Consider the following 72,089-nt stretch of genomic DNA (forward strand, 5'->3'; position numbering starts at 1 on the left):
CTGCATTCCTTTATTCATTAAACAAGCTTGTAATTGCATATCTCCTATTTCACAAAAAGGAATCAAACAGTCTCAACCTCTGGCATTGCAATGCTTACAATTTAGTGGAAATAATTAAAACAGGTAATTACCGAACAGCACAATGAGCACTTTGTATGTCTAGAAAATTTTTTATCCCCCAACCTTAATGCAGCTGGGTCTACTTCATTATGCTCAGCTCATATATTAATTCCTTAAGAGATTTTCTTTGATCATCCACCACGAAATAAGTCAGTCCATCCCTCCTGTGCTTTTCATGTATTCTGTTGTGACTTAGCAGTTATCGAAATTTACGAATATTAGGCCAACCATGTGAAATTGACATTTTTATTGGTCAAATGTCAGTAATTTCATCTGATTCACCCTAATATATTTTGAACTCAATATACTTTTATGCATGTGTTGGCTTGTTTTTGTTGTCCTTTATCTCTATTAAAACAAAGGCCATATCTATTTTGCTCACAATTATATTCTGAGAATATAGTATAGTACCTCATATGGTATAAGTATTCAATAAATGTCAGTTGATATTACTATTACTGCTGTTATTATTATCATCACTCTTATCATTATAGCTTTACAAATATTTCAGAGGGCTAATATGTGCTAAAATGGTAGAATTCAAGTAATATGGTAACACATAAGGGGGGAGATCTAACTCAGAATTTTTATGGGCACACTAGATTAAGATAAAAAGAGTTATTTAAATTAAGGCCCAAAAGATGGCAGGTAGTCCAGGACAAGAAAGAGGTTAAAGGAAAGGGAAATTCTAAGTGGAAAAGTTATCATGTGCTAAGGCTGACACGTGATAGTGGACATGGCCTCCGTATTGAGAAACGAACAGGTCTTTGTGGCTCATGGGAAGGTCATGGGAAGAGTTAGAGGACATAAAGTCAGAGGGGTGGGTAGGGGCCAGATAGTTAAATCCTTGTGGCCACAGTAGAGTTTGAGTTGTAGTATAATGGTGATAGGAAGTCATTGGGTTTTGGAGAAGAAGGTGTCTAAGTTCATTTAGTCTTGTCTAACAAATACCACAAACTAGGTGGCTTTTAAACAATAGAAATTTATTTCTCACAGTCTGGAAGCTGAGAAGTCCAAGATCAAGGTGCTATTAGATTTAGTGTCTGGTGAGGTCCCACATTCTGGTTCATAGATGGCACCTTCTTGCTATGTCCTTGCATGGCGAAAGGAGCAAAAGAGCTCCTTCTTGGGCCTCTTTTATAAGGGAATTAATCCCATTCATGAGGGCTCCACTCTCATTACCTAATCATGGCTCCCAAAGGACCCACCTCCTAATACCATCATCTTGGAGGATACAATTTCAACATATGAGGCTGAGGCGGATGGATCACCTGAGGTCAGGAGTTCAAGACCAGCCTGGCCAACATGGCAAAACCTCGTCTGTACTAACAATACAAAAATTAGCCGGATGTGGTGGTGAGCACCTGTAATCCCAGCTACTTGGGAGGCTGAGGCAGAGAGAACTGCTTAAAACCCAGGAGGTGGAGATTTTAGTGAGCTGAGATTGCGCCCTGCAATCCAGCCTGGGCGACAGAGTGAGACTCCGTCTCAAAAAAAAAAAAAAAAAGAATTTCCACATATGAATTCGCAGGAGATAAATATTGAGACTATAGCAGAAAGTGGCATATTATTTACATTTTAAGACTAGCATTGAAGTTCTGTGTGTAGAATTAATTCTAAGAGTAAAAGAATGAAAGATCTCTTACATGTTTATAAGTGATCCAGGCTAGTGTGTGTATAGCTGACGAGGAGGGCTAGATCAGCAAGTTATTCAGGGCTTTGTGTATGGTTTAGAGGTGAGAGAGCAAGGTTTCTGGATTGGAGAACTTGGTAGATGATAGATTCATTTACGGAGATAGGTAATACTAGATGAAGAACACGTGAAGGTAAGAGTTGTTGAAATCAGTTCTGAACATGTTAAGACTCTAGAGTTTCATTTTTTTTGAGTGGAGTAAAACTTTCTTTTTACATTCCACACATAAACAAGATGCTGAAAAAGCCCTTGCCATCTCTGACAGAAAAGCAGAGCAGCTCTGTTTCATGAACGACAGCACAATTAAAGCTAAAATAATATAAAAATAATTAAATAAATCCCTTTTACCGTACACTCTCAAAGCAAGAAAGAGAAACAACAGTTTTGTTTTTTCTGCTAGCCAGAAAATGTGTTTCTATTAATTTGGGCTTTGAAGTTCAGTGTACCCCACATCTGTGTGCATGTTTGTGCTGCTATGTGTGTGTAATCTATGCAGTGTAGAAACCCCTAATCTTTTCATCTAGTTCGCCTCATCATTAAGCTACTTAACCAATTATAATACGATTATGTCACATTGAACAAGTTTACATAATTGCTTCTTTGAAATACTAGGAACATTGACACATGTATTTGGCTTGTAAAGGACTGAAATATTACAGATATTATTATCCAGCTTTTTTTTTTTTTAAAAAAATGGTTCTTAATAAATTGATCTTGAGTTCCAGAGCGAAGGTCACTTTTAAAAAATTTCTTAAGCTGACTAGAAGCAGGATGAATATCTTCTGATTTGGCCAAAGATATGACAAGTATTTCATTTGCCTTAAAATTTGAGGGATAAGTGTATAAGTGGCCCTTTCCTGTCAACTGTTTGCAGCTGAACTTGTCATGAAGTTTGTTATAATATCGCCACTCAGCCAGCAGAGGGCACTTTAAACACCTCTACATTGCTTGGGAAGCAAATGTAGATGATGCAGAAACACAGTGTTCACCCAACATCAGGAAGAGCCCCTGCGATTTCCTTTTGGAATTCACAAAAATATAGAAAATATGTGTTACTCTCACTTTCAGAACATCCTGGTCCTCACTCATGTACCTTGTGCTCTTCTGCCATTTCTTCTTTGAGGCCTACATTGGCAAAATGAGGCAAACAACCAAGGCTGAATAGTGTTGGAACTGAGGAGGAAGCCATAGCTCGGGGTCATCAAGAAAAATAATAGACAAAAGAAAATGGCACGAGGAATCACACGTGGTGCAGCTAAAACAAAACAAAACAAAACAAAACAAGAGCAAACACAAAACCCAAGGCAGCTTAGGGATAATTAGGTTGATTTAACCCAGTATGTTTATGATCCTTTTAGGGTGAGCACTCACTGAGTGCACCTCCATCTCCAAGCACTGCTGCTGGAAGACCCCATTCCCTCTTTATCTGTCAACTCTAGGACAAAGGAGAACAAAAGCAAGCCAGAGGCACAGGAGACTAATCGAAGGCAAACAAGGGCTATTAACACACAGGAAAAAATGTATTTACTAAGTGTCACATTTCTCTAAGATGAAAGGCTTTTACTCTAGAAACTGTGCGAGCACACACACACACACACACACACACACCATCCTTTCTAACTTTATGGACACTAAACTGAAGCCAAACGGAAAAATAAAAATGAAAGAGACACACAGTGTATACCTAGAACAATAATGCTTTTGCAGAAGCTAAAGCCTTTTTAAAAAATGTTAGCTGCTGTAGCCCCCATGAGAAAAGATGTCTTAATCATCCTTATGAAAACAGATGTAAACAAGTATATTTCAACTAACTTCATCTTCACTGCATAGCCTCAGGCTAGTGAGTTTGCCAAAACCAAAGCGGGTGAATAAGTTCCCAAGATTCTTCCTGGGAGGATGGAAACAGTGCAGCCCAGGTCCCATGGGGGCAGCTCCATCCCAGAGCATTCCTGATAGTTGAACTGTAAATTCTACTCTTAAATGAGATACGAAGCATTATCCTTTTGTTCTGTTGCCCTGGGCTTTTGAACAGAAGAGTAAATACAGAATCGAAAGATAAACACTCAACCCAACAATGTGAAAATGGATTCTGTAATACCTGTAAAAAGGCCTGGCCCAAGACCACTGTGAGCTAGAAAAGGGAGAAAGATAGTGGGAAAAGAGGTGAGCCGAAGATCAATTTGGTAGACAGTGTGTATGCCCCTCTCTATTTGACTTCACATATACTCATAACTTTCCGAATAGAGTTACTTTCTTAAACCATAAAATAATTGGAAGAACCAGTTTGATTTGTTAAACCGTTATTTCCTACAAACTTTACCTGCTGTTACAGTAACTACTGTTAACCTAATAGAAAATTTAGTACTTTGAAGTAGGGTCATACTATAACAAAATCTTAAAATATTTGGCATTGGTTTAGAGGGTAAACAACAGGCAGCAGGTGATGAGGAAATAGATATAAGAAGCTAAACAAATTGGAGTGGTGTATCATTCCAGAACAAAATATTGAGCAAAACTATTGCCTATGATAACTTGTAAGACACAACATGTACCTATTAAACTGGTAGCTCTTGGAGAAAAATGGTTTTAGAAGCGTTAGTCTGTATTCATGGCTGCTTCTTGTGTTTGTCAAGTTGATAGTAACTTGATAGGTTTAGTTAAGCATTACAAGAAAATTATGAGCTCAGAAAAGAATTGCAAATTTTCCAAAAATTACTTATTTGTATTCATCTATGAAAAACTATTGGGTCCTAAATTGGCACCAGCAAAAAGCATATTGCAAAACCTGGGCATCTCCCGTGAAAGAGAATGTTCCCCCTACATCCACGATAAAGCCAAGTACCAAAGACCACCAGCGAAACTCCTATAATAAATTAGGTTTTAAATTTGCTGCAACAAGGAAGACTGCACATCATGAAGAACCATAGGGTGTCTCAGGAAGAGGAAGTTAGGATAGTAGCCTTCTCATGCTGCAATAACAAATGCCACAGACTGGGTGATTTAAACAACAGCAGTGTATTTACTCATTTCAAGGTGTCAGCGGGGCTGGTTTCTTCTGTGCTCTCTCTCCTTGACTTGCAGATAGCCGCCTTCTTTCTGTGTCCTTACATGGACTTTCTTCTGTGTACAAGTGTCTGAGATCTCCTCTTTTTATAAGGACATCAGTCATGTTGATTAGGGCCTACACAGAACACCTCATTTTTACTTAATCACTCTTATAAAGACTTTATATCCAAATACAGTTACATTCTGAGGTACTATGGGTTAGGAATAGGTACCAGGGATTACTACAACAAATGAATTTGGGATGAGACAAATACTCATTCCATAACTGATGGAAATGTTTGGGTCCATGCCTTTAAAGACGTGGGGTTCTGTTCTGGATTGAATTCTGTCAGGAGAGAGAGGTCCTTAAGTATTTAGTATTTTAAGTTTTATTTAGGTCGTAGAATAAATGAAGTGGGGCCAGAGTTACCATTGGTAGTCATTTTACCAGGAATGGAAGATATTTAATTACATTTTTGTGCATGGTGTTCTTGCTTTGTGTCTGTGTTTAGTCATGATTACTCAGTGGTCTTGTTTTTGTCTTGTTTCATCAAAGTCATGGAGTGATCCCTTTTCAAATATTGTTGATATTGTGTAGAATTGTTTATTTCAGCAGGGAACACCATGGACTAGCTATTTAGCAAGTAAACACTAGGCCTAAATTTAGTTACCAGGCTTGCTACCAGCTGTCAGCTGTCAGGGCAGTTTCTTTCTCACCCGCTTCAGATGTGGCAATGGAGATAATGAACAGTGAAGAACATCCCAGAATGTGTAGCCAGGGGCCACTGAGAGTAATGGACAAAGGACTTCCACCAAAACAGAAGAATCAGGAGCTAATCATAGAACTTTTCTCACTGCCATGGCAAAGAAATCTCCCAATGCCTGTCCAGCAGAATTCCATCATTGTCCTGGATCAGTGACTGCTACATGTATCCTAGGTCTCCCTCTGTGAATGGGGATTTCTTTTTTATTCAATGTGATCAACCTGCCCTACTCCATCATGGTACATTGGGTATTCTGGGGAGGAGGTACTGATAATTCAGCTTGTCATTTGAAGTCATGAGTAGCCAGAACCTAAGGAACCATATTAAGATGATTGAGCTGGATTCAATGACTGCATGAGATTTTGGGGTATCTCATTCAAAGAGATGTCAAATGTATGCTACATATCAGAAAAAAAATGAAAGAATATTTTAACCAGAAGGGAAAACATGGCAGAAACTACTAACAATTCACATAATGGTAGACTGCATTTCCCAGCTTCACTTGCATTGTGTGGTTGTAAGAATGAGATCTAGCCAACAAAATGTGAGAAGAAATGCAGTGTGCCAAATACACCGCGGATCCATTAGAATCTCTCAAGCATATTTATGTCATTTCCCCCTTCTAGCTTATTTGGATGGAAATTAATATGGAGAGACCAAGGAGGTCAAGTATAAACATGGCAAGCCTTTGGCAGCCTGGGCCACTGAATGATTGTGTGGAGGAGAACCAACTTCCCTGACCAGAAACATCCATCTTTCACCTTTAAATGAGTAAGAAATAAAATCTATATTCTGACTAAGCCATTATACATTTGAGTGTAATATTTGGGTATTTTTGTTGTTGTTTTCTTCCAAATTTTATTATAGGTTCAACGGTACATGTGCAGGTTTGTGACATGTGTAAATTGTATGTCACAATGGTTTAGTGTACACATTATGTTCGCACCCAGACAATAAACATAGCACCTGATAGGTGGTTTTTGCATCGTTACCCTCTTCCCACTCTCCACCCTCAAGTAGGCCCGGGTGTCTGTTGTTCCCTTTTTTGTATCCATGAGTACTCAATGATTTGCTTCCACTAATAAGTGACAACATGCAATATTTGGTTTTCTATTCCTGCTTTAATTCACTTAGAGTGATGGCCTCCAGCTGTATCCATATTGCTGTAGGACATGATTTCAGCCTTTTTTTGGCTGTGTAGTATTCCATCATGTATATGTGCCACATTTTCTTTATCCAGTATGCCGCTGATGGGCATCTAGGTTGATTGTCTTTACTATTATGAACAGTATTGCAATAAACATACATGTTCATGTGTCTTTATGGTAGAACAATTTATATTCCTTCGGGTATATACCCAGTAATGGGATTGCTGGGTTGAATGGTAGTTCTAAGTTCTTTGATAAATCGTCAAACTGTTTTCCACAATGACTGAACTAGTTTACATTCAAACCAGCAATGCATAAGCACTCCCTTTTCTCCACAACCTCGTCAGCATGTGTTATTTTTTGACTTTTTAATAATAGCCATTCTGACTGGTATAAGGTGGTATCTCATCGTGGTTTTGATGTGCATTTCTCTAATGATTAGTGATGTTGAGGGTTTTTTAATATGTCTGTTTGCCACTTGTATATCTTCTTTTGAGAAGTATCTGTTCGTGTCAGTTGCCCATTTTTTTAATGGGGTTGTTATTTGTTTGTTAAGTTTTAAGTTCCTTATGGATTCTGAAGTTAAACCTTTGTCATATGTACAGATTGTGATTATTTGCTCCTATTCTGCAGGTTGTCTGCTTACTCTGTTGACAGTTTCTTTTGCTGTGCAGAAGCTCTTTAATAAGGTGTCAGGCATCAATTTTTGTTATTCTTACCATTGCTTTCGAGACTTGGTCATAAATTATTTCCCAAGGCTGATATCCAGAATGGTGTTTTCTAGGTTTTTATCGTTTTAGATTTTACATTTAAGTATTTAATCCATCTTGAGTTGATCTTTGTGTATGGTGAAAGGAAGGGATCCAGTTTCATTCTTCTGCCTATGGCTAGCCAGTTATTCAAGCACCATATATTGAATAGGGAATCTTTTCCTATTGCTTATTATCTGCTTTGTCAAAAGTCAGATGGTTTTAGGTGTGTGGTTTTATTTTGGGGTTTTCTAAACAGTTCCATTGGTCTATGTGTGTTTTTGTACCAGCTGTTTTGGTTAATTTAGCCCTGTATTATAGTTTGAAGTTAGGTAGTATGATGCCTCTGGCTTTGTTCTTTTTGCTTAGGATAGCTTTGGCCATTCAGGCTCTTTTTAGGTTCCGTATGAATTTTAGAATAGATTTTTCTAATTCTGTAAAAAATATTGTTGCTAGTTTGATAGGAATAGTGTTCAAATTGCTTTGGGTAGTATGGTCATTTTAAAAAATATTGATTCTACCTATCAAGGAGCATGAAATGTAACTCCCTGGTTAACTGGATTCCCAGGTATTTTATTGTTTTTGTGGCAACTGTGAATGGGATTGCATTCTTGATTTGGCTCTCAGCTTGGACGTTTTTGGTGTATAGTAATGCTGCTTGATTTCGTACATTGGTTTTGTTTTCTGAAACTTTGCTGAAGTCGTTTATTAAATCTAGGAGCCTTTCGGCAGAGACTATGGGGTTTTCTAGGTATAAAATCACATAATCTGTAAAGAGAGATTGTTTGACCTCCTCTCTTCCTATTTGGATGCCTTTTATTTTTTTCTCTTGGCTGATTGCTCTGGGTATCATTTCCAGTACTATGTTAAGTAGGAGTGGTGAGTGTGGGAATCTTTATGTTGTTCTGTTCTCAAGGGGAATGTTTCCAGCTTTTACCCATTCAGTGTGATGTTGATAGTGGGTTTGACATAGATGGCTTTTAATATTTTGAGGTTGTTCCTTCGATGCCAAAATGTTGAGAGTTTTTAATATGAAGCACTGTTGAAAGCCTTTTCTGTACCTATTGAGATGATCATATGGTTTTATTTTGAGTTATCTTTAAGCGATGAATCACATTTATTAATTTGTGTATCAACCTTGCATCCCAGGAATAAAGCCTACCTGATCGTGGTTAATTAGCTTTTTGATGTACTGCTAGATTTTGTTTGTATTTTGTTGAGGATTTTTGCATCTATGTTCATCAGGGATATTGGCCTGAGATTTTTCTTTTGTGTTGTTTCTCTGCTACGTTTTGGTATCAAAATGATGCTGGCTTCATAGAATGAGTTAGGGAGGAGTCCTTCCTCTTAAATTTTTTGGAATAGTTTCAACAGAATTGGGAACAGATCTTCATTATACATCTAGTAGATATTGTCTGTGAATCTGTCTTGTCCAAGGCTTTTTCTGGTTGGTAGATCTTTTATTTACTGATTCAATTTCAGAACTTGTTATTGGTCTGTTCAGAGTTTCATCTTCTCCCTGGTTGAATCTTGGGAGGTTGTAAAAGTTTCCAGTAATTAATCTATTTCTTCTAGATTTTCTAGTTTTATTCATAGAAGTATGTGTAATAGTCTCTGAGTGTTTTTTGTATTTCTGTGGGGTCAATGGTAAAGTACTTCTGTTATTTCTGATTGCATTTATTTGGATCTTCTCTCCTTTATTAGTCTATCACTGGTCTATCAACCTTATTCATTTTTTCTGAGAACAAACTTGTTTTTGTTGATCGTTTGTATGATTTTTCACATCTCAATTTCTTTCAGTTCAGCTCTGCCTTGGTTATTTCTTTTCTTCTGCTAGCTTTGCAGTTGGTTTGCTCTTGTTTTCCTAGTTCCTCTAGATATGGTGTTAGGTTGTTAATGTCAGATCATTCTAACTTTTTGATGTGGGCCTTTAGTGCTATCAACTTTCCTCTTAAAAATGCTTTACCTGTGTCCCAGAGATTCTGGTATGTTTTACCTTTGTTTTCATTATTTTCAAAGAATTTCTTGATTTCTGACTTAATTACATTGTTTACCCAAAGGTCATCTGGAAGCCGACTGTTTAATTTGCATGTAATTGTACGGTTTTGAGAGATCTTCTTGGTAGTGATTTACATTCTCATTGTGCTGTGGTCCAAGTGTGTGTTTGGTATGATTTTTTTTAATTTGTTGAGAATTCCTTTATGGCTGAGCTTGTGGTCAATTTTTGAGTATGTAATGTGAAAATATCAAGAATATATATTCTGTTATTTTTGGGTGGAGTGTTCTGTTAGGTGTCGGTTAGGTCTATTTGCTCAAGTGTCGAGTTTAGGTCCCAAATATCTTTGTTAGTTTTCTGCATGGATGATCTAATACTCTCGGTGGGGTGTTGAAGTCTCCCACTATTACTGTGTAGTGATCTAATTATCTTTGTAGGTCGCTAAGAACTTGTTTCATGAATCTTGGTGCTCCAGTGTTGAGTGCATATATATTTAGGATAATTAAGTATTCTTGTTGAATTGAAACCTTTATTATTATGTAATGCCTTTCTTTGTCCTTTTGATTGTTGTTGTTTAAAGTCTGCTTTGGCTAAAATAAAAATAGCAACCCCTGCTATTTTTTGGTTTCCATTTGCTTGATAAATCTTCCCCCATTCCATTACCTTGAGCCTATGGGTGTCATTCCATGTAAAATGTATCTCTTAAAGACAGTGTACTGTTGGGTCTCACTTCTTTATCAAACTTGCCCCTTTGTGCCTTTTAACTGGGACATTTAGCTCATATACACTCAAGGTTAATATTGATATGTGAGGATTTGATCCTGTAATCATGTTGTTAGCTTGTTGTTATGTAGACTTTATTATGTACTTGCTTTATGTTGCCAATGGTCTATGTACCTAAGCGAGTTATTTTGATGGCCAGTAACGATCTTTTGTTTCCATGTTTAGCACGCCCTTAAGGACCTCTTGTAAGGTAGGTCAGGTGGTAGCAAATGCCCTTGGCATTTGCTTTTTTGAAAATGATTTTATTTCTTTTTTAGTTATGAACTTAGTTTGGCTGGACATAAAATTCTTGGTTGAATTTTCATTTATTGATGCTTAATATAGGTCCCCAATCTCTTCAGGCTCATAGGGTTTCTGCTGAAAGGCCCACTGTTAGCCTGACGGGGTTCCCTTTGCAGGTGACCTGCCTCTTTCCCCTCTAGCTGCCTTGAATATGTTTTATTTCACATTGACCTTGGAGAACCTGATGACTACATGTCTTGGGGGTGATCATCTTGTATAGCATCTCATACAGGGGTTCTCTGAATTTCCTAAATTTGAATGTCAACCTCTCCAGTGAGGTTGAGATAATTTTTGTGGACAATATCCTCAAATATGTTTTCCAATTTGCTTGCTCGCTCTCTCTCCCTCTCTTTCAGGGATGCCAGTGAGTAATAGGTTTAGTCTCTTTACATAATCCCATATTACTCAGAGGTTTTGTTCACTCTTGCTTTTTTAAAAATTTTTTTCAGACAGGTAATTCAAAGAATCAGTCTTTGAACACAGATTCTTCATTCAGTTTGGTCTATTCTGCTGTTAATACTTTCATTTGTATTATGAAGTACTTGTAGTATTTCAGCTCTATCAGATCAGTTTGGTTCTTTCTTAACATGGCAATTCTGTCTTTTGGCTATTTTATGGTTTTGATTCATCAGATTCCTTGGATTTGGTTCCAAGTTTCTCCTGAAACTCTATGAAGTCACTGCCATCCAGATTGTGAATTTTATTTTTGTCATTTCAGCCTTTTAGTCTGGTTAAGAACCATTGCTGGGGAGCTAGTGCTATCATTTTGACGTAAAAAGGCAATAGGGCTTTTAGATATGCCAGATTTTTTGCACTGGCTCTTTCTCATCTGTGTGGGCTGATATTCCTTAATGTTTGAAGTTGCTGTCCTTTGGATGGGGCTTTTTGCTTTTATATTCTTTAATGTCCTTGAGGCTTTGACTGTGGCATATTATGTGTTCAGTTAACTAGCTTCATTTCTGGATGACTTCAGGGGCCCAATGCTCAGCTTAGCACTCCTTGGTTGCATGCTCTAACTAGAGGGCTGGGACCAGGTCCATGGCTTTGTTCTGTAGCTCCTGTAGTTAAGTACCTGCTATGTTGGGGGGCCCAAGGTGTTACCAGTCCACTGGCAACAACACTCTGATGGGAGGTGCTGGCTGTGGGGTCTGCATTCATTCATATGTGCTGATGGCAGCAGGACAGTGGGGTCTGCACCTGTGCACCGGTGGGGGTGGAGTGTCTGCAATGTCCACATACATGCATCAGCAAAGCAGTGAGGGGAGGCCACAATTGACTGCACACCAGCAAAGCTGTGGTTGAATGTAACAGGTGGGTGCATGCTGGCAAATGCCTGTCTGCAGAAGCTCTCTGACAGTCAGGCAGGTGCTGCTGGCAAAGGAGCTATGGTGGTGGCCAATTGTAAGTGCCCAAGTTGGGTACCTGAGGCTGCATTGCAAGTGGGTGCTGCCAGGCAGGGATCCTGGAAGAAGCCAGCAGATGCAGTGGGGGTGGGGGGTGGGGGTTCGTACTCAGATTAGACTGGCCCCATCCCACGAGCAAGACAGCTCTGCTTTGTCCAGGTCCAACAGGTAGCAAAGGCCACAGTCACCTACAGGAACATGGTAAGTCTTGAGGAATGGGTAACCTTGGTTGTGCTCCACTGCAGCCATTCCCACACCAAACACTCTGGACTCCATGCAGGCTGGAGTCCTGTCCCTGCCAACTCTCCACATAGCTCTCCCTGCCAGCTTAAATGGCCATGTGGATCACAGGGGCTCCTGCAGCTAGGATTCCAGAGGTCTGTGATGAGCGTGAGCTACACCATGCCTCTTTTACTCATCCCTTCCTCAGGAACCACTTGGAGCCAGGAATGAGTCCTGGAGCTCAGAAACCCCGTGCAGGTTCCCAGCTTCTTCCTCCTTTAGCCCAGGCTTTGTGTACTTCCTTCATCCACTCCGAATTCCTTCCTTCTGAAGATTTGCTCAGAGTATGCCAGTCCTGAGGGTCTCTGGCTCAAGGTATGCCAGTCTTGGGTTGGGTAGAACTCTCAGTGTGAGAAGCTCTTGCAGGCTGCATCTTGTGAACCATTTTAGCTCTTTTCCACTTGAGTGTATATTTGTTATAGTAGCTAGTGATGCCCTAATCTCAGCCCTGTTTAGCATGTTTGATTGATAAAATTGTTTGTTCGTTCATTGACTGCTATAATATAAAAAAAAAGATGCAATCCCTTAGAAGCACATAATTCTTTAGAAAGCATATATTTTGTTTGCATACTTAGCCAGGTGACAAGAAAACTCCATACCTGGGTTATATCCCTCTGGTACCTAAAAAGTCACCCTTGTAGGAACTACAAAACACCTTGCCCTTGAATTTTATAAGCACCATGTCTGTTACTGCACGTGTAGAATGTCTTCAAAGATATCACTGCTAATATTCCTCTTAGAGCTCCTCTTAACAGATTTACCTTAAAGTTTGTGGGAAAAAATGCGTATTTTACCTAATGAACTTATATACTTAAACTAAAACAAGGATAACATCATGATGAATGTTTCATTGTTTGCTGTAGATTCTAAGAAGCTTAGATCTCAATTTCATAATAGCTGTCCTCAGAAAGCATTTCTTATACTATAATATATTCTCTTCCCTCTACCACTTGGTATATTTTATCCAACATTAAGGTATTTTTTTCTTGGAAAATCCATACCTCTATGTATGTTGCCTTATATATTTTTGAGATGCACATACTGCATATTCATATATTTGCCCTTCTCATTCAATTCTTCTCAACACACTGTTTTCAGGAAAAAAAGAAAGCTTTCCCTAATAATTTCAAACCTTTATGTTCCATGTTACTTCCATTTATGGGAAATAGCCTAGGCCTATCAACAGAAGGCTTTGAGTTCATCATTCAGGTTAACAAGCTGGGAGCAGTATGGGTTGGGTAGAACTCATACAATTAAAATAGTGACCAAGTGAAAAGTATCTAGACACTTCTCACCAACCAGTGGAAGCAAAAGGTGAAACAAGACACTTTTTTACTCATGCATCTAACTCTCTACTTCCCTAGTGCATATTATTTTTCCTCCTACCCGCCTTGGGATACTTGACTTGGACAGTGAGGAACTAATGGTGATTTTCACCAAGAAATAAGAAACACTCCCAGGTAAAGCAAATCTCTCTGAATATTTATTTTCTGTTTAGAATTCACTTTAAAGCCAAGGAAATTCTCCAGAGCAGTGACCTGGGACACCCGTAGCTGCCTAATCCTTCTCTTAGCAGTTATGTGAAAGATACATCCAACATAAGAACGTACTTAATTTAAATACCACTTTTTAAATAATCAGTACCATCTTCCTCTACAACCAGCCCCTTTTCTGTTGCTTTCTCAGGAATATATAAACACATTTGCCAAAATATTTTTTTCCAAAGCATCCAAAAAATAAATTTTAAAGAGCAGAAGAAATTAGTGTACTTGTCAGAAACATAGCAACTTATATATGCAAGTAATTTTCACATTATTCTTTAGTGTCAAAGTTTGAGAATATGTAATGTTAATGGAGGCTTCACTGTTCTCTGTATATACCTCGCGCCAAATAGGAAGGTGATAGGAACCAGCATCCTGAGAGGCAGCAAATAGAAAAGCCTACCTCCACCTTCATCTTTTAATTTCTTCTGCGATTCCCCAAAGTAAATGATAGACTCTCAATAGTACACTTGGGATACAGAATTCCAAACTGATAAGAGCTGATAAGGGATTATAGAAGTCACCTGGTTTAATCATCTTTTCATTTTCTTTTCCTTTTGTTTTCTCTTTAACATATGAAAAAGACCTTAATCAAATAATTAATTAGAATCACTAAGATGAGTGTTCTTTGTTCCCATCCGATATTGAAAAGATGTGTCTTATTTCCAAGTCTCAGAATTATTTTTATCTGACAGTACCCACTCTTGTTATCATAATCAATCTCCAAAGTCTATTTTTCAAAGGTTTACGTCATAAGCCTTGGCCTGTTTATTTCTACAAGTGCAATGAGAATGCTAATTAATCACATAGGCCTTCTTGAGTTTTGTCTGCAAGTGTAATACCATACAATATTGAGCAACTAGTAAAGCCACAATTAACTTCTGTCCACAAGTTTATATAAGAAACCTCAAATTGGACTTATAATGCTTATTGTTGTTCTCCCAGCCAAGGCTAGGAAACCAAGCCCAAGATACATGCTCCACCAGATTTCATGAACAGCCCCTATACACTTAGGTGAAATAGTCTCTTGTTGAGGTCCTCCAATACTGATAATGTCCCTGTCCTGTCAGGAAGTGACCATCATTATTACCAGTGAGGCTGGCATTCTATAGGCAGGTACAAGAGCACTTTCCTGGAAAGACTTTGTAGGCATTAAGCCCATATATATTTCTTAATACTGAGTTTTTCACATCTGATTAAAAGATGATCATTCTCAAATATATCACTCCAGATATAATGGTTAATTTTATGCATCAATTTGACTGGGTTAAGGGATGCCTAGATAGATAGCTGTCAAAACATTATTTCTGGGTGTGTCCATGAGAGTGTTTTAAGAAGTCAGCGTTTGAGTTAACAGACTAAGTAAGATCACATTCACCAGTATGAATGGACATTATCCAATCTATTGAGGAATGAATACACACACACACAGTGTATATATATATACACACACATATGTACATATATACACATGTATGTGTATAAACTAAAACAAGGATAACATCATGATGAATGTTTCATTGTTCGCTGTAGATTCTAAGCTTAGATCTGAAGCTTATATGTACATATGTGTATATATGTACATATGTGTATATGTGTATATATGTGTATATATGTATATATGTATGTGTATATATGTATACATATGTGTATGTGTATATGTGTATACATGTGTATATGTGTATATATGTATACATATGTGTATGTGTATATATGTATATATACACATAGATACACACATGTGTATGTGTATATATGTATATGTGTGTGTATATATGTATATATGGGTGTAAATGTGTGTATATATGTGCACATATACACATAGGTGCACATATACACACATATGTGTGTATATGTGTATATATATGTATATATGCGTGTCCAGACAAACATCAGGAAGCAGAATTCCATGTAGTTAACATTTTTTTTGTTGCTCTTACTTCCTTTGGGTAAGTACATATTTCTACCTGGTGTAATTTTTCTTCTTTCTGAAAAACTTCCTTTAACATTTCTTGTAGTGCAAGTATGTTGATGCTAAACTATTTCACGTTTTATATACCTGGAAAAGTCTTTATTCGGACTTCAGCTTTTAAAAGTATTTCTGTTGGATAATAGATTCCTGTATGCTCCATCGTTTTCCTGTTTGCATTGTTTCCAGTGTGAAACCTGTTGTCATTATTATCTATGATCTACTACATGCAATGGGTCATCCTTCATCCAGCTGATTTTAAGATTTTCTTTATCACTGGTTTTGAGCAATTTAATTGTAATTTGCCTTGGGTTCATTTTCTTGTTTCTTCTGCGTAGGGTTCATTAAAACTCTTGGATCTATGAGTTTCTAACTTTTATCAAATTTAGAAAATGTTTGGCTATCACTACTTCAAATATTCTCTGGATTGCACCCCCCAACCAGGGACTCCAATTGTATGTGTATCAGGCTGCTTGAAGTTGTCCTATAATTCACTACATGCTCTTTTATTTTCTTTTTAAGTGCTGCTGCTTCTATTTTTTCACTTTAGATAGATTGTTGCTATTTTATTATTATACTTTAAGTTCTAGGGTACATGTGCACAATGTGCAGGTTTGTTACATAGGTATACATGTGCCATGTTGGTTTGCTGCACCCATCAACTTGTCATGTACATTAAGTATTTCTCTTAATGCTATCCCTCCACCAACCCCCCACCCCACAACAGGCACTGGTGTGTGATGTTCCCCGTCCTGTGTCCAAGTGTTCTCATTGTTCAATTGCCACCTATGAGTGAGAACATGCAGTGTTTGCTTTTCTGTCCTTGTAATAGTTTGCTGAGAATGATGGTTTCCAGCTTCATCCATGTCCCTGCAAAGGACATGAACGCATCCTTTTTTATGGCTGCATAGTATTCCATGGTGTATGTGTGCCACATTTTCTTAATCCAGTCTCTCATTGATGGGCATCTGGGTTGGTTCCAAGTCTTTGCTATTGTGAATAGTGCTGCAGTAAACATATGTGTGCATGTGTCTTTATAGCAGCATGATTTATAATCCTTTGGGTATATCCCCAGTAATGGGATCGCTGGGTCAAATGGTAATTCTAGGTTCTAGATCCTTGAGGAATTGTCACACTGTCTTCCACAATGTTGCTAATTTCAAGTTCATCAATCTTTTCTTCTGTGCTCTCTATTTTTTTGTTAATCCCATCTGGTCTATTTTCTATTTCAGACATTTTTGTTTCATCTTTATTAGTTCGAATTTGGTCCATTTTATATTTCTCATGTTACTACTTTATTTTTTCACATATTCAGTACAGTTAGAATAACCCTTTTAATATCCTTTTCTGTTAATCCTAACATCTATCAGTTCTCTTTGTTACAGGTTATACTTTCTCGCTTTTTTGTATGCCTGAAAAGTTTTTATTGGTTGCCAGTCATTGCGAACTGTACCTTGTTTGGTTTTAGATATGTTTGTATTCCTATAAATATTTTTGAGATTGTTCTCAGATGCAATTAATTTACTTGGAAACAGTTTCATCTTTTCAGGTCTTTAAGATTTGGTAAACAGGAAAAGAGAAGTGTTTATGGCTAATCATTCCCCATTATTCAGGCAAGACCCTTCTAAGTATGCTACCCAATGGCCTGTGAATCTTAAGATTTTCCTATCCGATGGTGAGAACAGGCACTATTAACAGCCCACTTGAGGTTCAGGAACAATTATATCTCATGCCATTGGGTGGTTCTTTTCCTGGACTCAGGTAGTTTCACACACAAGTGCTTATCAGTACTACATTGAATACTCAAGGAAGACTCTCCACAGAACTCTAGAGTTATATCTCTGTGTAGATCTGAGAATAATCGTTACTGTTATTTCTTTACTGCTATATAAATGTGGCATATGCCTTAAAGACACTTGCTGCTGAAGAGAGTTTTGATTACTACTTCAGAAAAATTAAATTCCTTTTTAAAAAACCAAATACTATTATCCCATAAATACATGTAGTAAACAAGGTAAATGCTTAACTGCTCAGATTCTGAGTATTTTAATGGTAATTATTATGCTGTAGATATTAGTCTAGTAAACACATAATTCATTCTCATATTATTTTGGTATTTCTCTAAAATGCTCTACTCATTTTTCTTATGTCCGTCATTTCCTACACTGTTGATCTGAAAAATGGCTTGCACCTTTTACCACAGATAAGACTCTTATAAAGGAGAAAACATTCAAGTACTAGTGAGTTTGTATCTGAATTTGAGTTTGTATTTGAGTGTGGGGAAAATTGGGCTGGGCCGCAGTATGTGTAGCATGAATATGTGGGTGTGTGGGTGTGTTTATTATACTCGCACGTGTATCATACTGTAGCATGGCCATGTGTCTGAGAAGTCTCTTGTATAGTTATGTGTCTGAGATTTATGAATCTGGGAATGAGATTTAGTATGGCTGTGTATTTACAAGGCCTTCTATATGGATATGAATCTCGTGCAAGGGAACTGCACTTCTGTGGAATTATGGGAGATGGTTAGGTATGCTGCCATAAAGTAGTTGTGTGGAAATGGCAGGTGAGGAGAGGCAAAACTAGGCAGGGTGATAACAGTGAGCAAATGGGGCTTCAGGTTCTAAACTTTCATAGCAATGAGATTCTGTTGTACCTAATTTGAATTCAATGACCATGTCCTTAAAGCCCTTGGTTCTAGGACCAACTCTCAAAAGTAGATGAAGGTTTCAGAATATATCCACCCACAACTCATACTTGAAAATGCCTCATGTTTCAAAATTTTATTTTGTAGTATTGTTTATGCTGCAGCAGCATTTACATAAAATTCTGATGCCCTCTAAAAGCACCCTGCGAAACAAATGAAGTATGATGAGCAAACAGCTAAGAAGTCAGGATCTATTTATCTAAATACAATCTGGCTAAGGAAGATGGCTATGCTTGCCAAGTTTGAGAGAGTCTAGCTTGGTAGCTGCTTTGCTATCAGATGCAGGACTTCCACAGATAAATAGAAAAGCAAAAGTAATAGGCAAAGAAAGGATCATTTTATAAAGATTCCATCACTCCCATTGTCTCCCTATGCCTCGTGGAAAGCAGCCCAGATCAAACCCATGAGCCAGTTGGAGCACTATGTACTGCTATTCTTTTGGAGGAAACACCTTGGGAGGTATTAAAAGAGAACACAACAAATGACCAGTTGCATGATATGTATAAGACCATTCACCAAATATTCCTGAAAACCTCTTTCCATTGTGCCTAGCACAGTGCTAGGAGCAGAGTACATAGAACTGGGCTAAGACACGGCCTCTGTCCTGATCATCAAGTAGAAAGACATCCAACAAATATAAATGATGCAGTGTTTTACCCTGAAGGATGTGTCATGTTTTCTGTTATCCACTCAAATCCCAGCACTATGCTATACTTGGCATCGAAAGAACAGCATCCAAGCATCCTGTGGTAATACAGAATGAACTTTCCTTGCTGCCTGCATTCAGTTTGGATGTCAAGAGACTGCTCTTCAATCATATATGAGGCATATCTGATTAAACATGAATTTTATCCACCTAATAGTTATTGGGTGACTATTATGACCCAGGCCATGTTGTAGGACCTTAAGATATAATGATAAACAAAGTAGAACAAGATCATGCCCTTCATTTAGCTCGGGAGAAAGACAATAAACAATAAATATATATAAGGAATAAGGCAGCTACCTAGTAATGTAGATGATGATAAGTGCCATGGAGGTGGGTATTCAGACTGGTTAAGGGGAATCAGTAGTAACGAGGGGGGAGGTTAGAGCTTTAAATAAGAAGGGCAGGGTAGCTCTCACTGAGAATATGATATAGATATATGAGAGAGGACATGAAGGAGACAAGGGAGTTGGCCAAGGAGCTATGTGGGAGAGAGCACTGGGGAAAGGGCATTCCTGGCAGAGAAAACAGGTAGAGTCAGATCCTGAGTGGGGAGCATGCCTGGCCTGCTCAAGGAACAGCAAGGAAGCCAGTGGGCTGGAGCTGAGGTATGGAGAGTAGGAGATGAAGTTAGAGGTGGGGGATGAGGGTAGTAGTGGTGCATATTATGTAGGCTCTAGGGGGTCATGAGAAGGACATTGAAAGGATGTTGTAATATAGGAGAAAGAACACTACACCTGGTATCAGAAAGGTCAGGTTCAAACCCTAATCTATACCTTTTCTAGAGGTATGACTTTAGGCAAGTCACTCAATTGTCCAGAGCTAAGTTTCCTCAAGTTAGTTGAACAAACATTTTTGAAGTGCTTCCTCTGCACCAGTGGATTCAGCAAAAGAAAACAGGATGTATTTGGCCAAGAAGTCTACAGACTATTAGGAAGAGAAGGCAAGGAAACCAACAGGTCCATTAGAGTGCAGTGAATGGAACAATGCAAGTGAAAAGTAGAGAGGTGGTGGCGTGGGGGAAACCTTCCTGATCACACACTCGCCACCTGCTTCATATTCTCTATCACAGAACTCTGTTTTCTTCACTTCATGGCACATAGAACAATTGAAAATTATTACATTCTTTGTTTTATCGTCTCTATCTCCTCATTAGAAAAATATCTCAGTTAGGGTAGGACCATTGTCTCACTTCTTCACTGCTCTATTGTATCCCAAATGCCTAGCACAGGGCCAGCACAATACTAGCCCTTCATGTTGTGGAAAGAATGAGTGGAAAGAGTGTAATAACAGAAAGCTTCAGAGAGTAGGGTTATGTCCAGACATATAGAAACCACCTCCTAAAAAAGCAGAGGGTCTGTTTACCCAGAGTCACACATCTACATTATAGAAGTATAATACCAGTTCTCTCATAAAATGGTTATGAGAATTCAACAAGATCATGTATCTGAGTGGTGTGGAGTGGCTCCCCATAGTTGTGGTGGGAAACAAGTTGATAATATTTGTTACAGACGGTTTGCTCTGTATGTTGCTGAAAGACCTCTTCGATGAAATTGGCATGCAATTGCCTAGACGTCTCAGTGCTATTTAATGAGGCTGTTGTGTCAGCAAGAAGAATTCATGAGTATGTTACTGCTATCTTCCAAACCTTGCACATGGGTATCTAAATCCTCATTCTCCCTTTGTAGTCTCTTACTACCTCAGCAACACTGGGATAAAACGATAATAAATAATCAATAGTGCTCCTCTCAAGGGAAATGCTGCTCTAGCAGTCCATGAAAGACAAATGCTGCTGTTGCCATTGAAAGAAATTACCTTTATGAAAGATCTACTAAATCAACATAGGGGAGCACTGCGATGAGAGAAAAGAATACCAACAATGGATTTTGTCAGACTCACAGAGCAATCCAGAAATGTTGTAAAACATTATACAGATAACCCCCCAGAAGTCAAAGAACCAGCATTTATAATGCATTTGAGATGCAGCCTTGAGACATGTTCATATAATTTCCATATTATTTTTAATTTAAATCAAAACTGAAAGTTGAAAAGATTTTCTGAAATCTATGCCACAATAATCTCTTTAGTGTTGCATTGCATCTGGTGGTGTAGTAATCAGATAGGAAAAATATGCACAGGGAGATTGTTTTTCGAGTCTTTGATACTGTAGAGGCTGAAAATTGTAGAAAAATACTAGAGGATTTGAAGTGACAACAAAGGATCAAATCCTGGCTCAGCTATTTAAAGCTATGTGCCTATCAGCAAGTCACTTGGTCTCTAAGAGTCACATATAAAATGGAAATTGTAATACTTGTCCTCATGGAGTTGACAGAAGGAACAAATGAGATAATAGATGTGAAATTAATTCTTTACAATGTGAACTTATACACAGATGTTATGCCGATTATTTTGATTTCTACAAATGATAACTGGTAATAGTACAGGTTTTCTAGTAGTTCAAGTTTCTACTACCAATAACATGTTGTTTCTGAATAGTTATGATCATGTAGCTGTCATATTTTTGATGATTCTCCTGCCTATAGATTATCCAAACGCCGTATTTAACATCTAAGGAATTTCTCAACATTACGTAAGATTTAAGACTGTATTGTCCATTATTCCTTCCCTACTATCTAGACCAGTCCCTAGCACATAGGTGGTACCTGCTATATAGCTGTTGATTAATGGATTAGTTAACAAACCTACATTTCTATCCCATTCACCATTACTCTTCTTGACACACAGCCCAGAGTTCAGCCTCACTGAATTACGTTCTCCTCATACACATTCTATACCTTTCCAGCTTCAAGCCTTTGTTCAAACTTTTCTTCCACCTGGAATGCCCTCCCCCTACTCCTTTCCATGTTTTCTTATCTTTACCTAATAGCCTTCTCTTTTGTCCCAAGTAGAAGTAACATCTTCCTCCTCAGGCCCCCTAGAATATTTTATTAGTACTTCTCATATGATACTTGTAACATTTATTATTGTGTTATGCAAATTGAACAATGTGTTGTATTTCCCCTACTAAGCTACATCCTTAATGAATTTAGGATCCTTAATGGATTCATTGCTGCATTGAACACAGCACCTATCACAGTCCCCTGCACAAAATAGACGTTTCTGTGGTTTAAATCTGTCCCCCAAATTTCATGTGTTAGAAACTTAATCCTTAAATTCATATATTGATTTTGTTTGGAGATGAGGACCTTAGAATGTAGTTAGGATTAGGTAAGGTTATCAGGTTGAGGATGCCACGATGGGACTGGTTGCTTTATAAGAAGAGAGAGAGAGAGACCTGAGCTGACACATACTCTTGCTTTCTCGCCATTTGATGCCTTCTACCCTGTTGTGCTGTAGCAAGAAGGCCTTCACCAGATGCTGGCCTCTCAATCTTGGACTTCCATGTCTCCAGAACAATAAGACATAACTTTCCTTTCTTTATAAATTACCCAGTCCCTGGCATTCAGTTAGAGCAACAGAAAATGGACTGAAACAATGTTCAATAAATGTTTGTGAAATATCTGAATGAAAGACAAGTAGAAGGTTAAAAGAATTATGAATTTCCTACTCACTGTTAAAAATTATAGAAAGTGCTCCAATTCTGTTTAATCAGGATATGGTTTCTTGACAATTAAACCCACTTTGCTATTGAAAAATTAAGACACCAGAACATTGTGAATTCAACACTCACATTAAAATGTCTTGGGAGCTTATATTTTCTAATTTAATGATTCAGCAGAGATGAAGGAAATGTATATGATGCAAATTTGTTAAAAATTCAGCAATTTGTATTAACTAAATCTCAATCTGCAAGCTTGAAATCTTCTCTATGATAATATTCTGTTCGATGACCTTTTATATTTATCCTTTGGAAACTCTGCTTAGACTTAATAACCCAACTTTCTCATTATCATTTATTTTGACCTCAAGACTAATTTTGCAGCCTGCAGGGGAAAACTTTTCCCGCTAATTAGTTCTCCTTGGTTGTATTCCAAGAGAAATGACAAATTTCACTTTGTTTAAGATGCCTCTTGATACTGGCTTCAGCCAACTGAAAAAAACCGTATATAATTTTAAACTCATATATTTTTCCCCATGAGAAGAAACCAACATTTTATGAAAGCATTCCTCTAGTGATTGTCATCATTTAGCTGCACACAACTTGGAACCCTGGTATTTCATTGTTAACATAATGAAATATAGAAGTAGTCAAATAATTTGGAAATAGTATACTAATATTTCAATAAGTTGACTAGTATCTGACTTTTATCCTTTATTTATTTCAAATAATTGGTTTATTACTAAAGTTTACCTCTATTTTCTCGGTCAGGTTGATTACACACTATTAAAACTTACACAATTAAGGACTATTTTAGTGTGGAAATTAAATAATTTATTAATGGATCTGTATTATGAGTAGCAATCTTCAGCCATGTGTTTATCCTTTAGGAAGGAGACAAAGAGGTGCAATTACTAATTCTGTTTTCATTCTAACTTTTCTACTGTTTCAAAATTCTTGGAGATGTTTCAGCTTTTTAGAGTCACCAATTTTCAACAGTGACATTTTTATTGGACTATTGACAAGACACACTATTTTGTTGCCAATGCAGCCCTCCTATATGCTCTTTTACTGTTATTCTATTAAAAATCTCAGATGAAGTAAGCATACCTCGGCTATTTCCCTTTTAGTGATGCTTTATCAAATGGGGTATTTGAATACACTGAGTTCAAATTTGAATTTTGCCATGAACTCATGTGTTTTGTTTTTGCCAATTTTTCTCTTCAGATCCCCTTGCTAGAATAAGATATTTAACAGCCCTATGCTCATTTTGTAATTTATAAAATGAATATAACACATTTACTATCTTCAATTTACATCTAACACTTTGTAAAACACAAATTTAACCATGTTATCTCTGCTTAAAATCCACCAGTGGCTTCCTGATGCATACAAGATGAAGACTATACTTGTTAACTTGGTAAACTAGGTCCTCCTTGATCTGACCATTATTGATCTCTGCAGGTATTCTATCTGCAAAATGAGTTGCTGCAGCTTGCTCATACTACCTAATGCCAACTGTTAACATCTACTCTCAACTCCACATTCGGTAATGTAAAATTGCCCGTAATGGGAGTATTTACATCATAGAAATCTGCAACCAGATAGTGAGTTGTTAAACATCTAGCAGCATGCCACTGGTGGTAGGTATCTCAACCAGAGAAGCTACGATAACACTCCAATAACATCGTATCCAACTCAAAGGAAAAGCCAAAATATTTATAACGGCTTGGAATGTTTTACCACTCTGGCCCTCATTACTTCACTAGCTTCATCTCTTCTTCTTCCTCTCTACTCCATGTATTCTATTCTAGACACACTAGTCTGTTTCTTATTCCTCAAACACACCATACGCACTCTCAACTAAAAGACAGCCAGACATATTCTTGCTATTCTTTCTCCTTCAAACGCAAATGATCACATGGACTCCTTTTCATCTTTGAAGTCAAGTTTCAAATGCCACCTCCTCAGAAATATCTTCCTTGATTAATGCTGCAGCTTTCTTATGTAGCCCTTTTGTGAAAATCAGAACAAATTCCCTTTTTCTTTTTTTTTTAAACTTTAAGTTCCTGGATACATGTGCAGAATGTGCAGGTTTGTTACATAGGTATATATGTGCCATGGTGGTTTGCTGCACCTATCAACCACTTATCTAGGTTTTAAGACCTGCATGAATTAGGTATTTTTCCTAATGCTCTCCCTCCCCTTGTCCCCTACCCCAACAGGCCCCAGTGTGTGTTGTTCCCCTCCTTGTGTCCATGTATTCTCATTGCTCAACTCCCACTTATGAGTGAGAATATGAGGTGTTCCTTCCAAATCTACAGACCAAAGTATATAACATAAACTGGGGAATTTCTGCTCTGGTTAAAGTGAAGGCCGGAGGGCCCAGACCCCTGCCTAGTCAACCACGAAGTCAATAGACCACAGTGTAAAAATTCCTGCACTGAACGTTCTTGAAAGCCTCTGCCATCTTCAGTATTCTATGACTTTATGATTTTGTCATTTACCAGATTTCTGGGCCAGTGAGGTCATGAATAGCCAACGATATAGATGGCAAATTCATTTATTCAACAAATATTGAATGTCTCTGTATTCTAGGTACTACGTCACATGAAGGGACAAACAGCATGAAAAAAGCATGGAGACCCTAAGAGCCAATCCAATGGATTCCCTAAGCCATTCTCTCAAGCCTTCTTCTATTCTCCCTCTACCAATCCCCAACTTCTTCAAACCAAGAGATTACATCTAAAGATGAAGAAGAAAAATATTATAACCTTTATGTACTGTACGACCTAGAAAATTAGTACCATCATATTATTTCCATTATAGGAGTAATCTTTACTACTTAAACAGGCACATTTGCCCAAAGATTTCCAACAATGAAGCAAGTAATCTAAATATTACTATTAGATAATCTATGGTAGTTTCCTCGTTACTTTGTTCATTAGAGTGAACAAAGGCACTAAAAGGCAATCAAAAAGCACTCAAGAAATTCATTGGCTTGCAAAGACTATTCAATGTACATTACTTGGCCTATTTAGAAAATGAAATAGGAGACTAAAAAGTGTCAACTGTTGAAAACATTCAGCTCCTTGGTTTAACATATTCCTATAAATTTTTAGATTTTTTGTATCTATTACAAATGCGATTGCTTTCTTGATTTCTTATCAACTAGTTGGCAATTGCTATATTGCAACAGTACTGATTTTTCTGCATTGACTTTCCTCTCCTGCAACTATGTTGAATTTATCAGTTCTAGAAGTTTTCAGGTAGAGACTTTAGGTTTCTCTCTCTCTCTCTCTCTCTATCTATATAGATATCTATAGATATCTATATATATATAGACATATATCATGTCATAAGTAAACAGGAACAGTTAAATTATGAAACCCTGGTGAAATAAATTGAAGAAGACCCAAAAATGGAAAGACATCCCATGTTCACAGATTAAAAGGATATTGTTAAAGTGATTATATTACACAGAGCAATCTACCCACTCAGTGCAATTCTTATCAAAATACCAATGACATTCTTCACAGAAATAGAAAAAAAATTCTAATATTTCTATGGAATCACAAAAGATATTTAATAGCCAGTGCAATCGTAAGTGAAAAAAAAAACCCGGTGTCATCAAACTATCTCACTTCAAAATACACTACAAAGCTAGAAAAGCAAAAACAGCATGACAGTGGTTTTTAAAAAAAGACATATAGACCAATGGAAAAGAACAGAGAATACAGAGACAAATCCACATACTTACAGCGATTTGATTTTCAAAAAAGGTGCCAAGAACATACATTAGAGAAATAACACCCTCTTCAATAATTGGTGGTGGGGAAACTGAATATCCATATGTAGAAGAATGAAACTATACCCTTACCTCTCAATACATACAAAAATCAACTTAAAATGGATTAAGGACTTAAATCTAAAACATGAAACTATGAAACTCCTAGAAGAAAACAGGAAAAAAGCTCCGTGACATTGTTTTGGGCAATGACATTTTCAGATATTACCTCAGAAGCACAGGGAACAAAAGCAGAAATAGATAAACAGGATTACATCAAAATAAAAAGCATCTGCAAAGCAAAGGAGACAATTAACAGAGTGAAAAGACAATTGCAGAATGGGAGAAAATATTTGCAATACATTAGTTCAAAAGGGGATTAATATCCAGAATATACAAAGAACTCAAACATCTCAACACCAAAATAATAATAATAATAATAATAATTCAATGTAAGAATGGGTGAACGACCCGAGTAGACATTTCTCAAAAGAAAATATATAAGTGGCCAAAAAATACATGAAAATGCTCAAGATATCTAAGTATCAGGAAAATGCAAATCAAAACCACATTAAGATATCATTTCACCCCAGTTAGAATGGCTATTATCAAATGGACAAAAAATAACAAATGCTGCCAAGAAAGTGAAGAAAAGGGGACTCTTATATAGTTTTTGTGGGAATGTAAATTCCTACAGTCATGAAAAATGGTATGAAGATTCCTCAGAAAACTAAAAATGATACTACCATACGATCCAGCAATCTCACTATTGAGTATATTACCTGAAGGAAAGAAAATCAGAAATTCAAAGAGATACCCATACCTCCACGTTTATTGCAACACTATTCACAATAACCAAAAATCAATCTAAGTACCCATCAATGGGTGAATGGATAAAGAAAATGTGGTGCATATATGCCATGGAATACTATCCAACAATTAAAAAAGAATGAAATTCCCTAATTTGTGGCAATGTGGATGAGCCCAGAGGATATTATGTTAAGTGAAATAAGCCAGGCACAGAAAGATAAATACCATGTTTCCTCACTCATATGTGGAAGCCAAACAAGCTGATCTCCCAGAAATACAGGAATACCTTGTTTTATTCGTCTTTGCTTTATTGCATTTTGCGGATTTTTGGTTTTTTTTAACAAACTGAAGGTTTGTGGCAACCCTGCATAGATCAAGTCTATCAGCACCATTTTTCTATCAGCATGTGCTCATTCCATATTTCTGTGTAACATTTTGGTAATTCTCACAATATTTCAAACATTTTTATTATTATATCTGTTATGGTGATCTATAATCAGGAATCTTTTTTTTTTTTTTTTTTTTTTTTTTTTGAGACGGAGTCTCGCTCTGTCGCCCAGGCTGGAGTGCAGTGGCGCAATCTCGGCTCACTGCTAGCTCCGCCTCCTGGGTTCACGCCATTCTCCTGCCTCAGCCTCTCCAAGTAGCTGGGACTACAGGCGCCCGCCACCACGCCCGGCTAATTTTTTTATATTTTTAGTAGAGACGGGGTTTCACCGTGGTCTCGATCTCCTGACCTCGTGATCTGCCCGCCTCGGCCTCCCAAAGTGCTGGGATTACAAGCATGAGCCACGGCGCCCGGCCTAATCAGGAATCTTTAATGTTACTATTGTAATTGTTTGGGGGCACCATGAATTGTGCCCATATAAGGTGGTGAACTTAGTAAATGTTATGTGTGCTCTGACTGCTCTACTAACCAGCTGGTCCTCCATCTCTCTCTGCTCCAGTGTTGCTATTTTCTGAGATTCAGCAACATTGTAATTAGACCAATTCATAACCCTACAATGGCCTAAGTATTCAAGTGAAATAAAGAGTTGCATACCTGTCATTTTAAATCAAAGGGTAGAAATAATTAAGTTTAGTGAGGAAAGCATGTCAAAATCCAGGATAGGCTGAAAACTAGGCTACCTGCACCAAACAGCTAAGTTCTGAACGCAAAGGAAAAGTTCATGAAGAAAATTAAAAGTGCTACTCCAGTGAACACAGGAATGGTAAGTACGCAAAACAGCCGTATTGCTGATGTGGGGAAAGTTTTAGTGATCTGGATAGATCTAACCAGATATAACATTCCCTTAAGCTGAAGCCTAATTCTCTTCAATTCTATGAAGAATGAGAGAGATGAGAACGCTGCAGAAGAAAAGTTTAAAGCTAGCAAAGGTTGGTTCTTGAGGCTGAAACAAAGAAGCTGTCTTTATAATATAGAAGTGCAAGGTGGGCCAGGCATGGTGGCTCACACCTGTAATCCCAGCACTTTGGGAGGCCAAGGCAGGTGGATCACAAAGTCAGGAGACCGAGACCATCCTGGCCAACATGGTGAAACCCCGTCTCTACTGAAAATACAAAAGTTAGCTGGGCGTGGTGGCACGTGCCTGTAATCCCAGCTACTCGGGAGGCCGAGACAGGACAATCGATTGAACCAGGGAGTCGGAGGTTGCAGTGAGCCGAGATCGTGCTACCGCACTCCAGCCTGGCGACAGAGAGAGACTCAGTCTCAAAAAAAAAAAAAAAAAGTGCAAGGTGAAGCAGCATGTGCTGATGTAGAAAATGCAGCAAGTTATTCAGAAGATATAGTTAAGGCAGTTGATGAGAGTGGCTACATTATACAACAGATTCTCAATGTAGACAAAACAGCCTTCTATTGGAAGAAGATGCCATCTGGGACTTTCATAGCTAAAGAGAAATGAATGACTGGCATTAATGTTTCAAAATATAGACTTACTCTCTTGTTAGGGGCTAATGCATTTGTGATTTTAAGTTGAAGTCAATGCTCATTTACCATTCTGAAAATCCTGGAGTCCTTAAGAATTATGCTAAATACATCCTGACTATGCTCTATAAATGAAATAGCAAAGCCTGGATAACAGCATATCTGTTTATACCATGGTTTACTTAATATTTTAAGCCCATGGTCAAGACGTACTCCTCAGAAAAAAAGATTCCTTTCAAAATATTACTGCTCATTGACAAGGAATCTAGTCACTTAAGAGTTCTTATGGGGATGAATGTTGTTTTCATGCCTGCTAACATAACATTTATTCTGCAGCCCATGGATCAAGGAGCAATTACGACTTTCAAATCATCTTTAGAAAATATGTTTCAAAAGGTCATAGCTGCCATAGATAGTAATTCCTTTAATGGATCTGAGCAAAGCAAATTGAAAATCTTCTGGAAAGTATTCACAATTCTCAGTGTCATTAAGAACATTTATGATGCATGGGAAGAGGTCGAAATATCAACACTGACCAGAGTTTGAAAGAAGTTGATTTTAATCCTTGGGAATGACTTTAGGGGAGTCAAGACTTCCATGGAGGAAGTAATTGCAGATGTGGTGGAAATATCAAGAGAACTAGAATCAGAAGTGGAGCCTGAAGATGTGACTGAATTGCTATAGTGTCATGATAAAACTTGAAGGGACAGTGTGTTGCTTCTATGGATGAGCAAAGAAGTTGGTTTCTTGAAATGAAAATCTGTTCCTTTTAAGGATTCTGTAAAGATTGTTGTAATGGCAAAAAAAAAAAAAGGATTTAGAATATTGCATTAACTTAGTTGATAAAGCAGTGGCAGGGTTTGAGAGGATTGACTCTAATTTTGAAAAAATGTTCTACCGTAGGTAAAATGCTATCAAACACCATTGCATTCTATGGAGAAATCTTTTACGAAAGAAAGAGTCCATCAATGTGACAAACTTCCTCGTTGTCTTATTTTAAGAAATTGCCACAGCCACCCCAACCTTCATCAACTGCTACACCAGTCAGTCCGTCATTAGCCACCAATATCAAGGCAAGACCCTCCATCAGCCAAAATATTACAACTCGCTGAGAGCTTAGATTATTACCATTTTATAGCAATAAAGTACACTTTTTAGATATGTTACTGCACACTTAATAGACTACAGTATAGTATAAATATAACTTTCACATTTACTGGAAAACCAAAAAGTTTGAGCAAAACCTGCAATATCTCTGAAGTATGCTTGTAGAGAATACAATAATGGATACTACAGAATGGGAAAGGTAGGGAGGAGGGAGGAGGCAGATGATATAGTTTGGCTGTGTCCCCACCCAAATCTCATGTTGAATTCCCATGCGTTCTGGGAGGTAATTGAATCATGGGGGCAAATCTTCCCTGTGCTGTTCTCAGATAGTGAATAAGTCTCACAAGATCTGATGGTTTTATAAAAAGGAGTTCCCCTGCATAAGCTCTTTCTCTTTGCCTGCTGCCATCCATGTAAGATGTGACTTGCTTCTCCTTGCCTTCTGCCATGATCACGAGGCCTCCCAGCCACGTGGAACTGTAAGTCCATTAAACCTCTTTCTTTTGTAAATTGCCCAGCCTCTGGTATGTCTTTATCAGCAGCATGAAAACAGGCTAATACAACAGGTATAAGGAAAGGTTGGTTAAAAGATAAAAAAAATACAGTTAGATAGAATAAGTTACAGTGTTCTACAGCACTAGAGGGTGACCACAGTTAATAATAATTAATTGTATATTTTTAATAGCCAGAAGAGAGGATTTTGAATGTTCTCAGCATGAAGAAATAAATAATTGTTTGTGGTGATGAATATGCTAATTACACTGATTTGATCATTACACATTGTTTACATGTATGGGAATATCACTTTGTACCCTATAAATATGTACAACAATTGCGTCAACTAAAACTATGTTTTAAAAGTAAGTTCCCCAACTAGTCTATCAATTTTGATGAAGATCTGAGTTCAGGACCCAAACTTCCCGCCACAGTTTTTCTACCAGGCAGAAGGTAGTTATTGTAAGGTTAGAGATATTGATGGCATGAAATGCAGCAGTATCAGTCAGATAACTTTTAGAGATATTTGGAATGCAAACTCAGCAAAACTTGATACTTTATTGATTATAGATCACAGAGGGCTGGGTGCAGTGGCTCATGCCTGTAATCCTAGCACTTTGGGAGGCCTAAGTGGGTGCATCACTTGAGGTCAGGAGTTCGAGACCAGCCTGGCCACCATGCCAAAACCTCATCTCTACAAATATACAAAAATTAGCCTGGCATGGTGGCATGTGCCTGTAGTCCCAGCTACTCAGGAGGCTGAGGCAGGAGAATTGCTTGAACTGGGGAGGTGGAGGTTATACTGAGCCAAGATCATGCCACTGCACTCCAGCCTGGGTAACATAGTGAGATTCTGTCTCAAGATAATAATAATTAATTAAAAAATAAGATCAGAGACAAGGAAGAGGTCAAGGATGAATCTCAGTTTTCTTACTTGCATAACCAGATAGATCAGATGGTACTAACTGCTCAGATATGCAATATAGAAAAAGCAGATTGTTGAGGTTGAAGAAAGTGGTGACTTTAGTTTAGACACTCCCAGTTTTAGTTTACCGTAGAACATCAAGGTGAAGTACTGTATCGCAAAACGGCATCCACGGACATTTGCAGAGATCTTTTATTGTTTTAATTGTTTTTACTGTGATGGCAAATTATAGAAATAAGCATTTTTGAGATCATTTAGTGAAAGTAATTAAATAATAAATGATACATTCAAGCCAAGTGAAAGCCAAGTGACGGCGTGGCAGTTCATTATGTATATACAAAAAGTTTCACCATGATTTAAAAAGAGAAATGTAGTGGAATTGGGTCATCATAGGGCACACAGTGTAGACAAGATGAACTCAAAAGAATTTGGCCTTTGGCAGTCAGCACCATATCCATAGTGAAGAAACCGAGTTTTTTTATTATTATTATTATCTGTTGCATCATGCTGTGACTTTGTAGTCTTCATTATATTTAATTGGAATTTTTTGTTTGCATTAATTACAAAAAGCACATAAATATACACACATATAGGATTGATATTTTTAAAGTATCTTATAAGTATCACATACAAAAAATAAGAGTTACAGCACTTGGGCATCTGTAAGAATTTTTTCCTCTAGAAAGAATTGAAACATTACTCAAGTTAGCAAACCAAATGCCAGAAATACTAGGTTAAAGTTCAAGACAGATTTAAATTGAAGACACATTGATAATGATAGAGCTATTTGGAAATCAAATATTTGTTGATGATATTAAAGCCATGAGGCTAGCACTGAGGATTAGTATAGAACAAGAAAAAGCCTATTACTGAAGCCTGAGGGCTGCTAACATTCAGAACTGAAACAGTGAAGGAGGTGGAGAAGGAGCAGCTATAACGGTTAAGGGACAAACAACAAAGTATGGTGTAATAAAGACTAATAAAGGGGACATTTCAAGAATGAAGTACTGGTCCACAGTTGCAAATGCTGCTGTGAGGCCATGTTAGAAAACGACTCGGAATATGACTGTCAGGTCTGGCTAAGTTCTTCCAGTTCCCAGATAGAGGAACACTTGTTCTCCACCCTCAAACCATTCCTACTTAGGGTACATAAGCTACCAGCTAAATACCAAGTATCAAATATCACTTACCAGCTAAACATCAAGTAAGCCTTAAAATTAATAATTACCCCCACTGCAGCCTTGTATGCCGGCTCTTATAATGGGTTTGTATCTTTTTGTAGCCACACCCCAGTACCACCTGCCCCCCTCGTGGCACCAGCTTGATATTGACACTCGCCTTCCTGAATTTTAATGCCTGACTCTTCTGACATTCAGCCTACTTTCCAAAACTTTTGCTATGGGCTGTTTCGGTATCTCCTTTAGTCTGCATCAATAGATCAGTTTGGCTTACAGAATTTAGCCCCTGTCCTTACTCATTTTTCTACTACCAATCACGTATCACTTCCAACATGGAAAAGTTTGTGTGACCTCATTTGGCCTTTACAGATCTCTTTATGATGTCTTTTTCAATGAAGATACTTCCATTTTCTCTGAGCTGCTTTTCCTACTTAATTCCTTTTCTCCTTTTCTACCAACATCCAGTAACAGTAATGAAAAAATGTCAATAACCGAACATCTTCACCAGTATTGAGAATCAAGTCTTCAATTCTGTGCGTTCCTTATATTTTATATTTTATACTTTTCTGCATGCTTTTCTTCGTTCATTCTACTCTATGCCTTTAAATTTAGTTTATTCCAGTGCAATAGCAAAGAGGTGACTATCAACTAAATTGCACTTTCCATTAAAAAATTAAGTAGCTTTTAAAAGACAGCAAGATGACATATTTTAGCTCAGCCACTGCATTTACTACCGAGTTTGTTTTAAAAGCTCATTGTAGAATTTTAAGACTGTATGTGTTGCTTGTTCATGGGTCATTAGGGCGCACTCTGCAGGCTTCAGCAAGGTGATTTTGTAAAACTCTGCTAAAGTTAATGAATCCAAGTTTCATTAAATCATTAATTGCATTCAGTTTGAAACTATGTGGTGTTTCTTTCTACAATTACTGGAAATCACAGCAGAGAAAATGCTGAGAAATTGGAAGGGCAAGTATGTACAAGTTAGCAAAGTACAATGTTTTTGTTTCACCTCTTGTTGACCTTGGGCATTGCCCCCACAGGATTTTAAAGCAGCCTTGAGAGCATCACTTGCCGGGAAATTCCACTGGAGTGAATTCCAAACTATAGAAAAATCATGCAAGACCATTGCCATTTAGGTCTGACATACTTCAGGTTGCTCCAAACTTGGATATATCACTGAATTTCTAATTGTGAATTATGTTTATCTTCAAAAGTACCAATAAAATCATATACAAAAGTCAGAAGAAGATGTCGGTGTTGGTTTTTTTCTTTTTCATATGCTAGAGAAGAAAAAGTTTTCCTTAAGCAGGAGTAACTTCTTATTTTGTAAAATGGAACAGAAGTTCATAATCTGACTATCTGCTTGTGTTTGTGAGGTCAAATGAAATCACATTCTTTTAGGAAGAGGCAGTCCTCCATGGGCGCTGAGCATCCTTGCAAGTTCTTGCTGACAATGCCAAACAGCAAGGCTTATCGGTCTCTTGATACCAAGCTGTTTCTGTGTCTAGTCACATAGGCAACTAAGTAGGTCAAGGCAACCACAGTAACAAGTTTAGTCCTTGCCATTGTCTGTGAAGTTGGGGTTCTTCTCTTAAAGTCCTCAACTCTAAAATCTTCTTTCTCCTACAGTACCATAGCAACCATAGCATCAGTTATCATCTACGTGCTAAGGATCCCAAATTTGTTTCTTCAGATCTTCTAAGTTTCTAGGCCTCATATTTATCTGCCTACTGAATGACTTCCCTGGATGTATTGTTTGCATTAATTACAAAAAGCACATAAATATACACACATGTAGGATTTATATCCATACTACTAGCTTTTATAACTTCCCATGTATTTACCCTGGATGTCCCACAGGTACCTCCAAGTACACCTGTCCAAAACTAAGCTCACTATCTCCTTCATTCCCTACTCAGCTTTGTTCTTTTTTCCGCCATCTATCTAATATTCCTAGTTATAAACCATGCATCATGTTCATTCACTCCTTTCCCGTTTTCAAGCCCCCCAATATGCACGTATTCAATTATTCGCCATATTCCTTCATTTCTACCCACTTACTATGTCTCTGTTCCATTCCTTCTCCTCCTCCATCCCCATTGCCACCGGTCTAATGTGATCATCTTTTTCTGAAATTCCCTTACTTTCCCTAACAAATGGGAAACTCAATCCTATTTTGGAGATTTACACTTGCTTGTCTCTCTACTTGTCCAAACTGCAAAAAATATCACTAGTGACTGTTTTTCTACTTGTCTCACTAGCATTATCTCTTGCCTTCAGCCTAATACCAGCACCTTATGATCCCATATATATATGTGAATATACACATACATACATATACACATGTGTGTGCATATGTATATATATGTGCATATATATATATGCATATATATATATATATATATATATATATATGCACATATATATATATATATATATATATGCATATATATATATGCATATATATATATATATATATATATAATGTGCTTGTTTCTAAATTTGGAAAGCTTTTTCTTTTTTCTCAGACAGAGTCTTGCTCTGTCACCTAGGCTGGAGTGCAATGGCACAATCTCGGCTCACTGCAACATCCGCCTCCCAGGTTCAAGCGATTCTTCTGCCTCAGCCTCCCGAGTAGCTGGGATTACAGGCACCCACCATCATGCCCAGCTAATTTTTGTATTTTCAGTAGAAACAGCGTTTCACCATGTTGGCCAGGCTGGTCTCGAACTCCCAGCCTCAGGTGATCCACATGCCTCGGCCTCCCAAAGTGCTGGGATTACAGGTGTGAGCCACCATGCCCGGCCTTGGAAAGCTATTCTACTCTTCCTTGCCATCTACGATGCACCAGCCAGATCCTGTTCAAGAAAGGACTTGCTGCCCCAGTTGCTAGGAATTCTATGAGTGGACAGTCCTCAACTGGCAGCCCCTTCAAGGATTGCCTTAGCTGCAGAGAGCTGCTTTGTTCAAAGTTCACATCTCTTCCTAGATGAAACTCACATCTAATGACCAAAGCAGGCATATAAATATCTGGACACTTTGACCCAAGAGTGTCAACTTACAACTCTGCAAGGCTATTCCATCTTCAGAGCTCCTTGTATATAACTTCTAGACGTGTATCACAACTGGGTTTCTTCCTCTGAGTAGTTCTTCTTTCTCCTTCCTTCCATAAGTATTGAACCCAAGTATTGAACTCCGTAATAAGTAACCTGCACACTGAACTCCAACTCAGAGTCTGCTTCCAAGAAAACCCAACCTGTGACACCATCAAACTGATTATTTCTTTGAGACAGGCTGCTCTTTGACCTATCCTCCTGGTAAATACCTAATGATCCCCTAAGAATCAAAACAAGCATAACTTCTTCTGTTACCCTTTCCTTGAATTTTCTCTTTCACTCCACCCCAACCAGTGTAGTTCATAATTACCTAATCCTTTTGTGCTGCCATTATGTTTTGTAGAAAATTAGAAAATTCCGCCAATACAGCAATAACAAGGTATCATATTATTCATTTATCTGCCTGTATCTCTTAAATTAGACCTTGTGCTTCTTCATATGAGAATCTGTATCTCACATGTCTTTATATCCCTACAATATAGCACAGTTACTGGCCCATTATAGGACACAATGACTACTCATAGGATTACAAATTTCAGTGGAGAATTGGGGAATGATGTTATAGGTGGAATGGACAACTTATAAAAAGTTATCAAGTCATGGCAATGCATGATGTATTAATATATCAGTTAATAGTCTTTCATTCAACAAATATTTTTGAGTACCTACTATATAACAATCACATTTTGTATGGGGCAACATGAGATGAACAAGACAGATACAGCCTCAGCCCTCATAACTGATCAAAGAAGACAGACATTGAATAAGTTATTAAAATAGTTATAAGTATTAAGAAGGAGAAGTACAGGGAATTATGTGATTACATAGCAGGATGGTCTGATCTAGTCTAGGAGGCTTAAAAGAAGACTTAACAGAATAATTATTTTCTAAAGCTGAGGCCTTAATAGTAAGTAATAGCAAGGTGAAGGCTGGAGAAGAATGAATGAAGAAGATGAAATACCGCGGCAGGAGGATCACCTGAGGTCTGAGGTCAGGAGTTCAAACCAGCCTGGCCAACAGGAGGAAACCCTGTCCTACTAAAAATACAAAAATTAGCTGGGCATGGTGGCAGGCACCTGTAATCCCAGCCACTTGGGAGGCTGAGGCAGGAGAATGGCTTGAACCCAGAAGGTGGAGACTGCAGTAGCCGAGATCTCACTACTGTCCTCTAGCCCGGGTGAACAGAACAAGAGTCCGTCTCAAAAACAAAGATGAGATAGCATGTGTCAGGACTCTAGACAGCAAAGAGGATGACATATTCAAAGACAAGAAAGAAGACTAGAAAGAAAGAACAAAAACTGTCATTAGAAAGGAAATTTAGAGCCAGACTACTGGAAAATGACTACTAATGGTAACACATTAGAATTTTATTTGGGAAAAATCCGCATCTATTGAGAATAATTTATTCAAACATCAACATGATTATCCGCTGCACTGGTGATAAATTGGAATAAAGACAGTCTGGGCCAGGCACACTGGCTCACGTCTGTAATCCCAGCACTTTGGGAGGCCGAGGCCAAGGCCAGCAGATCACCTGAGGTCGGGAGTTTGAGACCAGCCTGACCAACATGGAGAAACTTCGTCTCTACTAAAAATACAAAATTAGCCAGGCATGGTGGCACATGCCTATAATCCCAGCTACTCGGGAGGCTGAGGCAAAAGAATTGCTTGAACCCAGGAGGCAGAGGTTGCAGTGAGGCGAGATCATGCCACTGCACTCCAGCCTAGGCAACAAGAGTGAAACTCCGTCTCAAAAAAGAATATATATATAAAAAAAAGAGCCTGGAGGCAGAGGGACTGTCCAGAATGCTGTTGATTCATTTATTTATATTTTCAAAAATATATTTAGGTATGAAATTATAATGGTCTGGACTAAGACAGTGGCAAACAGGATGGACAGAAGGTTTTATGCAATAAAGATTTTTGTAAAGTGCAATTGGAAGACTCAGTGATTTGTTAAATACAGAAAATGAAGAAAAGAAAGAGCCATTATGGAAAACAGTATACAGGTTTCTTAAAAACACTAGAAATAGGTCAACTGTACAATCCTGCAATCTCACTACAGGGTATTTATTCGAAAGAAAGGAAATCAGTCATCTAAGGGATAACTGCACCCCCGTGTTTATTGCGGCACTATTCAGAATAGTCAAGATATGGAATCAACATAAGTGTCCATCAGCAGACACATGGATAAATAAAACATGGTGTATACACACAATGGAATACTATTTTGCCACAAAAAAGAATAGGATCCTGTCATCTGCAGCAACATGGATGAGCCTGGAGGACATTATGCTAAGTGAAATAAGTCAGGCACAGAAATATAATATGGTAAGTTCCCACTCATACGTGGAAGCCAAAAAGTTGATCGCATAGAAGTAGATAGTAGAATAGTGGGTACTCTAGGCCGGGAAGGGTAGAAGGAAGGGAAGGGGAAGAAGAGGTTCATAGCTACAAAATTACAGGTCAATAGGAGGAATAATTTCTGGCATTCTATAGCCCTGTAGGGTGATTATAGTTAACAAAAATTTACTCTATATTTTCGAATAGCTAGAAGAGAGGATCTTGAATGTTCTCAACATGAAAAAATAAATATTACTTGTCAGAGGTGATAGATATGCTAATTATCCTGATTTGATCATTACACATTGTATACAGGTTTGGAAATGTCACACTGTGACCCATAAATATGTACAATGATTATGTGTCAATTAAAAAAAGAAGAAATAAAGTGAAAAATGTTTTGGATTGTCTTGTAAAATGTTTGAGGTGCAATAAAGAGTGTTCCTCTCCCAAGACAGGTACATGAATCAAGAACTAAGAAGCAATCAGTTGTTTATTGATGATAAACATGATTTGCTCTTTATATGGAAGTCAACATATACACTATTGCAGTAAGATCTCATGTTTTCACCTACCAAGTTTGGGTTATTCATTTAGCTAATACTTATTTATTGAACCCTGACTGCCATATGCCAGTCACTAGGCCAGATAGCAAGGATAGAGTATTAAAAAAGAGATTCATTTCTGCCATCACAGAGCTTTTTACCAAATAATCTGTTAAATTTATATTCCAATGATTTCTTGTTTGCGTATTTTTCTTCATTTTGAGAAATTTGTATCATGGTATGGGCTGTAAATACGTGTTACCTTGTTAAATTGTAAAGCGACTAGGACAGACGTATGCATTGCCACTGTTTTCAATACTCACTTTATATCCACTCTTCCTTATAGTAACAGAAAATCTGTTTAAAAGAGCTTTGCCAACTGATTCCCAACACTTAGCCAAGTTGTTATGATCAAATAAAGACAGGCATTTTCAGCATGGAGATTGCTTTTTCAATTCAAATCAGTGATGATTATTTTAATATACACTTCTCTTTAGAGAGATTTCTCCAGTACAGTATGTGTTGCTAAATGAAGTGTGTCTACCTATTGGTTAGGGACAATGTTGAGCATATAGAAAAGGTAAAATGCTCAACCCAGGCAAGAAAAAGAAGAGTGTATCTATTTATTGCTCCATATCCTTTGACTTATGGAACTTGTTATTGTGATCTCCAGAAAGGACTGCGGTGGTGACTTGTCAGGCCTCTCTCTGGTGATACACTTGCAACCCTAAGGCTTTGGTGGGACCATTTAAAAGTAGCGAGTTTGCCATATACTCTTACTATCCAGCCTGAAAAGGTGGCTACCAGGAAAAAGAAGGTCCCAGGTTCCTCTTCTGGTCACAATTGAAGATCAAACAGAAAACTGACACATGAATGCCTTCACTGGAATGTTGGTTTCAATTGTGAAATTGAAATCTCTGTAAAATGATGGATGAAACTGTATGAAAGATTTATTCATAAATTATAAATTATAAGTTATAATTTATATTTATTTATAAATTATAAATTATAAGTTATAACTTGTATTTATAAATAAATTACAAATTACTATAAATTATATATTACTTATTCATTTCAAAATGCTTACTATATTTCTCCCAGTAGGAAGATTAATAAGAAACCCTCATGATTTGCACCAATCAGTCTGGATGGTAAGCTACGTAATCATCTTATATTTTCTAAAATCTAATATATTTTTCCTTTTTGAACCATTCCCATATCCATTTGTTAGAGACAGCAGAGAACAAAGACAGAAGCAACATGGCTTCCAGAAAAGCTGCAACCGGCCTGGAGTGCCTACCTCCATATTCTTTATTATGTGAAGAAATAAAAGCTCTTAAGTGCCATGATGTTTGTTTTGGGGATAGGGGTGGGTGTTTCCTATATTCAGCCAAATACAATCACTATAGTAATAGAAAGACATCATCCAGGACAAGGGTTTTTCCTAAACGCACACATTTTTTAAAAAATCCAAATACGCACATGATTTTTAAAAGCCTGCTTAATACATGAACGTGATATACAATCCAAATAATTTGTAAAGGGTGTACAGTAAAAGCTCAGTCTTCTTCCTACCGTCCACACTAACTCTCCTAATTCAGCTCCACAGGGGCAACTAATAAGTTTCTTCCGCACCTTCCAGGAATTTTCTATGCAAACTAATCCTATGCTGAAGCCTGCTATACACATATTTTTTTTACCTTGAATTTTATCACTTAAAATGTGTCTCCATATTATAAATCACTGGACTCATATTAATGGCTGCATATTACATTATATGGGATATATTGTCATTTGACACGTCCCCTTTTAATGTACTCTGTGGACAATTAAGTCGCTTCTACTCTTTTGCTATTATAAACAATGCTACAGTGTAGTAGCATACCAAACATAAGATGGGACAGTGGGAAGAATGAGGAAACCTTGACAGGTGGTGTTTTAACACTGGCATAATTTAAAATTAGATGCATGTGATGCTAATAAAAACAGACTAACATTTAGTCAATTTATTATTGTTCAATTTCCTACCAACAAGGTATTCCTTTCTCTTTCCTTATTAAGTAACCATTTTAGTAAATAACATTGAACATACTGCTTTGTACATATATGCAAATTTATACGCAGTAAAATTTTGATAGATACTGACAAATTGCCCTCCAAAGTGGTTGCATCAATATACGTTTTCACCAGGAAGAAATAATAATGTCATATTTCCTACATCTCCAACAATACTGTGAAATGTTGAGCTTATTTGTATTGTTCTATACTGATGGGTAGAAATGGTCTTTCTTAATTCACATTTTTTATTATGCATAGCGCTTAGTATCATTTCACATGTTTATAAACTGCTCTCCCTGTCAATTATCTCTTCATGTGTTTTGTTTTTATGGAGATATAATTTACATTCCATAAAATTCACTCAAAGTACTTAATTGAATGTTTTTTAGAACATTCACACGGTAGTGCAAATACCACCACTATCTAATTCGAGAACATTTTCTTCACCCCCAAAATACAGCCAATACTCATTTGCAGTCATTCTCCATTGCCAACTCCCTCAGATCCTGACAAGCACAAGTATACTTTTTATTTTATTCCTATAGATTTGGTTCCTGTGAAAATTTCATTAAAGTTTAATTATATAATAGACAATGTTTTGTATCTCAGTTCTTTCGCTTAACGTTATCAGGATTCATTCATGTGGTTGCATCATTCCTTTTCATGGATGATTACCATTCCTTTTCACATCTTTTGAAAAATGTGTTCTCAGGTCCTTTGCCCATTTTTTAATCGTGTTATTTGTTTCCTTGCTATTGCATTGAATTCTTAATATATTTTGGATACTCACCACTTATCAGATGTGTGGCTGACAATACATTTTCTTCCATTCTGTAGGTTGGTTCTTCACTCTGTTAAATGGTTTGTTTGCTCTGTGGAATCTTGCTTTGTGGGTTTATATCAAACTAAAGAATACTTTTTTTTTGCCTAAGCTTTTAGGGTCTAATAAAAAACTTAAACTTATTTCCCAGACCAATGTTGCATAGCTTTTTTCCTGGGATTTCTTCTAGTAGTTTCACAGTTTTAGGTCTCATAAGTCTTTAATCCATTCATTAAGGATTTTCATGTACAGTGTGAAATAAGAGTCTCAATTCATTCTTAGGTATGTCTATAACCAGTTCTCACAACATCTTTTATTGAGACTGTCTTTTTCCCATCATGTGTTCTTGACAGCTTCATCAAAAATCAGTTGGCTGTAAATGAATGGGTGTGTTTCTGGGTTCTCTATTCTGTTCCATTGGTTATCTATTTCAGTACCAGTGTCATTTTGTTCATATTATTGTAGTTTTATAATATAGTTTGAAATCAGTTCGTGTGATGCATCCAGCTTTGTTCCTTTTGCTAAAAATTGCCTTAGGTACTCAGGGGTTTTTATGGTTTCCTATGAATTTTAGGATTGTAAAATCATCATTAAAATTAAGTGTAAATATTTTTATTTTGCTGCTTGTGCTTTTGGTGTCTCATCTAAGAAAACAATGCCTAATCTAAGTCATAAAGATTTAGGTTTGCCGAGCGTGGTGGCTCATGCCTGTAATACCAGCACTTTGGGAGACTGAGGCAGGCAGATCTTGAGGTCAGGAGATCAAGACCATCTTGGCTAACACGGTGAAACCCCGTCTATACCAAAAACACAAAAAAATTAGCCAGGCATGGTGGTGAGTGCCCGTAGTCCCAGCTACTTGGGAGGCTGAGACAGGAGAATGGTGTGAACCTGGGAGGCAGAGCTTGCAGTGAGCCTAGATCGTGCCACTGCACTCCAGCTTGGGCGACAGAGCAAGACTCCATCTCAAAAAAAAAAAAAAAAATTTTAGGTTTATGTGTCAACTAAGAGTTTTATAGTTTAAGCTCTTATATTCGGGACTTTGATTTTGATTAGATTTTTAAAAATCATTTCACATTATATTTCAGATTTAGGGGGTACATATGCAGCTTTGATTTACTGTGTGATGCTGAGGATTAGAGTATGATTGATCCTATCACCCTGGTGCTGAGCATAGTAACCAAAAGTTAGTTTTTCACCCATATCCAAACCCCTCCATAACCCCTCTAGTAGTCCCCAGTGTCTACTTTTGTCATCTCTATGTCCATGAGTACCCAATGTTTAGCTCACATATATAAGTGAGAACACGTGGTATTTGGTTTTATTTTTCTGCATTAATTTGCTTAGGAAAATGGCCTCCTGCTCCATCCACCTCCCTGCAAAGGACATTATCTGGTTCTTTTTCTATGGCTGCATAGTATTCTTAAGTATATATGTACCACATTTTCTTTATTCACCATTTCCTTTTTTATTATTATACTTTAATTTCTGGAGTACATGGGCAGAACATGCAGGTTTGTTACATAGGTATACATGTGCCATGGAGGTTTGCTGCACCCAACAACCCGTCATCTATGTTAGGTATTTCTCCTAATGCTATCCCTCCCCTAGGCCTCCACCCCAACAGGCCCCAGTGTGTGATGTTCCCTTCCCTGTGTCCATGTGTTCTCATGGTTCAACTCCCACTTATGAGTGAGAACATGCGGTATCTGGTTTTCTGTTCTTGTGTCAGTTTGCTGAGAATGATGGTTTCCAGCTTCATCCATGTCCCTGCAAAGGACATGAACTCATCCTTTTTTAAGGCTGCATAGTATTCCATGGTGTATTTGTGCCATATTTTCTTAATCCAGTCTATCATTGATGGACATTTGAGTTGGTTCCAAGTCTTTGCTACTGTGAACAGTGCCACAATAAACATACGTGTGCATGTATTCACCATTTTCTTTATTCCACCGTTGATGGGAATCTAGGTCAATACCGTATCTTTGCTACTGTGAATAGTGCTGTGGTTAACATGTGAGTGCATGTCTTTTTTCAGTAGAATAATTTACTTTCTTTTGAATATATACCCAATAATGCGATTGCTTAGTTGAATGGTAGTTCTGTTTTCAGTTCTTTGAGAAATTTCCAAACTGTTTCCCACAGTGGTTGAACTAATTTGCATTCCTCCCAACTACATATAAGCATTCCCTTTCCTCTACAGCCTTGCAAGCACCTGTATTTTTTAAACCTTTTAATAAAACTGTTCTGTCAACTACAAAAGGAAGCCCATCAGACTCGCAGAGGACCTTTCACCAGAAACCCTACAAGCCAGAAGAGTTTTGGGGCCTACATTCAACATTCTCAAAGAAGAATTTCCTATCTGGCCAAACTAAGCTTCATAAGTGAAGGAGAAATAAGATCCTTTGAGGCAAGCAAATTTTGAGAGAATTTCTTACCACCAGGCATAGCTCCTGAGAGAAGCACTAAATATGGAAAGGCAAGACCATTATCAGCCACTAGAAAAACACACCGGTGATACTACAAAGCAGTCATGCAAACAAGTCAGCATAATAAACAGCTAACAACACAATGACAGGATAAAATCCATACATGTCAATACTAACCTTGAATGTAAATGGGCTAAATGCCCCCAATTAAAAGGCATAGAGTGGCAAGCTGGATAAGGAACCAAGACCCGATGTTATAAATATATTTTTTTCTTTTTTTGGAGATGGAGTCTGGCTCCATCATCCAGGATGGACGGCAGTGGTGTGATCTCAGCTCACTGCAACCTCTGCCTGTGGGGCTCAAGTGATTCTCTCATGCCTCAGCCTCCCAAGTGGCTGGGATTACAATCACATGCCACCATGCCCGGCTAATTTTTGTATTTTCATAGAGATGGGGTTTCCCCACGTTGGTCAGGCTGGTCTCAAACTCCTGACCTCAGGTGATCCACCCGCCTCGGCTTCCCAAAGTGCTGGGATTACAGGTGTGAGCCACCGCATCCAGCCCCTATGTTATACTTTCTTCAAGAGACCCATCACACATGCCATGAAGCCCACAGGCTCAAAATAAAGGGATGGAGAAAAATCTATCAAGTAGATGGAAAACAGAAAAAAGCAGGGGTTGCAGTCCTAATTTTAGACAAAATAGATTTCAAATCAACAAAGATCAAAGAAGACAAATAAGTAACCAAATGGTAAAGGGTTCAATTCAAGAAGAAATCCCAACTATCTAAATATATATGCACCAAAACAGGAGCACACAGATTCATAAATCAAGTTCTTACTGACCTTTAAAGAGAGTTATACTCCCACATGACAATAGTGGGAGAATTCAAATACCACTGACAGTATTAGAACACAGAGGCAGAAAATTAACAAAGATATTCTGGACCTGAACTCAACACTGGACCAAATGGATTTCATAGGCATCTACAGAACTCTCCACCAAAAAACAACAGAATATGCATTCTTCTCATCTGCACAGGGCACATACTCTAAAACTGACCACACAATAGACATAAAACTCTCCCTAGCAAATGCAAAAGAACTGAAATTATACCAACTACTATCTTGGACCACAGCACAATAGAAATAGAATTCAAGACTAAGAAAATTGCTCAAAACCATACAATTACATGAAAATTAAACAATCTGCTTCTGAATGACTTGTGAGCAAATAATAAAATGAAGGCAGAAATCAAGTAGCTCTTTGAAATTAAGGAAAACAAAGATACAACATAACAGAATATCTGGGACACAGCTAAGTCAGTGTTGAGAGGGAGAATTATAACACTGAATGCCCACATCAAAAAGTTAGAAAAATCTCAAATTAACAATCTAACATCACAGCTAAAAGAACTAGAGAAGCAAGAGCAAATGAACCACAAAGTAAGCAGAAGACAGGAAATAACCAAAATCAGAGCCAAACCAGAAATTGAGAAAAGGAAAAAATTCAAAAAATAAAAAAGGAGCTAATTTTTTCAAAAAATTTAAAAAAATAGAGACTGCTAGCTAGACTAATGAAGAAAAGAGGGAAGATCCATATAAATACAATCAGAAATTACAAAGGGGATATTATCAATGACTCCACATAAATACAAATAACCATCAGAGACTATTATAAACACCTATATCCACACAAACTAGGAAATCCAGAAGAAATGAATACATTCTTGGACACACACACCCTCCCAAGACTGAACGAAGAAGAAATTGAATCCCTGAACAGACCAATAACAAGCTCTGAAATTGAATCAGTAATATATAGCCTACCAACCAAAAAAAAGCCCTGGACCAGACACATTCACAGCCAAATTCTACCAGATGTACAGAGAGGAATTGGTACCATTCCTACTGAAACTTTTCCAAAAAATTTAGGAGAATGAACTTCTTCTCAAATTATTCTATGAGGCTAGCATTATCCTAATACCAAAACTTGGCAGAGAAACTGCAAAAACAAAAAGCTTCAGGCCAATATCATTGATAAACATTGATGCAAACATCCTCAAATAAATACCAGCAAACTGAATTCAGCAGCACCTTAAAAAGCTAATCGACTGCAATCAAGTAGGCATTATACCTGGGACGCAAGGTTGTTTCAACATTTACAAATCAATAAATGTCATTCATCACATAAACAGAACTAAATGCATAAACCACATGATCATCTCAGTAGATGCAGAAAAGTCTCTTGATAAAATTCAACATCCCTTCATGTGAAAAGCTCTCAACAAACTATGTGTTGAAGGAACATACCTCAAAATAATAAGAGCTATCTATGACAAACCCACAGCAGTCATCATACTGAATGGAAAAATGTTGGAAGCACTCCCCTTGAAAACCAGCCCAAGGTAAGGATGCCCTCTGTCACCACTCGTATTTAACGTAGTATTGGAAGTCCTGGCCTGAGCAATCAGGCAAGAGAAAGAAATAAAGGACATCCAAATAGGAATAAAGTCAAACTATCTCTGTTTCTAGACGACATGATTCTATATCTAGAAAACCTCATTGTCTTGGCTCGAAAGCTCCTTCAGCTGATAAACAACTGCAGCAAAGTTTTAAGATACAAAATAAATGTACAAAAATCAATAGCATTCCTATACACCAACAACAGACAAGCCAAGAGCCAAATCCCATTCACAATTGCCACAAAAAGAATAAAATATCTAGGAATATAGCTAACCTGAAGGGTGAAAGATCTCTACAATGAGAATTACAAAACACTGCTCAAGGAAATCAGAGATGACACAAACAAATGTAAAAATATTCCATGCTCATTAATAGGAATAATCAATATCATTAAAATGGCCATACTGCCCAAGGCAATTTACACATTCAATGCTATTCGTATCAATCTACCAATGACACTCTTCACAGAACTAGATAAAAATATTTTAAAATTTGTATGGAACCCAAAAAGAGCCTGAATAGCCAAGGCAATCCTAAGCAAAAAGAACAATGCAGGAGGCATCACACTACCTGACTTCAAATTATAGTACAATAATAAAAACAACATGATATTGGTACAAAAACACACATACAGACCAATGGAACAGAACAGCGTGCCCAGAAATAAGGCCACACACTTACAACCATCTGATATTTGACAAAGCTGACAAAAACAAGCAATGGGGAAAAGACTCACTATTCAATAAACGTTGCTGGGATAACTGGCTAGCCACATGCAGAAGATTGAAACTGGACCACTTCCTTACACCATATAAAAAAATCAACTCAAAATGCATTAAAGGCCTAAATCCTCAAACTTTGAAAACCCTGGAAGACAATCTAGACAATACCACTCTGGACGTAGGAACTGGCAAAGATTTTATGACGAAGGCACTAAAAGCAAGTGCAACAAAAGAAAAAATTGACAAATGGGATATAATTAAACTAAAGAGTTTCTGCAAAGCAAAATAAACTATCAATAGAGTAAACACACAACCTATGGAATGGCAGAAAATATTTGCAAACTATGCATCCAACAAAAGTCTAACATCCAGTATCTAAAAGGAACTTAAAAATTTACAAGCAAAAACCAAACAACCCCATTAAAAAGTGGGCAAAGAACATGAACAATTTTCAAAAGATGACATGTATGTCACCAACAAGCATGTGAAAAAAGCTCAATATCAATGATCATTAGAGAAATGCAAATCACGCCACACTAGTCAGAATAGTTATTGTTAAAAAGTAAAAAAAAAAAATAACAGAAGCTGGCAAGGTTGCAGAGGAAAGAGAACAGTTATACACTGTTGGTTGGAATGCAAATTAGTTCAATCATTATGGAAAGCAGTGTGGCAATTCCTCCAAGAGCTAAAACCAGCAGCACCATTTGACCCAGAAATCCCACCACTGGGCATATACCCAAAGACATAGAAATCAGTCTATTATAGAGACACATGCACACATATGTTCACTGCAGCACTATTCACAATAGCAAAGACATGGAATCAACCTAAATGCCCATCAATGGGGGAATGGATAAAATGTGGTGTGTATACACCACAGAATACTATTCAGCCATAAAAGCATTGAGATCATGTCCTTTGCAGGAACATGGAGTTGGAAGCCATTATCCTTAGCAAACTAACGCAACAACAGAAAACCAAATACAGCTTGTTCTCTTATAAGTGGGAGCTAAATGATGAGAACACATGGACACAAAGAGGGGAACAACAGATACACGGGCCTACTAGAGGGTGGAGATTGGAAGGAGGGAGAGGAACAGAAAAAATAATCATTGGGTTCTAGGCTTAGTAACTGGATGACAAAATAATCTGTATATCAAATCCTGTGAAATGACTTTACCTGTATAAAATACCTGCACATGTACTCCTGAACCTAAAATAAAAGTTAAAAAAGGTCTTCTGACTGGTGTGAGATGACATCTCCCTCTGCTTTTAATTTGCATTTCAAGTTATCGATGTTGAGCCTTTTTTCGTATTTTGGTGGCCCTTTGTATGTAATAACTTTGTCTTTTGTTTTCTGGTCATTGTGCCTCTTTCCTAACAGTATTACCTGGGTATTTCCAAAAAAAATTTGTCAGAGTGACTGTGGGTACCCTTATCTTATTTGTGACGTTAATGAAAATATTTCTAGCATCTTACTATTAATCATGATGCATTGTAAGGGGTGCGTAGATGGTGTCTGGTAAAGGGGTGTGCGTGTGTGTGTGTTCATTTATTTAACTAGCCATCTTAATTTCAATTTTAGTAAGATTTTTATAATGAGTAGACATTGATGTTTACAAAGTGAGTTTTCTGTATTCATGAAAATGTCTAAGATTTTCTCTTTCAATCTATTAGCATAGTAAATTATATTTATAAATTCCCTAATATGAAACCTTTATTTCTCACATGACTATCTTCTATTTTTCTTTCAGCACACTGATGAATTCTACTTGATAACATTTTGTTTAGTGTGTTTACATTGAAATTTATAAGTTTGATTGGTCTATAGTTTATGCTCTTTGTTGAGTTTTTATATTGAAAATATAGTGGCTTCATAAAAAATTGAGAAATTTTATTTCTATGTTCCAAAAAGTTTTAAATGTAAATGGAGTTATTTGTTCCTTAAATATTTAGGAAAATTCATCAGTGAATCTTCCTGAGCCTAGTGCTTTATAAAGAACAGCTCTTAAATAACTTTTACAACTTTCTTTCATGGCTTTCCGTTCTTTTTGCTTTCAGTTGGTTCCAAAGAAGGTGAGTACGTTAGAGACATCATTACTATTTTTAATAACAAATATTCTCCATAAAAGATTCAACTCATGAGTGTGCATCACTTTCTTCTCTGGAGCTTTCCTAAAATACATACCTGTGGGTTCCACTCCCAGAGATCACTATTTAGTCAGGCTGGAGAGAAGCCCAGGTTTTTTAGTTTTAACAAGATTCTCAGGCAATTCTGGTGTACTTGTCAACAAGATCTCCAATTTTTCTTCCAGATCTGGTATTCAACTTTATTTTGAGACAGGATTTTACTTTGTTGCCCAGGCTGGAGTGCAGTGACACCATCGTAACTCACTGCAGCCTTGAACTCCTGGGCTCAGGCGATCTTCCCACTTCAGCCTCCCAGGTAGCTAGAACCACAGGTACATGACACCACACTTGGCTAATTTTATTTATTTTTTGTAGAGATGGGGTCTTGCTGTGCTGCCCAAGCTTTGTATTTGACTTTATAACTTCTGAACAGACTTTTTAAAAATGGAACACCTAGTGCCAAAGAAGTCATCCACTGAGTCTATGAAACATTTTCCTAACTTTTGCTCATTGATATCATTTTAATGTTCAAATCATAAGACACGTAGAAAAATTAAAGAGTTGTACTAACTTGGAATCATTTATTTTCTCCCTCCTCCCACCTCCACCAAAGACAGACACACACACACACACACACACACACACACACACACACACACAGGCACACACACGAGTATACTCACATAAACATGCACACATTACATACAAGCTTACAGGTGGCCATCTACACACATTCCTCATGCACAAAGACATGCAGTGCCCAGGTAGACATGTGTGCATGCACACTAACGCATACATGTACTGATACGTACATGCACAGATACAGATGCTTACATGCTTTCATGTGCATACATGCACACACTCTCATATACTTTCCTGCAACAAGGTATAGTATCAAGTAAAAGGGCCTTCGTTAGGACAAGGCTCAAATTCTGGCTGTGTCAATGACTCTCCATGTGATCTTTCTGGCCTTCAGTTTGCTCGTAGTGTTACCATCCCTGACTCACTAGAGCATAGTGAGAATCAAGATATAAAGTTGTCTTTAAGCACTCTGTCCATAGCCTGAAAAGTTCTATTCAAACATGTATTACTATATTATAATGTCATTTTCAAGAGATTGAATTTTCTTCATAAAACCATTCAGTGTGATTTGGACATCTGGTAGTAATACCCTTTTATAGATGAAAAATCTGAGGCACAGAAAGTTTTAACTTAACCCAACCTGTGAAGCAAGCATGGCAGAGTTTGTTTCTATCCCTGGTCTCCTACCTCTGGGAGCCTTGCTGCAAGCATCGTCAGTGTTATAATGTACCTTCTGGAACTACCATGCTTATTTCACAAAGGACATTGCACTCTGATGGCAATTTATACCTAACCAGTTTAGCTTTAAAAATTGGCTCAAGACAGTGACTACAAATATTTACTATACCTATGACTTGGAGGACTAGAGAGCCCTCTACTATACTTATGTTTCCTCTGAAATCCGCTCCCCGCCCAAAAAAAAATTAAAGATATGAGTATAGAAAATACACTGTTGGAAAATATAAAATTATACTGTCCATACGTTTGAATTTGAGGGTATGCTACCTTGAGAAAGCTGAAAGTTGCAAAGGCATGAGAAATTTATTGCTTGGTTCCCTTGCCCAGAATAGCGTTCATTCCATTTTAAATGTCACTCGAGTGTATATACGTCAAAAGAAAGATACCAAATCAAACTGACAATGACTCAGTGATCAGCACTGGGCTGAAATTATTCTATGAAGTATCTGTCATGCAAATTGATGGGGAACTTAGCAAAGATGGTATCTCATCAGACATCACAGCAATTTTTCAAAGGCAAAGAAAAACTGTGTTGCGCACGCACGCGCTAACACACACACACACACACACGCACAAAACCCTGCAAGTTCTTTTGAGGTTATATGAATGATCTTAATACCTACAAAAGATTTTTCTCACAATTTGTAAAAAAAAGAGTTTTTAAATAGTCTGTATTTTGGATCAATGCAAAGTTCATTAAGAAAGTAGAAGCAGTAGCTATAGATGTTCAAGAGGAAGAGGAACAAAACAAAGTCAATTGAAAAAAACAGGACAACTTTAAGTAGTCCTGGAAATAAATTGTATACTCTTTGGAAGCCAAGTTATTTACAAGAGAGAAATAAAATATGTACAGAGAGAAAATATGGGTCCGGTTCACAAAGCATTTTGTCCTGTATCATCTCATTGAATCCTCAGGACATCCCTGTAAAACAAGCAAAACAAGTATTAGCTCCAGTTTTTAGAGAGAAACTGGGCTCAGAGTTGTTGGCTAGTTCAAGGCTCCAAAGAGCCTTAAAGGCAAATAAATGAAGCAAGAAAGTGCACAAAAGCAACAGGAATCGAAGCATGTTCTCCAAAATGCTTCGTGGTGTCCAGATTTTAAAATCTGTGGAATACTGATTTTCAAACTTGCCTGCACAGTAGAATTACTGTGGAGTTCTAAGAAAAACTCGGATGCCTGGTTTTCTACCTCTAGTGATCCTAACTTGACTGCCCTGGGCAACAGCCTGGGCAACAGCCTGGGCATCAGAATTCTTAAAGCAGCCTAGAGGACTATAATGGGTGGCCGTTTAGGAACCATTGGCCTAGAACACCACAGTAGACTTTAGAACCAAGGTTTTTATCATCTCTCTTATTGAATTAAAGGTGTAGTAATGTCTTAATGCTCAGAAAATTCACAGACCAGCACAAGAGACAGGCACACATTCCAGTAACCATATGGTGATTTGGTACATATCTAATTTACAGTATAAACCAAATGGTATACATTCTAGAGAGCAAATAGTTTGGATACTGAGAGAAGTTAGGGAAAATTCCAAAAAGGAGGTGATTGCTGATCTGGACTCTGGAAGGTAAGTCAGAATTGCCAGGCTAAGGGTAGAATGATATTTAATATGTGGGAGGTAGAGGTTGCAAAAGCATGTAAAGAAGAAAATGAGATGGGGAGAAAAAAGGGGGTAATTTAATAAGGTGAAACACAGGGTAGACTTACATAGCTAGAAAAGATTGGTCTAAAAGAAGTAGGTTTACTTTTTTAAAAAAATATTAAGTTTATATGGTGGAAAAAAATCACACCATTTAAACATCCGTTAAATAAAAGCGCTCAATTCCTAATTTCTAATCTCCAAATCACTGTTGATGCTTTCTGGTATATTGTTTGTTTCCACAGCTATTTTATGCATATACACACTTAGTGGATCCAAATCCCTGTCTAGAGACAGTTCTTCAAAATACCAAATTGTAGTAGCAGTACTTAATATTCATGTTAGCCTCCACTCCATCAGGTAGAGGCAATCTGGTCTCACCTAAATTAACAGTTTCCTAACATACGTATAGACAACACAGGTACACACACAGAGTCTTTGTAGACAGCATCTGATATGGTCTGGCTCTGTGTCCCCACCCAAACCTCACCTTGAATTGTAATCCAAATTGTAATTCCCAGGCGTTGTGGGGGGACCTTGCTGGGAAGTGATTAGATCATGGAGGCAGTTCCCGCATGCTGTTCTCATGAGATCTGAGGGTCTTATAAGGGGGCTTTTCACCTCCTCACTCTGCACTTTTCTCTCCTGCCGCCATGTGAAGAAGGATGTGTTTGCTTCCTCTTCTGCCATGATTGTTAAGTTTCCTGAGGCCCTCCCAGCCATGCAGATCTGTGAGTCAATTAAATCTCTTTACTTTACCAATTACCCTGTCTTGGGTACGTCTTTCTTAGCAGTGTGAGAATGGACTAATACGGCATCCAAGTTCCAGGGATTTAAATTTACTTGGTCTCAAATTTTCAAGAAAGAGGACAATGGGGGGATTTGGTCTGTGTTATTATCTATCAACTCCAGTGGTCACCAAAAATTCTTCAAGGCCGTCTCATCTTCAGTCCTCTCTTCCTGCTCCTGCTGGTGCCGGTTTGCTGTTCTTCACTTCTGATCCCAGATATTCATATTCATTCTCTCTCCCCTCTCCTTCCCTCTCCTTCCTCCCCCTCTCCCTCCCCCCTCCCTCTCCCCCTCTCTCCTTCTCTCCCCCTCCCCCTCCCTCCCCCTCCCCCCCATCAGAAGGTGGATGCTCCTGAACCTTGCTAAGCCTTCAGGAAATTCAGAGGCGCAGGATTTTTGCCATTTCTGTGCTGCAAAATTTCATTGTTCCTTTCTGTGCAAGGAACAATGAAATACTATCTCTTGCCACCTTCCTACAATCCAGGGAAAAGACCATGAGGCCAGCTCGGGTCCAACAGCCTATGCCAGAATTATAAAGAGGTGACCTGCAAGTGTATTTCATGTGGCTATATAAAATGTTCTTGTTTGTCTGTTGCTTGTTTAGTTTAAATGTAAACTAGTTGGCAACATACGAACGTCAGGAAGTTTCACATGAAGTGTAGATTTCTAGCTTCTCTTACGAAATCCAAAGATCTGGCAACCCTGGGTCTATATTCTCACTTGGCAAAAATTGGCTGATGTAGGTAATCACAGCACGAATTTTCCAGTTGGATTTTCCATCAAAGGCCCATTGCATTCATTTACATTCCTAGCCTGCTACCTGTAGGAATTTAAGTTTTTAACTTGTTATAAACATACCGCATACTTTCTTCTATTTTACTTTTTTGCATCTTAAGTTCTAATTTAGAAATTATGCACACATCCTCTATCAGTTTTTAACTCCCATTAACCATATTACAGAAACTCGCAAGGAACTTGCAGTATCTTTTTTTTTCTGAGTTTCCCCTTCTACCCTCCTTCCCACCAGCCTAGTCCAGGAAACAGTATCTTGAGTTGGTTAGAAGCCCCACTCTTAGATCATCTGAAATTACACAATGCTATTGATTTGTTCATACACCTCTATTTGCCCTGTTTCCATACGAGGACCTAGGCTTTTCAAACTCAATAGCCAGGAAACTGTTCATTTTTGTCTCCTGCACTATTATTTCCTTCACCTAAGAAATGTAAAATGCCTTAGCTTTTGGCTGATTGGGAGAAAGGGTGACAGGGTAAAAAGAAGTAGGGAAAAATAAGTAACTAGATAATATTGACTGATACGTATATACATGTATGTATACCTTTCATACAAACAGAAGCATAAATATGTGTGTATATGTATTTTTTCTTCAATTTCCTTTATTTAACAGCATATCTTAGACACTATTTCCTACGTGTGTGTGTATATATATGTGTGTGTGTATCAACTGTATATCTGTGTATCAACTGTATAAAAGTTGTGTATCAACTGTATAATATTCCAAAGTGTGGATATGTCACAATTCATTTGCCTGGCCTCCTATTATGAGAAAACAAATTTTTCTTTTTATTAAGCTAAAAATCATGCTGCACTAAACATCCCAAAGTTATTTACACATGTATGCAAATATATCTATAAGATAAACCCCTGGAAGAAATGCTGCCAGTTCAAAGGATGGGTGAATTTCTTTTTATTTTGATAGGTATTACCAAGTCACAGTCACCGTGGAAAGATATATACCAATTACAACATTTTTAATACTTGAACAGCATGCCCTTTTCCTTCATATATTTCATCATGTTGTATTTTTATTATTGTTATTCTGTCTTTGGCAATATTATAAGAAGTAGAATCTGTTGGGGTTTTTTTGTTGTTTTGTTTTGTTTTGTTTTGTGATAGAGTCTCGCTCTGTCACCCAGGCTGAGTGCAGTGGTGCAATCTCGACTCACTGCAACCTCCGTCTCCCAGGTTCAAGCAATTCTCCTGCCTCAGCCTCCTGAGTAGCTGGGATTACAGGCGTGTGCCACCACACCCAACTTATTTTTGTATTTTCAGTAGAGACGGGGGTTTCACTAGGTTTGTTTTTTTTTTTTAAATTTGTGTTTCTACAATCATGAAGGGATTTGAACAGTACATGAAGCAGGATGTGTGATTAGTGGGTGAGGGAGCCAGCACACAGCCTTTGTCTACCTTCTCCACGTGTGCTATCATCTGGCTTTTCCACTGTCATCTCTCAAATCTTTTACTTATACCTCATCAACTAGCTACCAAAAATACCACTTTAGGATAATCTCCTGAAAGGAATCATCCTCCTCCCCATTACAGAACTCCATAACTCCCACCACAGACAAGCCCCAGCCAGCAATAACTTCGGGCCGTGATCACAATTCACTTTGAGAGAAATGATGCTCGAAGATCTATTACAAAGGTTAGAGACTAGAAGCAGAGGAGACCAGTTAGGTCGTGGTGGCCATCTTCCAAGGGAAGAGAAAAAGTCTAAAATTATGTCAAAAGTGGAATAGATAGGTGACATATTATTTTGAAGTCTCATAAAGAATAAAACTCAATAGAACTCATTTAATATGATGGCAGAAGAAGAGGGAGGCTTTGGAGCTGATGCTAAAATTGTTGTCTTGTACTGCTATGCCAATGATGAAGCTATTAACCAATTCAGAAAACATAGAAAAAGCAAAATAATTGTTTCCTTTTTTATAGAGGATAATTCACTTTTCAGTATTCTGATTCTAAGATGCCTACAAGGCATCTAAGTGGACAGGCTCAGGAGCCATTTAAAAGTTGGGGTCAGGAATGCAAGAGAAAAGAGAAGTTATCTGCATTTAAAATCTTATATAAGACAAATTGAATTTAAAGAAATTCAGCATAAGTTCCACATTTAAACGTTTTATGGAAAAGAAGATAAAATAGTTAAAAGTGTTGAAGAAAAATAAAATGCCTGAGGGATTATACTGAACTAGAATCAAATAGGCTTATACATTTTTTATTAAAACACTTTTAAAATGTTCCATCTTGCAAACTGTGTTTATAAAACAAGGGCAATAAAGAAAATGATTACTTGATTAAACACAATAAAACATGTTTTTACATAAAGACTTCCACTAACAAAGTAAGCATGGGTATCTCATCTCTTCCTCCCACACCCCCTGACCAAAGGAGAAGACAACAGCTGCATTTCTATATAATCTTGGAGTGAGAGAGACATTTCTAAGTAGAAATCAAAGAAGAAAACTTAAAAAGACGACTAGGTATTACTACCTGAAAATGTAAAGCTCCTGCATGACAAAAAGAAAGCATTAAAAAATAGCAGGCAAATGATAAAACGGAAAAATATTTGCAATATATGACATACAAAGAATTATCTTTAATTATACAAATCAACAAGAAAAAAATTAACTCCCCCCAAACAGACAAAGTGATCATAAACATAGAAAATAATATATCTCGGCACTAATTCAGGAAAATAATTAAATTAAAATAATAAAACATTTGTAGTTACCAAATTTTCAAAGTTATGAAGAAAATAAGGATAACCTCCATGCAGGCAGTATATTGAGATGGATTTTCTCGTGTGCAACTGGTAGCAGCATAAATTGTACCACTTCTTACAGAGCAACTTGGCAATAAATATCAAGTCTTTAAAATGTACATGTGCTACACATTTATCTTAAAATATAGGCCAAGATTTGTAAGCTCTACGTTAAAAGATGTGCATCACATTATAACAACAGGAGATTGGTGAAATAATTTACGATGCATACCAATGAAATGTAATTCAGCTACTAAAAATCATTTTTCTTACTATATTTAATGACATAAAATGTTCAAAATTTAATGCTAAGTGGTTCATGCATGATTCCAAGCAGTTTATGGAGCACAATACCATAAATGTAAATCTTTCTTCCTCTCTCTTCCCATTTTCCCTTTCCTCTACAGTGCCCACTGACCCCCCGCCCCCACCGCCACCACCACCACATAGAGCAGTAACTACAGCAAAATACCTAAAGATGCCCATTGTGGTTATCCCTGGATAGAATTATTACTGAATTTCATATTCTTTATTTTATACTTTATTTGCTGAAATGAACTTGTATTGCTTATCAGAAAATAATTCTAAACTTGCAACCTGTCTTTCTGCCTGCTCCCATACATCCCCAGTAGAACTCATAGAATCTCAACATCTTGGTGCCCTTTTTACAGTGCTTCCTATTTTGGATTCAAAATGTTGAGTAGGATAGATTCAAAGGGACCATCAACTAAATGGGCTCGTTTTGAATACAAGGATAAGAGAGGCCCATAACAGAGAAGGCTTTCACTCAGAATCATATAGTAAATTGTCAGATTTAGAACAAGATCCATAGTGTTCTGACTACCAATGTAGTCATCTTTTTTCTCTACCACATATTCAATTATATTCTTTCTTTCTAAGCATCTAATTTTGAATACTCTCTTTTAAGATTAGAAAAGGTCTACTTTTAAGATTAGAATACAACCATCTGTGAAATTAAAGGACTATGTCCATTTCTCCAGCTTACCTTAATTCTGAATACACACATTTGTTTAGCCTCCATCACATTCAGAATACTGTGCTGTGTGCTTCATATAACAGGAAAAACAATGAGACCCAGTCCCTATCTTTGATAAGCTTTTACTCCAGTGAAGAAAGCAGACACATAAAGAACCAATGTAAGGCATAAAAAAAATCACAGAAGCTATGGGAGCACAGGCATTCTGATTACCTGAAGACATTGCACGCCTTGGATTCTATCATGTTACCTATTCTTGAGCACATAGAAATTTTTGTTGGTTTTAAACACTTATAATTGTCTCATGGTATTCTTCATCTAAAAATGCATGAGAATCCAATATAAAATGTTCATAATGACATTGAGTGCACATCCACCCATCACATCTCTGCCCACAACACATGAGGCACATTCTCAGGATTTATTCTCACGTCACTGATTCCCTATCCCATCAACACTCTTTAATTCTTAACTATGAAGATTTCCAGTTCTTGAGAAGGGTATATTAGATCTTCTCTACTTTGTACACATAATTTATATGTATGCAATAAATCTATGACAGTGATCTAATATATACAATGAAAAAATCTACATAGAGAACGAAAGTATCATGTATGTCATCAATCTTAGCAGCAGTGTGCTTAGCTAAGGCAAATTACTGGAAAATTTGAAACAGGTGCCTATGTCAAGTCATTTCATTGAAACAATCAACTGGGACAAAGGTTTTCGCTACACACAAAGCTTCTCAGCTCTTAGCATCCCACTGGCTGTCCTGTTTCTGTGGCACACTTTATTTCAGTTTTCTTTCAGTTTCAATCTTCCACTTCACCGCTGAGCCTGACATTCTAATGCTGGAGCTGTTCCTGTTACTTAATGTGTAAAATACCAATACAACATTTCTGCTTTCCCTTGGGCCCTTCCACAGCATGTAGAAGAAGGAGCACTGGTTTGGGAGTCACCACAGATTTGTTCTTAGTCCAACTTGTCCTCTTATTCTGTGATTGTAATTCTTATATATCTCTGTTTCTATAAAATAGGGAGAATAATGGCTGCCACGTATTCCCTCATTTTCCCTAAATTTTCTTTCCACAGCCCCTTTTGTAAGTAGAGTTGTAGTTGAACCCAACATACAGGTTTAAAACCACATCAATTCTTGACCTAATGTAGGTCAAGCCCATGTGCGTGGATAGTCTCAGACCTGTCTACTGGTGGAGCTTGGAAAGTAACCCCTGTATTCATTCAAGGCTCAGTGAGCCAGAGATAAATTTTAAGCACTGGGTGACTCAATTTTTAGGAGCAGGCTTCTGTCTCATTTTGCCTGTCAAGCAACCTACTGTGATGTTGGCACTGTGAGTCTGCCCAGTATGCCATGGCCCTGTCCATATCCCCTCCCAAACTAACCCTCTTTGCCATATTTCTCTAAGCATCCTTGCTGATAACTCAGGACCGTATTGACTCTGGATTCTGCCTAACACCTAGAACCTCTACCGCTATGGCTGATTGACCGGATAGGGTTCCCATGACAAGCATCAGCACTAGGTTTAGACACTGACAATATCCCAAGGTAGCCATGATTGGGGGCAACACTGTATGAATTAGTTACATCCAATACCATGCTAGACTATATTCCAATTCATACTGACTTCCTCTCCTTCCTTGCCACTCAGTGTTGCTGAGATTCTAACACACCTTATCCCCCAAAGCAAATAATGACAGCATCTGCTCTTCCTACCCCACAAGGCTTTTATGAAGCATCAGATGAAACAATATACAGGAAGATGCTTTGAAAATTGCAAAGATGTAGTCAAATGTTAGTACTTCATCTCAAGGTTTACAAACAGTTGTTAAAGGCATTTTCCTCTCCAGTTCCTTCAAAGAGAAGCTGTATCCTTGGAGGATTGTGAATTTCATCACTTTTTTTTGGACCTCCCTTGTCTGTTTTATCTTTCAAGAAAAGATTTACCTGCTCTGTCTTTTCCCCTTCCCCTCAAGATTAGCACATAGTTTTACGAAAGACTGTATAAACATGTTTTCTCAGACTCCACTGAAAGATGTCTGCATGCTCTGCCTCCCCATCAAGGAGAAGAAGAACCTGAATAATCAAAAGGCAGGGGTTTGAAAAGGTCACCATAGCGGTGCTCACTTTCCTAATTTATACACATTTCCCCAATTTATGAAATGTTGGTGGCAACTGGAAAAGCAGACGAAAACCAGCACTGTGTAAGTCAGAAAAGCACTGCAGAAACATGGGAACAGATGTCAAATCATCTATCTCTCAGCCAGAATCTTGTGATCTTCCTCAGGTACTCCTGTCAGTACAAAACCATAACAATTTCCATATTTTACATTTCTCTTTCTTCACTATATTGCTGAAGTCTGCCAGCCCAAATAAAGACTTTTCACCATTGAACAATGTCTCTCAGTGCTAGAGAAGGGACTTGTTTCCACAGGAATGAGATGACATTATGAAGAAAATAAGCATGCAAGAAACAGCATCCTCAGAGTACCCTGATAACAGCAACAAAACTATCCTAAACCACAAGAGAAAACTGTTTCAATTTACATGTATTTCTACATTCCGCATAGGAATTAAAGTGACAGGTTTGATCACTGGCAAACTGCCCAGACCACTGAAGAGACGTACAGTCTAATCCTATCCTCTTCACCCTCACTTTCAGCCCATAGGCCAGAAACTAAGACTTCAGGTCCCCGTTGTTCACTCGATCTGTAACAATGTGTTCACCCTAGGGAACAGTGTAAACAGCAATGGTAAACAGTAGGCCCCAGAAACACTTTTAAAATAAGAAGTATGTGTAGCCCTCTTTCTGTATTGTTTCCACATTTAGGGGTTTATTTCCTCTTACTACCCCACCCCAAACTTCAAAGATCCCAATTTCCCCCTACTCTCTCCTTAAACATTAGTGCATATTTAATTTAATGTGTAACTTAAGTGCTGGCTCCTCTTGATCAGGGAGATGGAAGACTTTGTATTCCATAAAAAGTAAAATCCCAGATAAAGGAAATATTTGAGATTTTTAAATTCCTTACCCGAGCCCAGAATTATACTACTGCACAGCAGCCTCTTCTACCTCTATATGTGGCAGGACTAGTAGAGCAGAGTCAGGTGCCCCAACTTGGGCAGCTGTATATCTTTGGGTGAATGACCTTCACTGAGCTGTAGTTCCCTTCATCTGTACACTGAGGACGTGATAGCACCTACTTACAAGTGTATCCCTAAATGTAAATGGTATGGTTCTTGTAAAAGGTGTTTCTGCTACATGCCGTATATTTTGTAAATAATTAATAATTGTTATGGTTTGAATTGACTCCCATTCGAATTCATTCCTAATCCCTGGTACCTCAGAATGTAACCTTATTTGGAGATAGAGAGCTCTAGTTTGATCTTTCAAAAAACTGTGTGGGTATGTTGTGGGTGTATACATTTATGGGGTACGTTTTGGTCTTTATAGAGACAATCAATTGAAAATAAAGTCATCGGGGTGTCCTTAACACAACTTCATTGGTATCCTTATAAAAAGAGGGAATTTGGAAACAGGGAGAATGCCATGTAAACACACAGGTAGAAGACAGCCATCCAGAAGCCAAGGAGAGAGGCTTGAAGCAGATCCTTTCCTTACAGCTCTTAGAAATAGACCAAGCCAGCTTCCACACATTGTTTGAAACATGTACCCTCCAAAACTGTGACACAATATATTTCTGTTATTTAAGCTATCCAGTCTGTATTATTTTGTGGTATTTTGTTAGGCAGATTCTAGCAAACGAATACAATGTTTACTTATAATAAAGCTGAATGCATATATACATCTCATTTTGGTCAGCATATCAGAAGATTGGAAATATAAAAATAATTACAGCCTATTTAGGAAATAAGAATACCCCTGTCTATTTCAAGTTATAGTCACATAAAACAGAAGTAATAAACAGGGTAACCATATAACTTACTACCTAAACCAGGGCAACTTTGAGGATAAAAAGGGACATTATTAGTAAATGGACTGGATTGGTAGCAAACATCAAAATAGGACTGTATAGTGTAAATCAGGACCTGTGGTCCCCGTAGAAATGGAGGGCAAAGTTATACCCCATTGCCATCAACCAAGTCAGTTAATGCAAGATTCACTAGTTCCACTAGAGCTATTTGGTTAATTTAACCATAGCTATCAATTAGCTTGTAAAAATATGAGTTAAGGTCGGAAGAAAATAAGGCCAAGTTAATTACCTCCGTGTCATTAACTTTGACATTGTGTTCATTTCTAAAATGTCCTGAGGCTAATAGAGCTTAAGTTCAGAAATTTGAACAAGTCTTAGTGTAGAGATAAGTGTGTTTCTGTTGATGATATATTGCTTTCTGATCCTCTAACTTAGAAAGGGAGAACAAGACGGGAAGTGCTTAATGTAATACATGCTTCATCTCAGAATCAGATCATGAGCACACTGAAGGAACAAGTCAAGGGCATTCATTACTCAGCGGGTCAGGGAAAGAAAAGACGTTGGCTCAGAGAAAATTCCCTCCCACTCCTGGGCAAAGAACAGTCAGTACGCTTCAAGGATTGTTTTCCCAATTTAGGTATTTCCCTGTTCACTTTGACTGCCACATAACCACCTCTGTATGAAGGAGAGTACTCTAAACAGGAGGTTGTTGTGAGTAAAATATTTGCCCTCCTCACTAATTGATTTTTTTAATTAATCACTTCATTTAGAATCCATTCAACTTACTGGAAATGAACATTCATCATACTGGGAAGACTTTCAGCTCAGAGAGAACATCCATGGCTAGTAATTTGCCTATGAACTGGCTTAGGAGTCTTTAAATGAGATTGAAGCCATTCTTATAAAGCTAAAATGCCAAGCAAAATTAAAAAGTGAGGCCAGGTGCAATGGCTCACGCCTATAATCCCAGCACTTTGAGAGGCTGAGGTGGGTAGATCACCTGAGGTCATGAGTTTGAACATGGTGAAACCTCGTCTCTACTAAAAATACAAAAATTAGCCAGGTGTGGTGGTGGGTACCTGTAATCCCAGCTACTCGGGAGGTTGCGGCAGGAGAATCGCTTGAACCCTGGAGGCGGAGGTTACAGTGAGCTGAGATCATGCCATTGCACTCCAGCCTGGGTGACAAGAGCGAGACTCCATCTCAGAATAAAATAAAATAAAAATAACCTTGTGAGCATTTTTAAAGAGTGAGCTAAATGCAAAGTAAACCTATTTGGAAAAACTTTGAGTCAGTAATTTCAATATTGATAAGAAATGCATTAATGAATGATCATTCCTCAAATTCACAATTGCCCTCTGCTTATGGTGAGGCAATGTAGTACAGTTGAAAGAGCATGGGTCTTGCAGCAGGCAAACTGGGACTCTGCATTTTCTAGCAGTGTGTTCTTGGTTCTGAGGCTTAGTTTCTACATCTGTAGAATGTGGCAAGTAATATTTCCCCTTTGTATTTTGCGGAGCCCTCATGAAAATCCGATGAGATAAAGTATATTAAACCCCTCTATAAAATATGAAACATCTCATAGTTAAATGGTATTGCAAAAAAATTTAAGTACAATGGTATTTATAGCTCTAAATAAATAATTGTTGAGGTACAGAAATAAATGAAATGTTCCCATCCTAATCAAACAGGGGATGAAGCAATGGTGTGATCTCTAAAACACAAATATTCACCTCCCCCTGCCCTCACCAAATCACCCCAAATACTAGGCTTTCAATGAATGCCACATCCAATGACACAGTGCTTCAATAAAAGTCATGTGTGACTGAGTGGGGTTGCCAAGAATAGCCAAGGCAGCAATGTCCAACAGTGAAAGGATGTTTGGGATGTGCCAGCGAACATTTGAAGCATTAATAAAAATAGGATATTAGAGTTTTAATAAAAGAATATCACACCTAAAAATTGGTACTTAGGCTGAAAACGGTAAAACAGTGGTAAAGAAAGAAGACGACAAGAAACAAACAAGGTGTAGAAATAACTAATTATGATTCAATTGGTTTAACCAAGTAACCTATTACAAAAGCCCAAATCCTATTTTGAGTGAGTCTAGATTTCACTGAGTTTAGATTGCTGATTAAAAGTTTTTGGTCAAAACAGAGAACAATTTTTTGTCAATGTTTTAAAAACCACACAGAAGCATGCTTGCCTGTAATTCTAAAAAAAAAGAAAAAAAAAATTCTTGCCTTGTTCTTCTTAATCATAGCATTCTCATTGTACTGAAATGGCCCTTAGAGTCAGAGCTTAAATTTTAGTACCACATTAATCTTATGCTGCAATGACTATCATTATATTAAAAATCTAATAACAGCTTATTGTCAGAACAATAATTCCATTAATAGCTTTTAATAGGATTGTACTAACTCTTAAGTGTGCTTCTAATATAAATTATTCCACAACGAGTACCCACTTGCATATAATCACTTCCTTAGAATATAGCAAAATAACAGCCTCAGCTCCCAACTCCTTAATTTATTTTACATTCCCTTTTGTAACATTTCTGGATCTGAGTAACCAAAGAAGAACAGAGTTAAAAAGTTCCTTAGAGATCATCTAGTCCAGAAGCCACATGGGTTGTCAGTACTAACATATCTTTAAGCAGAAGCAGCTCTGCTAATGTTTAAAGTGATGAGGTCTATACAGGACCCTGAAAAGATGACTTGAATTTCATAATCATGCATCTGGAGTCATGAGCAAAATTGATCATATTAGCTTATCATCTTAGCATGATCTTGTTGTGACTGGTGAAATCAAAGGGACTATATTCTGGGTTAATAAACAGTGAAGGTCATTTAAAAGAGATGTAGCATACTATTATGGGAAAAGCCTGGGATTCAAAGTAAGCGGACAAAGATTCCCATTCTGGGCCTGCCACTTACAAATCGCATATTGTTATTTATGCTACTTAGTCACTATGAGTGTCAGTCTTTTTATCACTAAAATGAGAATACAGGCACCTACTATGAACATTAATACATGGATTCAATGAAACAACAGATGTGAAAATGCCTTGTAAAGCACAAATTGCTACATAAATGCTTGTTTTAAAATAGCTCCCTGAAAAAAAAAAACATTCCATTCATAATGAAATTAAAACTTTAAAGGAATAGTTTATAAATACACAGAATTGTTAGGAATGATTTAAGGCAAGCAGCTTGTCAGATGTGTATGTGGTTTGGAAGGTCAGCGAGTGGAATCAATAACATACAGAGAGCATCAGAGTTAAGGCTCCCATAGGAGCAAGCAGCCACGGGTTATAGAAAATAAAACATCGAAAAGAAGCTGAGAATTAATTTCCAAGATGATGAACTGGGGCTGGACAGGTGCTTTCCTTTGGTACAACTTTATCTCTACCTGTGTATATATCTATCTCCTTATTTAATCCTTGTAAGAAGCACTTTACGTTTTCGGGAGACTAAGACTTGGTGACATTAATAATCCTGCCCATGACATAAAACTAATGGGTGCAAGACTTAGATTCAAAGCCAGTGTTCTTCCCACCTTAACAACATACCGCCTGGCTCACTGTCAAGAGTTCCTGCAAAGTAATCTTCTTCGTGCTACTTTATTTCTAGTTTTGCCCTTCACTTCCTAGACTTACTCTCATCATAGGCGTCCACTTCAGTATTTTATATATATTCTTGGATATATATGTATATTTGTGAAAGTACATTCTGACATTTTGTGTGCTATCTACATATTACTCTATAGATCACACATTGTTACTATTTTCCATTTAATACTCTACTTTTTTCAAAATCCATCCATGTTGCCATATGTACATCTAGTTCATTTCTTGTGGCAATTGGATAGTATTCTATGGTATACATCTAACATATATATTTGTGCATTTTCCCAATGATGGCTAGCTATTATCTATAAAGCAGAATTATCTAGAAACTCAAAAGGTTTCTAAATATGTTCACAGTTTATATGAACTTTACCAACTGATTTTGCTCAGCCCTACTATTTTATAGATGAGAAAATCAAGGAGAACTATCCAAGACAGTCCATCAGAACTAGCAGGATCTAACAAAACACTAACCAAGACAATATTAATTCACAAGGCTGTCACCAAGAAGCAAAATTTACCTTCCCATTAGGAACTGACAAAGGCAGAGAGATCATACCATTCGGTGACACAGAAAATCTTATGTATAGTGTCCTCATAGTCTGGGAACATGATATGGACATGGATTCACTTAGATATGCACATTGACAGAGCCTTACATGAAGCAAATGTAGAAGTTCAGGCTCCCAAAGGAGCTGCTGTGTGAATTCAGGAGGTACTTTGCTTACTTTAATATGCAGAGTGAGAGATCTTCAGCTACCTTCCCTAGGTCTAAGTCCCAGCTTTCCCAATTAAGAGATCTAGAACCTTGAGCGAGCTGCTTCAATCCTCCTGCCATCATGTCCTCATGGGGTAAAATGAGGATTAAATAAGTTAATATTTGTAAACACTTAGAGTTGTGCTAGGAGCATAAGAAGTGCTTTATAAGCGTCTGTTGAGTAAATATATATAAAACTCATGGGAAGCAGATTGTATTTTGTAAAACTGGAAGCTGTCTACTTCCCATGGGTTTTATGAGGGTAGATATAAATGCATTAAGTGTGTCCAATTGTGTATTACCATTCATTATATTCCTAATCGTCCTTAAAAATATTATTTAAAAAATTTCCTACTAGTCTTTTAAAAGAATATTCCCGATATTCTTTAAGAATAACAAAGCCCCATTCAAATGAACAGGTCCTAAAATCCGGATAGGATAGGTAACTAAACGGAATGAAAGTAAACTCTGGCTCTACTTGAATATTCAGTGTATAGCTTTCATAGGGCAGAAATTAGATTCAGTATTCATAGGGTTCCATCAGAGTTCACTGTTAACCAAGGCTGTATGAAGAGGCCAATCAAGTAGTTGGAAGAAGCAAGGACACTACAGACTAATAGAATCATGGGTCCTATGAATGGCAAGTAAATTTAGGGAACAGGAAGTGCAGTCCTTTACTTAATAAAGGGGGAATTTGAGATACCGGAAAAGTTAAAAGAAAAAAAAAAAAAGCTTTGTCTGAAGTCAAAGAATCAATCAGTTGCAATGCTCAAAGACTCAATCCAAGGTTCTTTCAACTGTATCATGCACAAACTCAAATTCCCATGTATTAGAAGTGCATGCATCAGACTTTTTTCAAATCATACAAAGAAGATAAATTGGGGGAGATTATTCACTTTGAAATAAAAAGGCTGCTTTAAAAAGGAACTCACAGCAGGGTTCCTTAAATAGCAGCTCTCCTCCTGCATTTGAAATTTGACCTTACTCCTATGGAAAATGAGGTGCCCCAGTAGTAGTGCAGAGTCCTAGTCCCCCAAACACTAAATAAAGACTCTGATTAAGTTTGAAATTAATTTCATTTGCATACATAATCATAGTCATGACTTCATAAGCATATAAATTAGAGAGGCTATGAAGATGAGCATTTCTTATTTTTATAAATACAGAAAAACTGCAAAGTTAGAGTAGCCTTGGGGAAGGGCACATTTGAGTTTGATTTGGTAAGTGGTTAATTCTTGGTTTGTTATGCACAGTCCCTCTAGATCAATGGTGTTTTTCACTCACAGGGCCATGTGTCACTCCCCGTCTGGGAAAACTGGGACTTCAGTCTTTCTCCCTGATTTGACTGTGATTTCCTCAAGGGCAAGGACAAAGACCTTAATGTACTCATCTTTGTGTCTCTACTGTTCAGCACAAGGTCTGGCACAGAAAAGAAGGTATGCAATGACTGGTGGTTGAAGAAAAAGTGAAGGAGTCGACTAATGTTTCTTCAAATCAAGTTTGAGCTTTTCACATATAAATCTGTAAACTAAGAGACATGTGATGATTTGTGTATAGAAACTAACAAAAAAGTGAATACATAGTTTAGCAGATGGCGATAAATGCTCTGGGAACAAAAGCAGTGCAAGGGTACAGAGAGTGCTTGGGAGGCCGAAGGGGGTTTGAAATTTCAAGCAGAGAGATCAGGCAAGGCATTGTGAAAGTTATATTTGAGCAAAGATTTGAAGATGGTAACAGACTAAGCTAATAAGCTATACTGTCACTCAGGAGAAGAGCATTCCAGGCAGAGGCAAGGACTCGCTCAAATGCCTTAATGTCAGAGCCTGCCTGTCTGAAAAACATCAAGAAGGCTTATGTAACTAGAGGAGAGAAGAGGGTGCAAAGGTGGCAGTGTGGTAGGACATAGGATTAGAAAACTAACTTAGGTCCAATATAATGAAGGAATTGGTAGGCCATTGTAAGGGAAGCCAATGGAAGATTCAAAGCAGGAAACTGACATGATGTGACTTACGTTTAAAAAAATCACTGGTTTCTGTGATTAGAATATGCCATGGGGGCGAGGGATGAAGCAGGGCAACCTATGAAGAGACCATCTTTAATAATTTAGGTGAAAGAGAATGGTAACTCAGATTAGGTTGGTAGCAGAGGATATAGTGGGGAGTGGTAAAATTCTGGATAAACTTTGAATATGGAATAGACAGTGTTTTCTAACAGATTAGATGTTGAATATGAGAAAAAGAGAAGCATTAAGGATGACCCAAAGATTTTTGGCTTAAGAAACTGGAAGCATGAAGTTTCCATTTACTAAAATGAGGAAGGCTTGGGAGGAGCAATAATGTGTTTGGTGGGTGAGGTGCAGAGATCAGGAGTTTGGTATGGACATATTAAACCGAAGATGTCTAGTAGATATCTGAGAGAAGTCACAGAATGGGCGGCTGGATTGATGGCAGGGGCCAAGGCTGGAGACACAATTAGGGTACTCATCAGTAGATGGATGGCATTTAAAGCCAAGATATTTAATAAAATCAAATGTTGTGAGTTGAATTGTGCTCTCTTCAACATTTATATGTTGAAGTCTTAATCTCTAGTACCTCAAAATGTGACCTAATTTAAAGAAAGTGTCTTTACACAGGTAGAATTAAAGTTAGGTATTAGGTTGGCCCTATTCCAATATAAACGGTGACCTTATGGATAGGAGAAATTTGGACACACACGCGCGCGCGGCACACACACACACACACACACACATACACACACACAATACCCTGTCAACATGAAGACACCCATCTATAAGCCAAAGAGAGAGGCTTGGAGCAGACCTTCCCTCACAGAAGGAACCAACCCTGTCATGTTAAAACCTTGATCACAGATTTTCAGCCTCCAGAACTGTAGTACTTTGTTACAACAAACTAATGTATCAATCTAATGAATAAGTGTGGATGGAAAAAGATGTCCAAGAACTAAACTGAATCCTGGAGCACTACAACCTTTAGAGTTCATGAAGAATAAGAGGATCAGCAAAGGAGATTGAGATGGACCAGTCAGGGAGATGGGAGAAAAACCAGAGAAATACTGACATCCAAGTCAAGGAACTGTCACAACAAAGAACGAGTGATCAGCTTTATCAATTACTACTTATAGTCAAGTCATATGAGGGCTTATAACTGTTCATTTCATTTAGCAATGTAGATTTCCTTGCTGACCTGAAAAGAACAATTTTAGCAAAATAGTGGGATGAAAGCTTCATTGGAATGGGTTCAAGAGAGAAAGAGAGATGAGCAATTAGAAACAGCAAAAAGAGTTTTACTCTTTTTTAGAGGTTTGATGAGGTGGCAGTGAAAAGGATGTGTAGAGAGAGTGTTGATTCTTACCATTGAAGAAATCACAGCACGTTTGTGTTAGACATGATCCATTGGATCAAAATTGGTTATATAATGGTTATGAATTGCTTATACAATGTCTTTGTAGAGGGGTTAGGATCTAATCTTAATGGAAGGGCAATAGTATAGTATAGTATGGCATAGTATAGGATGACTGTGATGATTTAGATAACATGGTGAAAGCTCTTACACTGTACCTGCCACAATGTGGCTGTTCAATAATCATTATCATTAGGTATTATTATTATTATATTAATATTATATATATATGTTATATAATATATGTTATATATTATATATTATATGTAATATATGTTACATAATATATATTATATAATATTTATGTTATATATTATTTAATATTAATATAATAATAAATATATATTATATAAATTATTATTAGGTATTAGGTATTATTCAAATATATTCAAATATTAGGTATATTCAAAAGAGAGTAGTTGTTTAACTACTCTCTTCCCTTCTCCTCCTCTCTCCTGTTTTCCTCTCATGTGAATCACCCACATGTAAGTGTATAAGATGTCATGAGTATAGCTGAGATTATCTTAAGAGAGTAGACAGAGACGGATACCTCTGAGTATTTCAAAGTTTAGAGATCAGAAAGATGAAAAGGGACCTGGAGAATGAACAACTTGAAGGGTAGAAGAAAAACTGTACAAGGAAGCAAAAAGGGGAAGTATTCCTTAGACTGCATGGAAATAAAAGATAACAGACATCCTAACTGTGTAAAGTCTCTACAATGTCAGTAAGCTGCAGGGAATCCTGAGGAAAAAGCAGAAAGATAAAAGTGGCCTAGTAGTCTGCTCTCATCTGACTTGGGAAGAAGGGAAATGAGGAGGAAGTGACCTGGGCTACTATAGTCCCCAAATCTCATTGTAGTTCACATCAAGGTTTGAATCCTGCTTTGAATCCTCCATTGGCTTCCCTTACAATGGCCTACCAATTCCAAAGAAGTGAAGTCTGTGCATTTTACATAATATCATTTGGATTTTTAAACTATCAACAATACTTTCGTCTCTGCAATATCATAAATCTACGCTTTGCCACTTCAATCAGATTAATCTAATGTACTGTTTCATCAAATGCCTCTTCTATTTGAGGACAATCTGTCCTAAAGTTTTGGCTAACATGTTTAATGTTCTTTTCTATAAATAGAAATTGTGTCACATACTCAGAGAAGTTTCCAATTATGCAAACACATCAATTCCAGAAACCCCGATAGACTTTTTGGATTGCTCTTCTCAGGACTGATGTAGATTTAATAAGTTATTTTCAATGATTTCATTGCTAGAGTTCTTAAATCTTTATTGCCTCTGGATTTTTTGGTTTTCAATTTATAAAGTAAATATTAAACTCCCGCGAAAGAGTTAAGTTTTTAATATGCAGACTAGCGACAAATAATTCACTCAACTGTTTTGATAAGATAGAGGTATACTCTTCCAGAAGGCTTAAAATATAATTTTCTAAGTGTGATCCTCAGGCCGCTTTCATCAGAACCGCCTTCTGTACCAGAATCTCTGAAGACAGAATTCAAGAATCTGAATTTCTAAAAGCGTCTTAAGTGATTCTTGGGAAAAATAAGACTTGAGAACCACTGCCTTAAACTACACCGTGAACCAAAGAAGGAAGGAATCTACAGTAGCACCCTGTGGCTGAAGCATTAAGTGCCACGGGATGAGGCTAGTGTTCACTAGCAACTCATTTGTAATCTCATTTGTAATGTTAAAGATGTTATCTCTTAGGTCATGAAGAACCATCAGATAATTTTTATTTCCTCATTTTAGAGGCATAATACCTTCATTAGAATGCAAGCTTACTAGAGCAGGAATGAACTTTATTCCACCATATTTAACATGGTGTCTAACTTATAGCAATGTGCAATAAATGTTTGTTGTACTAAATGGAACATTACAAGTGAATGGGGAAAGGATGGACCAATGGAAAAATGGTCCTGGAAAATTGGTTATCCATTCAGAAATAAAGAAATCGGGTTCCCTCCCTCATACCACATGCAAAATTCAATCCCAAGTGGATTAGAAATCCAAGCAAGAAAGCAAAGTTTTAAAACGTCTGTAAGAAATTACTAAACCTTAGTGTATGAAAAGATTTTCTGAACAAGATACAGAATGTACACATAATTTTAAAAAGATTAATGCAACAATAAAGTCTGTATCAAAAGATATAATTTATAAGAGTATAAAAAGGCACAGAATAGGCAAGACTGTCTACAATACATCCAATTGAATACCAACAAAGGCTTGGCATTCAGAATAGATACTGTCTGCTCTAAATAAGAAATATGGCAAGCAATCAAAATGTTTAAAAAAATAAGCAAAGAACATTAGCAAACACTGAGCATAATAGGGAAAATGACCAATAAACACATGGAAAGGTGCTTAATACCATGAGTAATGAGAAAATGAAAATTAAAACTACAACGT

The sequence above is a fragment of the Nomascus leucogenys genome, chromosome X (genome assembly GCF_006542625.1).
Source record: "Nomascus leucogenys isolate Asia chromosome X, Asia_NLE_v1, whole genome shotgun sequence".
In the NCBI taxonomy this organism is placed as follows: Eukaryota; Metazoa; Chordata; class Mammalia; order Primates; family Hylobatidae; genus Nomascus; species Nomascus leucogenys.